The sequence below is a fragment of the Diospyros lotus genome, chromosome 8 (assembly GCF_014633365.1).
Source record: "Diospyros lotus cultivar Yz01 chromosome 8, ASM1463336v1, whole genome shotgun sequence".
Lineage (NCBI taxonomy): Eukaryota > Viridiplantae > Streptophyta > Magnoliopsida > Ericales > Ebenaceae > Diospyros > Diospyros lotus.
Window position 1 is genome coordinate 1,752,624 of NC_068345.1, and position 72,089 is coordinate 1,824,712.

The following is a 72,089-nucleotide window of genomic DNA, read 5'->3' on the forward strand; positions in this document are numbered from 1 at the left end:
ACAGAAATAAGTCGAATACAATATAAAATATTTTCTTACCGTTTAGGAAAGTAAGGGATGGAAAGTAACCACACAAAAAAAAAAAAATGCAATGTAAATGGATGAAATATAAGAATATTAACTAAAAAATTATCATTGTGCCCTTTTACTTGAAAAATGAGTGATTAAATTAATAACAAATTTGAACTTCATCTGTCATCATTCCATCCATTATTCTCTAAGATGGAATAAACAGAAACCATGGCTTTGAATAGAACATTCCATTTCATTTCATTCTGTTTTAAGGTAAAATCTCTCTCCCGAACAGGGGATGGAAGCAGGGCAAAGCAAACAAACAAAAAGAAGAGCAACACCATATCATTGCTACTGCAAATAAACAACTCTGAGAGTCAAAATAGACTATAACAAGCGCTCTACCAAAAGCTTTTGCGGATCCAAGCAGGTTTTATTCTAATATGTCTTGGCAAAGCAGGCTGCAGGATCTGAAAAAAAAAAAAAAAAAAATAGACAAGGGGCCTAAGACAATTATGTTAACCTCCTTATCTGACCTGAGCAGTGTGAATTAGCTTGTACCTTGTTTTTGAAGTGCAGAAGACAGTTGTCTATAGTGGAAAGCAAAGCAAACTATTTGCATAACCACCTTCGTTTGGGTTATTTACAACACCATTTACATATGCAGGTTCAAACACAGAGATTCTAGCTGTGCAGCTGCTCCATTATCGATCTTCCCGCCTGACACTGTTGGGATCGGAGACCATGTCCATCATCATCTTCTCAGGCGAATCCTCCCAACTGGCAAACGTTTTTAAGTCAACCTGAAAAATGAAAGAAAGATGACAAACATTAGCTTGTCTTCCAGGAATAAAAATTCTGAATGTCCGGGCAAAAAGTTTTGATGCTACCTTGCGTCTCTGTTCAGTGAAAAGTTCTTCTCTCTTTTTATAAGAAGTTTGGGTTCTCTTGGCATTTTTGCCCCCTAATCCCCATACTTCCACCTCTAAAACCGAAGCTTCAGTTGGTAAGAACCCCTGCACCATGCCAACTTGCATTCAGATATCATGCAGAATATGCATCTACTATGTTGCCTATCTCAGAAACACGGATATGGCTTCTTTGACAAAAGCAGAAGTATCCGACAAAAAAAGAATATGATATGAATGATATTGTTAAAATACTCAACCCTAAGTTACATAAAACGAACAAGACAATGAGGCATTTCAGTATACAAGGCTAATTATACTACAGGGCATGAGAAGAATAAAAAGGTTACAACCTTCCCCTGCAAGAGAAAGGGCATTTGTAGAATGAGATGCCAGAAGCAAGGAAACAACTACTGATAGAAGAGATGAACACATAATAATAGATGGTGGATCCAAGCTGCTTCCCCCACCCCCCGCAATCACATTTCTGATGTGATCCAAGAAAATTGGCATTCGTCACATAGGTATCACTGTACTTGTGAGGTAGTATACTTGAACAAAGGGAAGGCAGGTAACCCCCCCCCCCCCCCCCCCAAAAAAAAAAAAAAAAACACACACACACAAACACAAACAAAAACTCTTCACAAGCGATGGGGGTCCTATAGTTGGTAATATTGCACGACATAAATCAGAGGCCCGTCCTAAAACCACAATATATAGAGCAAATAGACTGCCTTGAAATTCACCTGATTGGGGAAAAGGGAACCAGCTTGGTAAGTTTTGTCAAAAGCATGGTGGCGAACGGTAACTTTTGAAAAATCTTCATCAATAAATATCCTCTCATTCCCAATAGATCCTCCAAATGCAACTCCTACAGGCTTTGGGTGTGGCTCGTACACTCTACTAGTAGGATGCAAGTGGCTATACACAAAGTTCTTCTCCTTCCCTGCTGGTGAATATATTTTTTGTCAGTTTCACAGTTATGATTCTTGAAAATAAATGGTTCCAGGCATATAGTTCTTCTTAGAACTGATAGCCACCCCATTCACATTACATACCAGAAGATGAGAACACATTAAATACTGGACTTATAGCGTACAGACAGCCAGCGCTTCCATAGAACATATCTTCATTCTCAAAAGCTTGATGAGTAAGTGCACCAAGAATCCATCTCTTGACTTCTCCATTATCTTCATAACTATCTCCCAAACTAGCAGCAATTAAAACCAGCATGGGGCCATTGTAACCTTCAACACTTGACCAGAAACGATTCAGGCCTCTCCCGTGAAGAGATGACCTAACAAATAATATAGCAGATGCTTGATTAAGATTTATTTTAACCTAGCCAAAAAAAAAAAATGATCTGAACTTATGGACAAAACCAGTGTTATTAAACTGAAATCAAATGATATCTTGAGTGATAGTGACACAATCCCCCTATGATATATGTGTGTATCCTATGCACATGAGATATAAGGTTAAATCAGAGGGTATCCCACTCTTAAAAGTCGCACCAAATATAAGAATGGATAACTTATCCTTATCCCATGAAACAAACATGACCACAGGAGTATTGTTATCAAATTTTACATCATGATGCTACAAAAGACCTAAGAAAAGCTAGTTTTTTTAAATGGATACCAAAAACCCCATACCTTTTTGAGTCAACTTTTTTTTTTCTTTCTTTGTACTTCTTCTTTAAGCCAATTATTGCAGAAAAAAAAAATGGTGCCAAATAAAGCCTGATAACATCTTTGTAAGCATGCAAATGCTATAAATAAAAACCTGGAAAGAGGGAAGAATTACATATTGGCAAACTGGTTGCTAATGTTAGCAATATATAATAGAAAATTGAGTTTTCAGGTATAAATAGTAAATGGAATTCTAATAATTAAAGAGTAACACAATGAATGTAGAAACATGATTGACGTACATAATAGGATTGACTATATCTGAAGAAAATAACAGAATATGTAATTACTTTACTGCACATAGGTTTTAAATGTGAAGCATGATACTAGTTGCCCAACCAAATTAATAGACATGGAAAGCCCTAAAACAAGGGACTTCTCATTTATACTTAAGAAAGAAGAATGAGAGGAAAAGGGAATGAAGGAAAGAGCAAGTGAGAGGAAGAGACATCTGCCAAGTGTGGTGGATGATCCCTTTGAGCTCCCTCTAAGTGGATGCTGAGCTCTTCTTCAGCCTGATGGAAAGGGGTGAAGACTTGCACGAGACTATGAGATTAATAGCCCTGTGCAGTGTTGAATCTACAGAATATTTGATAAGGGTTAGCCAAATTTAGAATGGCAAGATCTGAGACAATTTGGTCTTTGGGACCAAAAGGAAAAATCCCTCACCTCGGGAGCCCCTGCAGCTCAACTCTAAGATTTCTGCAAGGGGGTTAAATCACGGAACCCAGCAGTGGGATTCGAACACGGGACTTGCACGGTTGCACCGGCTATATAGCGGCTAAATCCAGGGCTCTTTGGGATCAACACGTGTACGGTCCCAACCGCAAGGCTATGCCCGTGGAGGCGAGACAATTTGGTCTTGGAAGGTAGGCAGGTTAAGTTAAACAGAAAAAAGAACTTGATTGAAGGCTTCATGATGGTCCGCTCAGGTGCACAGCAAAATCTGAGACAATTTGGTCTCTGAAGGTAGGGAGGTTGAGTTAAACAGAAAAAAAGAAATGGTCTGCTTGGGTGCACAGTGAATGTTTCTAATTCTACACGTAAGAGACCAAAAAAGGAGTTTGGTATAAAAATAAAAAAGAAAAGAAAAAGTGGACCAGTTTAGAAATGCAATAGAGTGGTTTCTTGGATGATGTGCTAACCCAGGTTCCAACAAAGTCCATATTTATCGCAGGGTTGTGCCTAAAATAAAGCACTGGCCAAATTTACCCCTCATAAGACATTAAAAACAAATAGCAACACAGCCATTAAAAAGAACACTGACAAACATATCCATCAGAAACATATATTCCCAGAGACAAGGTAAAAAAAATAGGGAACAAACCGGTAAAGGAGGCTCTCATTGGTTCCACCACTGTAGCTGGAGAAGCATACTTTCAAAATCTCCTCCCTTAAAGTGCTCCTCATGGTAAGGGAAATGGCCCAGGCCCTTCCTCTGGTTAGATGAGTAGTATTGGGGTCCACTATTGCAGGAGGATCGTGGACAGATGAGCATGATGGGTCTGACTTGTTCTGCCAATGATGAAATTCCAGAGTTAGCATCTGTGGTACAAGACCAACCTTAATCATGCAGAAGACAGTTAATTTTCAAATGTGTGTGTGCATGTGGGTAAGAGAGAGAGAGAGAGAGAGAGAGAAGGGGGGGGGGGGGAGAGCATCTTCACATACAAAGCCTTTTAACACATGACAAATTATCAACCAGCACTAACAGTTTACCAATTTCAAGTGGAACTGACTCATTTGCCAAATGTCATGAACAAGCTGGATCATCATGTACTCCTTGAGAAAGTAGCAAAGCTACTGAATAGACAATTTCAAGAACAATTATATCTTTCCTTTTCCAATTGATTCACTCTTCAAGAAAAAAATGGAAAGTGATTCATCTTTCCAGCCATTAAAATAAATAATTCAATAAGAAAGGACAAGGACCAGTCAAGACTTCTACGAACAGACGTTTTACAATGAAAGAACATATACATCTTCAGAGAAGAGTGAAAGGTGGATGGTTGGTGACAAAGACTATTGACAGGCTAACAAACAAAGAATATGCTGCCACTTACGTATAACCCAGGAACCACCATCGATACATACTTAGATTGACAAAAATGTATCAAGGACTATATTAGATGAACTCTTTAAAATTTGTCAACCACCTGTGTGTTAGGACAGCGATATAACTGCAGCATATCCAATTAAAATGGAAATATTAAGTATGCCAAAGCAGTTGACCATACATTATAATTATTCATAAAACTACTATTTTATGATAAATGCTCTACGCTTGCAAATATTTTTTTCCCAAAAAAGAAAATTAGTTATTCAAGAAATTTAGTCATGTATGGTCATCCCCTATAAAAGTCCATATAAAATAGCTCAAGGCAAGTGCCTCTCAAAAAACAATATTTGTAGAATTCAATAGTCATCCCCGTCAATCCGGTCTCTATCTCTAATTCTCTATGACATCTTGCGTGAACTTCTACAGAGCTGAAATCTAAAAGCATGGTCTGATAATCAAAACCTCAATCAGCGTACAAATCTTTGAACTAGATGCTAGAGATGCAGATTGAACAACTATTAAAAGGGTAATAGTAACATGTATTTTTATTCCACTGAATCATAGTATCCTCGTAGATATCAAAATAATTGATATTTTATTAATCATTAATAGCTTAAAACTGCTGTGTATTTTTTCCTATCAATTAAGAAAATGTTGCAGAAAGCCTTGGCAAAATTGTGCTATCAAGGACACACAAACAAACATCGTATAGAATAAAGAAAATAGCATCTAACCAAAGCTCAAATAACCCAGAAAAAAAGAAAAAAATAACAAATCAAACTCAAATAGTATGCAATAACTACTGGTATAACATTCAAAATTATGTCTGTGTGATACACTCGAGATTGGAGGGACCAAAAGGTCAAAACAAAAGGAAAGACTTCACTTGTTAGGGTCTAGGCATGCATAACAATTCTTATCCATATCAACTCATATTTTAGTCAACAAACAAACAATTTAAATCTTCAACCCTCATCATCAAGTGTCTATCTTGCCAAGCAATATAACTAATGATTCACTAAATCATTTCAATCTAAAGCCAGAATCAATTAAAACTAACTAATAACCAAGATAAGGGATGAAACTTATCCCAAAAAGGTTTAATCCATGCCCCTTAATGATTTTCTAGCTTAGAGAAACCACAAGTAAATAATCAATTTAAAAATTATATATGCACTACCTCTGATGTAATACATTTCTGGATTCTTCCATGGACAAATTGTGTAAAGCAATCAGGAAGGCTTGGAACTGTTCTCAGAGCCCACATGTGAAGTTTTCCTGCTGGAAGTTGCATGGTCATGCCCAAGATATCACAGTCCCATGGGTTGAAGTCAACACCAACTTCAGCACATGATAAAACAGATGATAGCACCAGATGACTCAAATCTGGAAGACCATGATTTCTTTCCCCGCCAAACAACTCCAAATCCTTAGAATCCCACGACATAATATAACACATCCAGAGAAACATGAGTAGATCAGTGGGTATTAAGAACCCGCTCATTTTAGAATGAGCATCATCCGATTCAAACATCAGTTTTGCAGGAAGACCTGCCTTTGCAACTCCCATGGCAAACACCCTGAATAATGCATTAAATGATGAAGAAGCGGACGCTGAACCACAGCATTTCACGTAACCTCTCAAGAACTCAATCCAACTAATACCCCCTTTCTCAGCCAAGAAAAACAGGTCAACTACGGATGGTCCCAGATGAGCCAACAACCTCTGAAAGTGTGCTGGAATTGCAGTTGCTTCACATTCAGGATTCTGAACGGTTAAGCTAAAGCATTTCTGCAACAAGTACATAGATAGCTGATAAGCAAGAAGAGAACATAAAATTACCACAAAAGCTGGAACAGCGACCTAACAAACAGGCGACGCTTGACATGGTTCTTGTACCATTTTATGAACATTTTCACATAAAATCTCAACATCTAGTTTTTTTCTTTTTTTTCTCCCCATAACTCGTTTCTGCACATAATATAAAAACATTCAACAAACTCTTCTCAACTCAACCCAACTTGGACAAGAAAATATTTAATAACGATCAGAAGGTCAAACTACTCGGCGGGCCGTTTCATAACCAATACAGTGATCTAATCTGAAACTCCAATTCTCCAAAACTACTGCCGACACATAATAATGAACCACGGCAGGAATACAGCGTTTCCGCAATTAACTGCGTAAATCAATCAGATTTACGAACAAACCGAACAGCGGAAATTCGAAACGTCCACTCGTGCGGTATGCTAAATTCGAGTGATCTTAGTAGTTTCCTGACACTTTCCAGGTTACCGAACAAATGCTAGGGTTTTCCAAACCTGAAGAGAGTGAAGCGGAATGGTGTTGGTTTGGGGATCGGCGAGGACGGTGAAAGCATTCCGAAGCATCGGAAGTGCTCCTGTCGACGCCGCCAGGCTCTCGGCCTCGCGCTGCTCCGCTGGAACTTGCTCGGTTGAAGACGACGCTCCCATCGCCTCTTCCCTCTTCTCGGCTCTTCTCCTGTTTTCCTTCGTCACATTTTCGATGCCCAATGATGGGACGAAGCCTAAAGAAAGAGGCTCACAAAGCCATCGAGAGAGCGAGAGACCATAGTGACCTCAGATCGAGAGCATGATTGACTTTATACCAAGAGACTTTAATGATCGTTTTTTGAAAGCCTCCCTCAACGTCATCGAGGGGCTCTTTTGGAAAAGTTCACTTAAATCACAAGAAGAGAAGATTCTCGTGGGATGTTTAGATCCGAAGCCTCTTTGCAGACAATGCGAAAGACTTTCTATGAGAGTAAGGATGTCTTTAATTACATTATTTATAATTTAATTTTAAATAATGATGGCCTAAAATATAAAAATCATCTCACCTTTTTAAAAATCAATTCCATATAAATAATTTTTAAATATTTATACCATACACATTTTTTTATAAAAAAATTAAAAGTGTTTAATTATTTTTATAAAAAATATGTGTAATAATTATATATTTTTTATAATAAATATGTATAATCAAACACACTTTTAGTGAAATCTATCTCTAATATGTTTGCCAAAAAATTTAGGAGTGCATTAGTTATACTTGCAAAAAAATGTGACTTTTTTAATATCATTATCTCTATAAATAGAACAATTCTCGTCCGATTAAAATATGTTTTGAATTCTACATTGATTATAGTTATATTTTTTATTCATTTTACACTCAAATTAAGATACTAAATTAAGTATCAGAAGGTTGGCATGGGAGATTACATGCGCCCTTAATTGATTTTCTTCTTTGCAAGTCACTTATAAACTCAGATTAAGATATTTTACTGTAATAAATAAATTTATTGTTGTAATTAGACAACAATTAGACAATTAATATCATTTTTTTCTATTTTAAATTTTGTATTATAAAATAAAAATAAAAGTGAAAAATAAAACTATATTTGTCAAATAGTATTAATTGTATGAAATATTCTTGTCATTACCATCTTTAATAATTTATTATTGAAAATATTTTGTAATTACTAGATAAATATATGTAATCAAACTAAAATGTGGATCAAATAATTTAAGTTTTTCAAATGGTAGTATTTGGTATTACCTTAAATAATGACTAAATGTAATAAATATTTTTTTAAATAAGATACATTACACATTGCTCTCGATGTCAAAGCACTCATATTGGTAAATGAATTATTTTAAAACACGATACATTTATCATCAAATAAAAATAGTGTTTTAAAATCAAAACTAAAATACAATAATTACATCTTATCTAAAATCAAAATGCATTTACTACACTTTTAGCATCACTATTTTGTAAAGGGTAATGTTAAAGCAATAAATGTATTTTTTAAATAAAACGTATTTATTAAATCTTGTTTACAAGACAGATATAGTTATTATCAATTTATAGAAATATTTTTGAGCTAAAATAACATATAATAGGTTCATCGTACCTAAAAGAAGGGTAATGTTAACCGGTAGAATAAGAGTTACGACCTATTTTTAAATAAGATATATTTTATTATATTTTATTTTAATATTTATTAATTATTGATAATGAACAATATTTTAAATTGTCTAATCAATTAATATAATTATTTAAATATTAAAAAATACATATAATAAAAACACTTTATCTAAAAATAAAATACATTTTAGGGTCTATTTGATTGATCATTTTTTTCATAGAAAATGACTATTTTCCACCCAATTTTCAGTTTTTGGGATATTTGATTGTTTAAATTTTTTATAAAAAATAATTTATCACTTGTAGTCACGTGACCATCTTTTTTCACTTTTAATGGAATTGATTTTCTCATGGGGGTTTAGATTTGATTTTCCATGAAAATGGAAAATCCACGTTGGCCACATCGCCCATCACCTACCACGTTGGCCTTCCCCTTTCACCATCGGCGGTTGCGACCATCGACAAGCAATGAGCAGTGGCAATGGTAGTTGGCAGTGACTGGAGAAGACGATGGCAAGGGCCATGGCAAAGGCGATGATTGGAGAAGACGATGACGACAGCCATGGGATAGGGTGATGGCAATGGAAAAGACAGTGGCAAGGGCGATGATAGTGAAGAAGACAATAGTAGTGGGCGACGATGGCAATAGGCAATGTCACCAGTAATGGCAATGGGTAGTGGTTGAATGACGATGGTAGTGGGGAGTGGCTGAACGACAATGGCGACAACAGTTATGGCTGAAGTTGCTGGGCAAATAGATTATTTTGTGTATGTATATTTGATTTATTTTTTGAATATGCATATATTTGATTATTTTATGTAGGTGATTATTAATTTGTGTATTTAATTATTGATTATTTATATGTGTATGTGATTATTTTCATGAAAAAAAATAACAATCAAATATTAAAAGTTAGAAAAGTACAATAATTTATAAACAACAAAATAAGTCAATCAAATACTTTCAATTAACATTTTCCTTAAAATTTAATTATAAATAATTCAATTGCCTAGAAAATATTTTATTTTCATGCTTGCAATCAAATGCACCCGTTATATTTGATCGTTATGTTTAAAAAAGTTATTAATATTACCAAATAAAAGGGTTTTGCTAAGAAATGTTCTTAAGACTCCATAAAATATATTTAATAGCCAAATTTATATTTTTGCCACTATACTTTTACCTTTTTTTTTTGTGGTCACTTAAATTTTTTATTGTTTCAATTATACTTTGAACATGTATTTTCGAATTAATTTAATTCGTATACTTTGATTTTTTTTTTTGTAACAATCCAAACTTTTTATTATTTTAATTATATCCCTAAATCTGCATTTTTAGTCAATTTAGCTCATGTGTTTTGAGCTGAGTAGAGTGTGACGTGTATTTTGTTATCTCACTTTATTTATTTTTTTATATATGAAAGTATAAGTGCTAAATTAACTAAAAAATATAAATTTATAAGTGTAATTAAAATAATAAAAAATTAGGTTGTCACATAAAAAATAAATTAAAAGTATAAAAATTAAATTAACTCAAAAATTAGATCTAGATATGTAATTAAAATAACAAAAAGTTTAAATAACCACAAGAAAAAAAAGTAACAACACATGAAGAGAAAAATGAAATTGACCTATATTTAATTCAATTAATTTTAACATTTGAATACATTTATTATGAAGTAAAATAGGAGGGTTAGATTAGCCTTATTAAATGGGATTAATTATAGTTCACTAATTATTATGCTTTTTAATAAGTGGGTCCCCTGGGCCGTCAACACTCAAGCACCAGACAGTTGACTCAACCTCGGGATCGCGTTATCTGAGCCGTCCGATATCGCTTGCCAAAGACCAATTCACGAGGATACATCACAGACGTTGCCAAGACTCAAACTTTGCTACCAACCGGCCACTACTAGCACCTCTACTACTACTGCACGGTCTTTGATCTCGAATCTCGATCTGATATCCATCTTCTCTCGCTCTTAATCGTCGACACTCTCACAAATCCACGCACCCTTTGGCCTCAGCTCAATCCTTGTTTTTGCAGAGCAGAAATGGGGTCTGTTTCGTTGAAGATAGGAGACGGGACGGCCAGATTCAAAAGGGCCACGCTCTGTTCCTCCGCCGTGAACGGCCTCATGCTCTTCGCCGTAATCTCCACCAATCTGTTCGCTCTCTACGCTTTCACTTTCGCCCCAAAGAGCCATCCATTTCACCATGGGCACAAGAACATTTCACTCATCTCCGAGCAGGTGACGCTGATCCTCAGGGAGATCGGTTCTTCTCAGAAGAAGCTCGCCCAGATGGAGAAGGAGCTTCTCGGCTACGAGAGCATCGATCTTTCGAAACCCAATATCCCGGACGAGCTCAAGGTCTTTCTCAATCGGCACCAGCTTCCGTTGGGGAAGGATTCGAGGACTGGGATCACAGAAATGGTGGCTTCCGTCGGCCATTCGTGCGAGAAATCTGTGGATTTGTTGGCTCAGTATATGAACTATAAAGTGAATGGGCCTTGCCCTGATGATTGGAGCCTCGGCCAGAGGCTGATTCTGCAAGGCTGCGAGCCTCTGCCCAGAAGGAGGTGCTTTGCCAAGACCGTGCCTAAGCTGGGTTTGTTCTCTTTCCCTCTTTCTCTCTGGAAGAATGCTAGTGATAAGATATTTAACTGGAGTGGGCTTGGTTGCAAGAACTTAAACTGCCTGAATTCCAAGAAATTGAGTAAAGATTGTGTCGGTTGTTTTGATTTAGTTAATGGGTTCGAGAATCAGAGGTTTGTTAGGGCCAGGGGGAAGAACGATTTCCTGATTGATGATGTTCTGGGTATGGGGAGTGGTGGGATCAGAATAGGGTTTGATATTGGTGGTGGGTCTGGGACCTTTGCTGCAAGAATGGCCGAGCGGAACGTGACTGTTGTCACTGCCACATTGAACGTAGACGCCCCCTATAATGAGTTCATCGCGGCGAGAGGGCTTTTTCCTCTGTACTTGAGCTTGGATCATAGGTTCCCTTTTTATGACAATGTGTTTGATTTGGTCCATGCTGCCAGTGGATTGGATGTTGGCGGCCGCCCTGAGAAGTTGGACTTTTTGATGTTTGATATTGATCGGATTCTGAGGGCCGGTGGGTTGTTTTGGCTGGACAACTTCTATTGTGCCACGGATGAAAAGAAGACAGCTTTAACCCGGTTGATTGAGCGGTTTGGGTACAAGAAGCTGAAATGGGTTGTGGGAGAGAAGGTAAACGGGTCAGGCAAATCCGAGGTTTATTTGTCTGCTGTTCTACAGAAGCCAGTGAGAGTATGATCCATATTCCATGTCTATGAGCTCTTATCGGAGCTTTGGGAGGTAAGCATACTGTTATAGGTCCTGTTTTTGTCACATTGAATTATATGTGACTTGATTACTTGACATCCTCACGGAATTTCTTTGTAATGTCCAATAAATGAGGCTCATTGATGATGGAAGCTGATATTGTAGGTTGCTCCCCTCTGCAAATTACAAATTTGTAATATGTGTTTCTTCTTGTAGTAAGCATGTCTCATCCCCTCTGCAAATTTATGTTCAATATTAGAGTTTATGAAGTCATTTGATATTGATGTTTTAGCATCTGGACATGTTTCTAGTTGGTTTTACAATGCCCTTGTTCCTACATAGTTTCAGTGCCACCAATGCTGTTGATATCTGCATCTTCGTTTCGTGTTAGTTTGTTGGATGCTACTGCATGTCGTGTGGCTTCTGTTCTAGTGTTGATGCCAAGTTCCACTGTGACATGTCCCGGATCAAGCTGTTAATCTGATTTCTTGGGCTAGGTAATGTGTTCTTGGACCAACTGACCCCCTAACTTTGAAGTGTAAACTTCACCTAGATGCCCTGCGTTTTACTTTTGATATTTCAGGCCTCTATGGTTCGTTATTGTTTTTCGATTAACCCCCCTTCTGTTACTCCATGGACCAAGCTTTCTCAAACGGTGTCATTTTTAACAGTCTCTTCTTTCTGTTTTCCTTTCTTTCTCACCATGGATGGTCCGAGGAAGCTCCAAGATGAAAAAATGGGGAACTTAGACCTTAGAATGGACTCGCCTGATGCCATTCTGTAGTGGAAATGTGAAAAAACTTGTGTTCAGGATGGTGAGAGCGCGAGGCAGATATGCTACTTGGGGGTTGAACTTGCCTTTACCTCAAGGTGAAAATGATTGGGAACAAGCCGAAGCGGGATTTAAGATTTAAGGTTTAAGAAGAGTTATCTTAAAAGCCTGCAACTTGAAGAAGTTTCCTTTCCTAGATTGGTTGTGGCTAGCAAATAGGCACTGAAAACTGCATTTTGTTTAGCAGTATGGAGAGATCCTTGTAAACTGATCTTCATCTTCTCCTCTGGCTTCATGTTGACAAGGCAGTTCGATTCATAAATAAGCTTTTAGATCCTTGTATAAGCATAAAAATAGTAAAGATGTTCCCCAAGAGTCGAGTCAAGTCAAGAAAAGTGTTGATAAAGTTACAAGTTCTGAAAGTTATAGAACTATTCTGTATCAACAGAGCTCATAAACCAGAATCTAGTCTTAAAGATTTGGGGAAAATTAATTACCCTTAAATTTTATTTACAAAATTATTTTTAAAATATATAAGACCAAAATAGTTCTATCCTGGGCAGTTTGGAATATAATGAATATAGAAATATGCTACACGGTTTTCCTTCTCACCATATCTTTCATTCCTGCTACAGCAAACTCCATTTAATGTTCATACATGCACTGCAACTTCAGGAACAAATCTAAGACAAAAGTTCCTAATCTAATGGCATCAAAGCTTCAGTAAGTACATTTCTTGGCCTGGCTAAAGGTCCCCTTTTTAACTACAACATCCGAAATTTTCAGTCAAGCAAGCAAAAGAAAGCGCGCACAAACTAGTCGTCTGACCTACTAGATCATCGGTCAGGGCATGGTGACTTGTGTTGATCCATTAGCGCCCTGAATGCCAGCATTCTTGAGAAGCTGCATTCCCTCTTCGCTCATTCTCTGAACCTCTGAAGGCGATAGAATTCTGATGCATCGAACACAGCTAACGAATTCCCTGCAAGAACGTAGGAGTTGGATGCATCAGAATGGAGTCTAACAAGAACATCCAATATTGCAAAAAGGACCAAAACTGTAGTTATTGGCTTTGGACAGTGAAAAGGGGAAATTGAAAGAGGAAGAAGTCTTACTCCCATGGATCATCCCCAACAAGTAGAACATCATTTTCGAAATCCACGTACACAAGTTTCCAGCCAGAACCTCTGTCACTGAGCAGCCGCTCGAGTCCAAACATACATTCAATGGCAGAGAGCAGCTCGTCATAATTCTTGAAACTTGAGACATCAATCGACCTTCCAACAGACCCGGCCTTTTGAATCTGCCAGTAGCACGTATTCATCACTATGGTTAATGGGAATGTTCAGGACAAAAGTTGGATTCATCTAACAGGAATCGGAGGAAAACATGCATAAACATGAACTAAAAAAACCCAGAACTAATCCACCTCCATCAATAAAGAACAGAAGGGCCAACCACTTGTGACCACAGGGGGATAATCAAATCAATCCATCTTGCCAAAATATTATTCTAGACCTACTTATTTGTACGGTCTAATCTCTCATTTATTTCATATGCAGCATTTACAAGTAGACAACAATGATTGAAAACCATTTGTCAAATGAATTGGATTCTCTGCACTTGGAGCAACCGTGATGCCACCCCAAATTAGAGCAACCGAGGGGAGAGCAAATGAACCAGACAACAGCTCTAATTTCTATTCAACGGGTTCAGGAAGTTTAGTTTTTATAGAGAAATGAGTGAAGCTGAGGGCAAACCTTAATAGCAACAATCCAGTTGCTCTTTCGTAACTAAAGGCCATAGGTTTTAGTCGTTATACAGCCTCTTTGCAAAGCAAGTATAAGACCTATACAAACTAGAGAGCCACTTGCCAAATGATTGGCTTCTCCGCACTTGGAGCAACCAATGGGAGAGCCAAGGAACTAGGAAAAATCTCTAATTTCTATTAGGATGAGCCTTAGTAGCAACGATGAGATTGCTCCTTTTGAGACTAAATTGTTACAAGTTTGAGAGCAAATAGGAAATAGTCTAATTTCTATTAGGATGAGCCTTAGGAAATAGTCTCTTTGCAAGAGCAAATAAAAGATTGCATTAGTAAAATAACCTTCAAAAAGTGCGGAGTTTCATGCAGTAGGATGCCCTTTAGTGCAATGTGTGGGGCACACATTTTTTTAAGTAAACATAAAAGGACGCCCCAATCAAAATATGCTATTATGATACCATAAAATTCTTACCTTGGTGTAAGTCCGTACCCGCGGACCTGCTTGTTGCCATGCGCTTTTCTGCAAGAGACTGCTGTCATCAAACTCCACATTGCTCGAGGATGCACCACCAGAGTTATCTGGGAATTCTTGCAAGGAAAAAGCTTGAGAGTCTGCTAGGCTGGCCGATGTAATCTGGGACTGAACATCTTGGCTTGAACTGAAGTTGCCAACAAAATAATCTGAGGGGTTCTGGAAAGCAGCATCTTTTGATGTGCAAAATTCATCCAAGATGGTGCTCGAAACAGAAGGATCAACCACTGTGCTTCCACCATTGCTGCCATCAAAGTTAAGACAACTATATATCTCACTCTGGTTATGGCTTTCATCCGATGAATCTCTCAAACCATTAGAATTAGATCTACACTGAAAATTGTAAGGATCCTGCTGGGGTAACGGAGCAAGTTGGTTCGGCTGGGACAAACATCTCAAATTAGTAAGCTGGTGATCCCACTCTTCATGGTCCACCGAGGATACAGCGGGCCTAACTGTCTCAGAGGTCACCACAGAAGACTCTTGCTTCCCGAAGACAGATGAAGAAGGTCCAGGTGTCCTAATAATTCCAGCTAGAGGTTGGCATGTAGCTGGGTTCAGATTCCAATCTTCAGCATCACAGTAAGGAAGCAAACCATTAAAACCAGTGCAGTCTAATTGTTGGACATCGAGTTGTCGAGAGTTGGCTACCATTGGTTCCAACTGTGACTGTACAAGCCATGGGCTAGTCTGCAGCTGGGATAGATAATGGCTCTGGTTGAGGAATGCAAGCTGATTTACAAGATTCTGTTGGTTTGTAAGATTTGAAACTAATCTATCTTCACTGAACTGGCCTACAGGAGAAGTTAACTGGCTTAACTGATCCACTGCAAGTACAGGTTCTACTTTTGACAGCTCTATATTTTCCCCATACAATTGATTTCCAATTTTGTCTGGAGCATGCAGTATTCGTTGTAGATCAGCTTGCTGAGAGAAGTTTGTATTTGTAGAATTGGTCTGATTGAGCTGGATCGGGGGACAGCTTTCACTTTCCAACAAAATATTTTCAGATGGGATAGGCTGAGGTTTCTGCTTAATCATGGCCTGTGGTAGAGTCTTAGCCTCTTGCAAAAGAGCACCCTTAGCAGCAGGGTCTTGGACAGGCGCGACAACTCCGGGATTGTTTTGAGGCTTTAATAGCATACGGATTAGCTGTTCTGACCATAGGCTTGAAACCGAGGCACGTGGAAGATCCCCATTTAGGTTTCCAGTACCCTGGATGAAAGGTCTCTTTAACAGACTCTCCCATTCAGTTTGTTCTCCTGCTAAAGAGGCCAGTCCATGATTGACTATAACTTCAAGAATTGACGACAAAAATAGAAAATCAACTTACCAAAATAACCCATTTGTAGAGGTCGTTTGAAACTTGATGTAAGAGAAGGAAAAATGAACAGACTTTCAGGAGTCTCAATTTCCCATGGACTAACTCTATTCTGTTTTTCACTGCAGGCAGTCTCATCCCACTCAACCTATTCAGAGGAGAAAAAACAAAAGTCAGAACAATAGACAACTTAACTGTATCTCGACAAACATTCAGGTCAAGGAATAAGGATCAGACAAGTACTAAGTAGACAGGCCCACCTGAAGATTGCGCCATTTGGAACCAGGCCACCTCAGTGGATCCAGGTCACTTATACCGACAATTGTACCCATATATCTACAGAAAAGATTAGAAACATGAACCAAGGTCTCCACAGATCAAAGAGCAAATACTTACATTTAAACTTAAGACACACTTGTACCACTTAAGCATTTTATTTGATACCATTGAGCATTCTACTTAGCTAATTCTACTTTGAAGTAAAATTCCACTATGTGAACACCCCCCCGCCCCCAACCCCAACAAAAAAAGAAAGAAGAGCGCCCCGCCACTTCTCCTTGTGTTTTATCATCTTTATGCTCTTTCAAAGAGGGAACTTCAAAAGAAAATAGAGAGAGAGAAATAAAGCCTTCAAAGATAAGACTACCTATGTAGATAAAAATGAGTATTTCTCATGATATAAAAGACAAGCATCTGGTAGCTTAAGGAAAAATTTGTCCTAACAACTCTACCTGCGCTTTCCTGACTCCTCAGTTTCAAACATCATCCCGAACCTCATACCAACAGAGATTTGGGTGCCGTACACAGATTTTTGATATTTGGCAAGAGGAACGACAAATTCAGAAGGGCACGCCCTGTAGAAAAGTAAAGATCAGAACACAACCAGGAAACCATGTAGAGACATAGAAATCCGTTAGTTAACAAAAACATACATAGGCATCATACATACCTTGGGTTATAGAAAATTGTAAATGCGGTTCTGTTAGCAGCAGCATGGGCTGCAGCAGCAAGGACACCAATGTGCATGCTGTCAGCAGATAACACTGATGATGGCAAAGCTGTTTGCTGACGATTTGCACGCCTCACACCCAGTAGCAGTTGTGATTTTTCGTCCCTATTTTGAAAAATAAAATGAAATTGCTGAAATAATAGGATGCACCAGGTGAAGTATCATACAGTTGTACAGAAAGGATTACATCTCAGCCAAACATTTGTAACTACTTTTTTTTTTGCGGGTTAGCAAGGTAAATCAAAGCTCACAAAATAGATAAAAGAAAAATACAGAACTTAGTTGCAGATGCTAAACCAAGCTAGCATCAGGACGTTCAGAAATGACGACAACAGCTAATTGCTGCAGCTTTCATCGGAAAGCACCTCCAGCAGGGACAAAAGAGCGTGATCTTTGTAAATATAGTCCACTGATTGAAGTTGTTAGAATTCATACAAGTTCTAAAAATTTAATAACGTTAAGCAAACACAGCCATTCCCAAGCAAGGAAGTTTGCACGAACTACATATAAAGCAGCCACGAACATGTGTATCAATTTTTACTCAGTGGTGCTCAAAAGGTGGAATAGTTTTCTTTGCAGTTCAGTTGAAAGAGAGAAAGGTAGCTTTGATGTTTGCAGTATGAATAGGATGAAAACCAAAATGCCTAGATCACAAATTGTAAATACCTTATAAATAGGACGGCATCACCTGCTCTAAGTCTCTTTGCACCAACAAACATGCTCCAACCAGTTGTCAGAAGGTGTCTCTTCGGCTGCCCTATATAAATGCAAAAAGAAGAAAAAAATATTTAAGATAACCAAGCAATGCCTTAAGAATACAAAATAAAATAGAACAGTAATAACTGCAAATAGAATGAACCATATATTTCTTTAGTTGATGCCTTGGCTAGTGAAAAAGTATCTTTCCTTAAACAAATTGAGTTGTCCTTAACCTTCCCCGCCCCCCCCCCCCCCCCCAAAAAAAAAAAAAAAGTGTGTGATCAAAAGACAAAATAGGAAACCAAAGAATTTGTGATCAAATGCTAAGTAGAAAAAGGAAAGAATAAGCATCCTCACCGCGGTATATATGACGAAATGTCCAGGTATTATCATGCAAGTCTCGAACAACAAGCTCCTGAGTTGGTGGTTGCATTGAATAGTCCTAAATAAATAATGAATAACAAAAAGTGATGATTCTAAGGTTGAGATATGGGATTTCTCAAATCCTACACAGCTACTCAAGTGTCATTTTGAAATATTAAGCCTCACCAGTTGTGGGAAGAGCTTCTCTGCTGCTCTACGAGGCACTGAGAAGCCACCATGTGTGCTTGTATCACTTGCCGTCAAAGTTTTGCAGAAAAACTCACTTGGGTGTTTACTGGGCTTCAATCCAAAGTCTGGTACAGGGAAGACATCCCTTTCCTGATCCATCACAGATATATATTTAGTACAAGCAGCAGATTCCACTACCTTCCAGCAATCACATTTTCAACAGGAAATGGCATATATATACTGAATGGATATTAAGTGTACACTAAATAAGCAGACTCACAGAGTTAATAGGCTGCAGGCTCATTTGGGCGTAGATCTCATCTGTATCTTTATCTGCCTGTCAGAGATGTAAGAATGGATAAAAACTCCATTGTGTACTCAGGACATAAATGCTATATTCGACTTATGTTTGCCTGTATAAATAAACAAGAAAGTCATCAAGAGCGCCATACATGTAGTGTAACATTATGAACTTGGCACAATAGTTGAGATGGGAGATTTGGATAGTTAGGAACTTGTGAGGTCGCGGTTCTATTTGTTGAAACTGCCACCTGATACAACAAATTTGAACAGTCCATCAGCCAGCAAGATATAATAAATGAAAACTTCCTCTCGAAACATGAAAGGACAAAAGGATATACAACTCAGCCAAAAATGCATGGCGTCCGTGAAGTTCAAGCAAGGTAATATTAAAAGCCAAATATTACAGCATGAAGTGCACGAGCTAATTAAGATTAGCAACAACAAGATCAGTTCCTCTAATATTTCTTCCACTCCCACCTGCAGGCAAGAGAGGAATTGTGGCATAAAAGTGGCGACATTTCACCAAAAATGAATATTGAGTATACCATGCAAATTATCAACATACTTTGGGCAGTGGATCAGCCTGAAAGCATCTCGGTTTTTGAATGGTTGAGTCAACAAAGCTTGACCATTTGAGTACTAAGAAAATAAGATAAACCATATATTGTGTGGAAGATGCTGCTGCAAGAGATTTGAAGAGCAATAAAACCCGAGAATAGATATAGAGGAATTCCAGAACTGAACTAATTTCCAGATCAAATTTTATTTTATGGAAGGAAAACCATCTGAGTTCTGATGAATGGCCCATTTTTCGTTATGCCAACACAAGTTTCTGTCAAGTATTTAAGCTCACCACTCTCGCATTCTATGACTACTTTAAAACATGTAAAAAGATCAGAATCACAAGCTTTAACCCCACTAGTAGGGTCAGCTCCATAAACTCTAGCTCTCCAATTATCTGTATCAATAGCTATATTTTTGTAAGGCCATTATCCCATGTCTTGTAGATCATAAAAATCTATTAAATAACAAAGAGACGTGTATCTTAAGTGAGATCTCACAGGACATTAAGGGCAATTTTGTTTCTAGTCCTCATCTGCTGTAGAAGAAACTCTCTCAACCAGATACTAAGTGGAATAATTTCTGAATAGCATTTCAGTAAACTTCTACAAAAATAGAAAGAACTTTGGATTGATCTGGTTCCATGTCTAAAAAGTACATCATACTGAATTTAAAAACAGAACAACTTCATTCTGATCAAATTTATTTCTTCTTATTTTCAATTAGGTCCCAATGTTTAGGGAAACTAATTATTCAGGTCCTATGGAACTAGCTCTTTTCTGATGATTTCCTGCTTAAAAAGGGCCAAAAGGCATTTGGACCCCCCCAAAAAAATGCTTAAAAAGGGCCAAAAGGCATTTTTTTTAAATGCCTTTTTGAACCCCCAAAAAATGCTTAAAAAGTAAAAATCAACCCCCAAAAATAGCCCTTTAGCTTTTTTTTTTCACTCTTAAAAAACTAGGTTATACATTTCAAATTTTTATGCAACATTCTTGATAAACCATTATATTGATCTTATTCTAAGAGTAGTTTTATCAGATTGTAAATCACTCTCACAACAATGACTTGCAAAAAAACCACCTTTTCTAGTTAGCAATTTGTAGGAGTCAATTTTTTCACTGAAACTTTTTTCAGATAATATTTTACTGGAAAAAACAGAAAGCTTCATCTACATAGCTCAATGATACCATACCCTTTAGTTCAATTCCTGGCCCCTTTTTTCTTCATGCATTGGCAATAACAATGCCTTTTCTTCCAATTGCTAAATTGAATGAAAAGACAAAAAGAAGTCCAATGAACAGAAGGAAGAAGAAAACCTGTTCACTGTGCCCTTGTGGGAAGTAATACACAAGGCTTCCAACCTGCGGCAGAGTCACCAGCGGCCCAGCACATGCATGCCATAGCTCCGAATTGATTTGCTTTCTAACCCCTAAATCAAACCAAGAGCAAACAAACAAACAACCACTAGTGAGATCATGAAACAGTACATGGATTCTGAAAATTGATCAGCCCAAAGGAAATAAGTACTGAAAATTAGAAGAAGCAAAGAAGTTCAAAGAGACCAACCAGAATGATCCTGCATTTCTTTCAACAATTTCATCTCCTCAAGCAGAGTCTGTGCGCCGGTAACCAGCCCTTTGGTTTTCACTTTCTCTTCAGTAGAACCCATTTGATCACAAACAAACCCGCTTCAAAACCCCAAAACCCAATTGCAGGAAATGATCATCAAACCCATCAAATCATCAAATTCCCCAAACCCATTAGTAAGAACTAGGAACCCAGCTCAAGAAAAAGGCATGATTCCTCGGAATCCTAAGAAATAAGCAGCGGGACGCCTCGCCGCAGAATCCAGTGTTCTGCGAGAGAACAAGGCAATTGGACAGAAAATCCAAAACGAAGGAACAAAACCTGCAAAAAGATACTGAAATCTAAGTGGGGCTGCTCATCATCAATACCCTCATCAGTGAAAAGAGAAAAGGGAAAAATGGGGTCGGTTTCAGCTCGCATCAAAGCACGCGAACCGAAGCATGAGTGGTCGGATTATCGATTGCCGCTCAAAAGAAACCGACTTTTCAATGAAACCGCTCATGATACTGATGATTCTTGCTTTGCCTCTGTAATGGGTTTTTGTTTGTTTTTCTCTCTCTACAACCTGAAGCGGCAGGAGGAGAGATGGAGATAGAGAGAGAGAAAGAGAAAGAGAGAGTGTGACACACTTTCCGAAAATGGTGATTCCTTTGCAGCCTTAAATTCCGAAGCAAATTAAAGGGATGGAAAAAGGAGTAGCGCAAAGAAGCGGCTGATGAGAAAGGCTCTCCCAGCACGAAAACGTACCCATAATTCCTGAGAAAGGGTCAGAAAATTAAAGAGAAAATTAACACTGCATTGCGTGTCTGAATATATTATTGTTTTCCAGACGAATATGAAAAATACGCAGAGAGAGAGAGAGAGAGAGAGAGAGAGGAGAACGGGAAAGTTGGGGTTGGTTGAAATAAAACAAAAGCTAGAGAGAAAGAGAGCGAAAAGAGAACAGAATCAAACAGGGTGCGACGCATTCAGTTCAGCCCTTCCTTCGGTGCGTGACTGTTCAAGCTACAGTTTAATCTTCTTAATCAAATGTTTAATTGTGTATTATTAGAAGTTAAATAAACAGATTTTAGTTTTTTTTCTCCAAAAATTATTTATAGAGTAATAATTAAAAACTTTAATTTTTTTACTTTTTTATTAAATAATAATAATAAAAAAAGACATTCTCGAGATGACTAATATAGTAATCCCCTCTAACATAACCCATAACAATTTCACGCCCCGCACTACTACCAAGACTTATTTCCCGCACCCCACCAACCGAACTACCACCTTCGCGGCTTTAACTCTTTTATTCGCAATAAAAACAAGCTCTCCATACAACCCTAAAACCATTTGTTCGTTCCGGTCCGATGGGGCAGGCAAAATTAGCTATAATAATGGCGAAATATTACGATTTGACGGGAATAGTTGACACTCGTAAATATTCTGACATTTAACTTAGTGAAATTTCAATATGACATAATATAAATAAAACTTGAAAAGAACATATCTTAATATATAATCAAGTTAATTTATATAGAGACGAAAGGGTCTTGTGTGTCCCCGGCCGTCACAAAAGAATAGAAGATCAAGATACACGATAGTAATAGGGGCCATATCCGATGATCTTGAATTTGACGAGAATTAGAAGTCGATCAAGAATCAACGTGCAAGTTGCTAGGAATTGATAATATCTGTTACTAGTACAAGGATCTTGACTTTGATGGAAAGATTATCTGAATTTCTTAGGCTGAAATCTAATCTGGGACCAAGCTTGGTGCTAGGTTGTGGGGCCCTGCCCGATGGATCATTACGGTCCACCATGTTATTTTATAAATTAATTAAGGATAATATTAGCTATTATTCTAGTTTAATATTTTTTAGATAATATGCATTTATTGAATATTATTTTTAACATCTAAATAATTTTATTAACTCATGATAGATATATTGTGTTTTAAACCATTTAATACTATTATATTATTTTATATTAAAATAAAATGTAATAAATAAGCTTTATCTAAAAATAAAAATACCAAAAGCATATTTATGCCACTAAACTTTTACATTTTTATTTTGAACACTAAAAGGTTATTCTTTTCGTGATTCAGCTTTTAATTTTTAATTTTAAATTTATTTTTAATTTTGTTGAAAACGTGTTCTTTTTGTTTATAGCATTTTAAAAAATTTGAACGTGTTTGTAATGAGAATAGCCAAAATAATTTTTTTTTTGTTTAGAGTTTTTTTTAATAATTTTTGTTTATTTTAAAAAATATATTTTTAAATATAAAAATAAATACGTTTTCAGTATTTTAAAAAACTGAAAAACAACAAATAGGATATGGCTGAAACTTTGTATGTATGATTCTAAATGTGCTTATGAATTTAGACTAAAAGCATATTTATGCATATAAACTTTTGTATTCTTTTCATGTAAAATTTTAAATTTTTTGTGATTTTAAATATACATTTAAAATGTATAAAATTACTCATTTAAACACCTAAACAACAAATGATACGTATGCATATTGACGTGATAACTTTTTAGTGTCTTTTTGACTCCCTTTCTCTTCAAGATCTCTTTCACTCTTTATCTTTTCTCAATATTTCCTCAACTCTCTCTCTTTGACTGAAAAAGTTTTAATTAAAAATAAAAAATATTTATTGATAACTAATCATTGTCCATTACCTATTAATCAAACATTACTATCTATATAAGCTCAAAACAAAAATAATATTTGGGCACTCGAAATGACATTTTATATTAATATATTATTTATTTTCATTAATATAATACGTAGTTATACGAAACTCCGATCTACGTTTGGACTCGCATAGATCTCAAGCTTTTTGATCTTCGTTCGATCCCGAGCCAGCCACCTGCTTTGAGCTATCCCATCTGATAACTTGACCGTTCGTCACGCGTGCGGTTCACGACAAACGCCGAGGCGGCACACGTTAATGTTCCACCTGCCACGTGTCGCCTCCGCGGTGCACCTCACCTGCGGGTCCCCCCTCACTGAAGAAATTCTCCTGTGCTTCTTCGCCAATACAAGCACCGCTCTGCAGACTTTACAGACAGCGTCGTTTTCTCTTCATCTTTTACATCTGATTCCATGTGACAAAGAAATCACATCAAATTACATTTCGTTTAATTATGTTTATTAAAGTGAATAAAATAAGATTAAAATATTTTTTAAAGAAAGGTGTATACTTGGGTTCAGATGGTTCGATCGACCCGACCCGAATTTTGCAAAAGACAAAAAGACTTTGAAACCGTCCACATGGGGAGTGACCTATCCAACTCTACTTGGAAGACTTATTACGCTGACATTCCAAGAATTTGTCTTTCTTAGTACAAGGAATCCACATATCAATGTCCAAACCCTTCTGGCTGGTCATGGGGCCCATCCCACTGATCCGAGCAGCCTTTTTTATATAAAATAAAAATAAGGGTAATATTAATTATTATTTTATTTTAAAATAAAATAAGTTAATAATTAAGATATAATACATTTATTTTATCTATGTATATTTATTATATTTTTAATATTTTAAAAAATTAAATATTATACGATTGATAGGAATGCTCTAACATTGACAATAATAAAAAAACAGATTGATCGATACTTATAATAATAAAATATTATTCTTATGTGTATTAATGTAAAGGATTTTCAAAATTTAAATTAGATATAAAAATTGAGAACATAAGTTATATGGTGGCAAATGTGTAAAAAGAACAAAGGAGCCTACTTTAAAAGCACCGTGAGGTCATATTTATAAGTTTGTCATACCTTAATGCTAGTAGAATTTTGAGATTAATATTATAAAGGTTTAAAAAATATTCGATATCATAATTCGTGTTAATCAAGTAATCACTTTGTGAGGTGACCTAGCCCTTGATTCATTATGTGAGTTTCATTAGATATTTTATACTAAAGGTATTAAAGTTGGACTAAATTCTCTGGATATTTTATACTAAGGGTATTAAAATTGGACTAAATTCTCGTATTGATTGCATAAACTCAAAATAGGTTAAATTTCGAACTAATCATGATTTAGAGTTTGATTTCAAACACACAAAGAAAGATGATGCACTACAAAGATGAGCGTTGAAATAGAGGTTATGGAGAAAAATTAAGATTTTTAAGTTATTTAAAAGAATTTAGAGATAATAAATTAAAGACACCATAATTTTATAACATAATATGAAAATTAGGACTAATTGTTGTTTATGATGCACGAAAAAGTCTCGGGGCGCTCTTTCGGCTTTTTCAAAATATTTCTCTTTTGAAATGCTAAAAAAACGTTTTCGATAATATTTTTGTAATTTGAGAAATAATTTGAGGTTGTTTTGTAATATTAAAAAAATATTCGTTTTGTCTACTATTTTTTAATTTATTTGAGTGCAGTGCAACTGAGATTATTGTATTTTATAAAAAAATAAGATTGTTGTTGTATCTACAATCATTATTTAAAGCTTTGTAAGTGCATTTTTCCCGGGAAAAGAAGAATTGTGGAGCAAGTGGTGAGGATTCGCATTTCGCACGGATAACGCAGGCGGCACGTGATTGTCTTATCCGGGGGGCTTCACAATCGCAGACGCGCGTGCAATCCTGGGGATGCGGTCCCGATCGAACGGTCCAGATTGGACGCTGAAATCGAGCGGCACGCGGACGACTGGGACTAGGGAATGGATTCTGCGCCTCGCTGCACGCTATCCGATGGCTTCGGGACTTAGACTCGCCGTAATCTCAGCTTCTCCGCACATAATTCCTGACTCGGCTCGGTATTCCCCACTCACCGTTGATCCTCCGACACGTGTCATTCATCAAGGCCTCCATCCTTCACCCCGATCTTCCCTTACCGGTTCTCCTTGGGCCCCACGAAAATTATGTAGGATTGCAGTGGCGTATGAAATCATCATCCATGGCTTAAGTAATTATTTGGTGTGGGAATGCCCACCTTTATTTAAATGCACCGCAAATCAAGGGGCGAGGCGACGCAATGGAATGAGTAACTTAAAAGTGTAGTTAATGATTAAAGTGTATTTAATGAGTAACTTAAAAAAGTTCAGTTTAAAACTCATTTGTTTGTTCAGTAAAAGAGCATATTTAATAAATCTTTATTAAATATAAAAACTTGTTTATGAATCTAATTCAAGCACTTCTTACCAAGTTCGAATTATAAATAAATGAGTTGAGTTCAAACAAAATCAAATTTTACTCGACTTAACTTATTTACACTTTTTAAGTAGAAGAGTGTTCATTTGGCTTAAATTAAAAAAAAAGATAATCATGTTTAAAAAGAGTAATATTTTAATATTATTTATTTAAGTAAAGTCAAATCAAAATTCTATTTTGATTGGATCGAGATTGAAATTTTTAAAATTTTGAGACTGAATAAGGTTAAAAATAAACTCAATTAAATTGATTTTTATTTAGTCTGGCTCGGTATTATATTAATTTTAATTAATTTTTAATTTCAGACCAAGTCCAAATTAAATTAAACCAAAAATTAATTGAATCTTGATAAATTGAGAACTAGCCTAAATTTGGATTGGTAAAGACCAATTGGATCCCCAAAATTTAAGCACCCTTATTTACAAATTCAAATAAAAGAATTATTAATATTTAAAGAAATTTTATTTATTTAATGTATTTTAGATTATAAAAATAATATTATAACTTTATTGAATACATGATGTAATTATTATATATGTGAGGTGGAAAATGGTGGGGACCGGATGGTACTGTAGCTGTCCGGTGGAGTGGTGCATGATGCATGATGGTCAGTCACTGCACGAACTTTACGGGACAAGCGAATGATTGAGATTATTATGGGCTTAAGCAGCCCGCATTAGTGCAAAAACATCCCCATTATTACGCAGACAAGGCAAATGATGCAGCGTAAAGGATAGTGTTCCATAAATTCAGTGTGATTTCTTATTTTTTGATTAATTTATTTATTAAATATTAAATTTATTTAATTTAATATTTACACCTAACAAAATATTATTGATGAGTTTAAATTAAAGGTGATTATTCCGTCAATTCGATTATCAAAAATATTGAATTATTCAAATCTAATAGATCAAACTTCTTTTAAGAATTGAACTAAATAGACTAAATAGATATTCAAATTGAATAAATTAAAAAAAAAAAAAAAGCCAAATCAACCAAAAAATTGAAAAAAAAAACTAAAATAACTGAAAAATGTAAAAAAAAAAAAAATTATTCTCAATATTTTGGTTGATTTGATTATTTGGATATTTTTAATACGGAGACTAAATTAAACCAAAATAAATGAAGCACTCAAATTTAGAAATCAAATCAAATTGAATCGAATTGAACCATTTTTTTTTTTTATTAGTTCAATTGGGTTATTTCAATTTAATTGAAATATTGCTCACCTCTATTTAAGATTTAGGATTCCCCCAACTTTGTCTTAGTATAAATTTCATGCAATAATTGTATGATTTAAAGAATTTTCAAATATGAGTGCTACAAAAATATCAGAGACATTAATTTATTGGTATTTATATAAAATAATAATGACTTATGATATTTTATTAGTATGAAAGATTATGATGATGGGAACGAGTGACAAATGCTATTACCCTTTGAATTATATGTGCATTAGGTAAAAAATGCACAAATTTTACAATTTACACGACAAGGTAAATATGTAGATGTGAATCGATATATGTGTTCATTTTAGACGAATAATACTCCCTATAACTAAGATTTAGTAATAATGTCAAATACTCTCATAATTGGCGACTAATTGTGGCTCAAATAATAATGAAAATATTATTTTGACACTTACTTGTAACACTTATGTATTAATGTGTATCAATATAAATGTATAATATATTAATATACGAATATTATTAAATATGTTTGATGATGGTCTTTTTAGTTTTTGAAAAAAAAAAATCTAAAACAACCTAAATTTAAGATGAGTCATTCTACAGGGCCAAACGGCTTCACCGATGGGTTTACAGAAGCGAAATCTCGTGATATTTTGACTGTCAAGATATCACGAGATTTTGATTAGATTATAAACGCATTTACAAGCATCACACTGAAACAAAGAGATAGAGAAAAAATTTTGAGAGCGAGAGAGAGGTTACTGACGGTGATCGAAATCGAGGCAATACCTTTCCTTTGGCGATCAAGACCTTCCTTTTTGTTATGCCATCTCACTATCACGCCTTCATCATCTTCTTAAATTCTTTGCCATCTGTCTATGTGGAGGTTTTCGTTTTGGGTCTTCTCAAGAAAAAGAAAGAAAATGAACACTAAAAGAAGATGTATTGGAGTGCAAAAGAAGAAAATAAAAAGTTGCAAAAACAAGAGAGCTATGTATACATACATATATACATATATCAGATCCATAATTCCCAAGAATGGCTTCGATTTTCCTGATTCCCTCTCTTTTCTTGTTATGCTGTGTACAAGAAATTTAATTATTGATGTAGCCTCTTTAAATGTGTAGCAAACAAAGAGTAGAGAGGATTGGTGTGTCCTGCCACATCCCTTTCTGTGGTTCAAATTTTTTCCCTTTTTTCACTTGAATATTGGACTAGAGGTGGCAGTGAAATGGGGTTTCGATGTTTGGCTTTTCTTTGTTTACTCGAATGGATCTTTCACGACACTTTTTGGCTGAATCTTGTGATCTTTCTGTTTCAGGATATGACTCTGGTAGAGGGTTGAATCCTGCAGCAAATGAGACGGTGGAGAAAGAATGTGAGAGAGATAGGCGATGGAGAGATGATGAGGAAGTACAGGGCGGGAAGAGGATGAGGATAACATAGTGGGAAGAGGATGGGGAAGTACTGGTTTGACTAAAAATTTCTTGCGCCGTGAGGGGTAATTAATTTTGTCAAATTACCTTCTTTCTATAAGCCCATCGATAAGATCTTTTTAGCTCTCTAGAATTTTCCATTTAAGATTAAGACCCAAGTTAATGGAGATATTAAGGATTAGGCTTACTCAAAAACTTGATGCAAAACAATTCAAACAAGTATCAAAACAGGCTCGAGCTCGAGACCAAATCCACTCCCATAACTAGCTCACTCGATCCATCTAGACCACCACCCATATAAATTTATTCTAACCTATCATGACCTTTAGTCTCTGTCTATATAAGGGAATGGTACTTCAAGATTTAGCTACAACATCTATTACGTATTTATTACATCACTATTGCATTATTTCTAAGTAAATGACTATTTTGAATGATGAAAAATTCACAAAAGAGATAAAACCCTGTCCTTTATTTTTTGGGTAAAATTAATAAACAGTTATTGAACTTTAAAGTTGTAATTATTTACTCATTGAACTTTACTCAATGTCAACCATCTATCGCTTGTTATAACTCCGTCAGTTATTACAAATGGAAAAGGCTAACGGAATCTGACGTGCCTAAAAAAGTATGACGTGGCAAAAATAAATTTAACATATACTGGCTGAACTTTAAAAATATAACTATTTACTCATTGAACTTTGTTCAACGTCAACCATCCATCACCCCGTTACATCACCGTCTGATATTGAAACACTCGTTACATCATTGTTTAATCTTGAAACATATTAAAAGATTTTTGTATGAATTAAAATCGCTTACTTCTCAAACCAAAAGTCAAAAACTAAACTAATGTTTCAAATTAAAAAAGTTACTAATGCAAATAAAAAGTAAAAAAAATTGTTTGTTTAGATTTTTTTACCTCTATTACGAATAACAAAATTCAACATATTCAATAATAAGATCAAGAGCAAAAAACTAAAGGTATGTCGATCATCGGATATGACCAATTTGGTCACTCATTGAAGGTATGTCGGTCACTGGATATTATTGCACCCATGATAATGTATTATATCAAATTGGCATAGATGTAATGAGTGAACCTGGTGACCACTGTTTAGGATTGAGTTTTTGTTTTCTTAAGATGGTCATAGAGTCACATTGTTTGGATGGATAAGTGTTTTGTTTGAGGCGATGATGGATTAAAGATCGTTGGTTTTTGGCATAAAAGAAATACGATTTTTGTAATTAGTGTTTTGCTCTTGATTTCATTATTAAATACATTTTTTGTGAATTTCGTTGTTCGTAATAGAGGTAAAAAAATCTAAGCAAACATTTTTTTTTACTTTTGGTTTGCATAAGTAGTTTTTTTAATTTGAATCATTAGTTTAAATTTTGGCTTTTGGTTTGAGAAGTAAGTGATCTCAAATACATACAAAAATCTTTTAATATATTTCAAGATCAGACAATGATGTAACGGGGTGATGGATGGTTGACGTTTAGCAAAGTTCAGTGAATGTATGTTAAATTAATTTTTGCCACGTCAAATTTCGTTAACATTTTCCATTTGTAATAGTTGACGGAGTTATAACTAGTGATGGATAGTTGACGTTAAGTAAAGTTTAGTAAGTAACTGATTATAATTTAAAGTTCAGTGAGTAAATAATTACAATTTTAAAGTTTAATGAGTGTTTATTAATTTTATCTTTTATTTTTGTGGAAAGAATTAATTCAATCAAATTTAGATTAAAAAATTACTCAAATTAACTCAAGACTAGGAAAAATATAATTATATCAAGAATGGAATGGCTACCGATCTTAAAAACTCTTATTAGTGTTGAAAGTGAGTAACCGAGACAAAACCGAACAAATGGCTTTATTGGGTACAAGTGCGTGATAAAAGAATGGGGGGTGGGGTCCTGAGTGGAATATGCATAATTGAAAGCGAAGTGAGGAGGGAAGGGGAGCAGAAGAACACTGTCAATGGTGTAGGGATGCGAGGGAACATCTCTCTGTTTCTGCTTCACATCAGCGAGAGAGAGAGAGAGATATGGAAGTTGCAGTTTGTCTCCACTGTCTTCTTCTGCATCTTCGTCTTCATCTTCTTTCTCATTCTTCTGGTTATATTCCTCTCTTCAGCTTTGGGGGCTTTTCGATGCGAAAAGGAAGAAGAAGAAGAACACCACCACCACCACTAAATCATACGCAGTGATTGCCCGTCCACCGTCGATTCCATCACCATCTATCATGGAATACCCCCTTTCTTTCTCTCTATTTTATCTAAATTATTTAATTTCACCATCAACATAATTCGCCGGACATGGTAATGCGAAAACATGATAGCTACTGGTAGTGGGTTAAATACGTATTTTAATTTTTATATTTGTATATTTTTTTATTTAGATAATCGAACTTTTTTTTATTTTAAAAACACTACTAAACTATGAAATTTTTAGTCAATTATACCTCTAAACTTTTTATTATTTTAGTTACACTTCTGAATTCATTATTCTCAATATATTTGTCGAAACGTGCAATTGACTTAAAAGTGAATAGTTGATGGTGTAATTAAAATAATAAAAAAATTTAAGAGTGCAATTGACTCAAAATTATAAGTTTATTGGTGTTTTTGAAATAACAATAAATTCATGTGTCTAAATAAAAAAAAAAAGCATAACTACAAGGGTCAAAATATATTTTTTTGCCCATGACAATATATCGCCATCCCCATAAAGGTTACCTATCCATTAGATTACATTTGCCATCCATGTTACAGGTGAGTAACATTTTGGTTAAATCAAAATAATTGAATTGAATCGATCAAAATTGTTGATTTGATTCTATAAAGTGATGCTAAAATATTACTACAGTTAAAATATTACGAGATTCAAATTGAAAAAAAAATATTTATAAAAAAAAGAAAATAACTAAACAAATAAAATGGATTTTTTGAATGTCATTATGGAATTAAAATTATAATGTAATGAATAAAAACCCCACCTTTTATTTTATTTTATTATTCTTCTGTTTTATCTTTATCTTTTTTCAATTTTCACGTGTTTGTGATGGATCACATCAGGGCCACAAAGCAGCAGACTGGGTAAAGCTTTTGGGCAGAGGAGAGGGGACAGCCCAAATAGACACGGATCAAGAATCAGACGCTATTTCCGGCCCAATGAACGGCCCATTTCACTGTTTCGATGGCCAATCGATGCGCGTGGCCTTTCAATGTTGGATTTGGATTGTAGACATTACCAACTGGCGGAACCCTAAAACCTAGAGGCCTAAATCGGAGGGTTTTACGCCAAACTCGGAAAATCCGATGAGCAGAGAGATTCTGTGCAAAGAAAGCTTGAATTGATGGAGGGATTGAAGGTATCGGATGCGGATTTGACGGTGTACGTGCACCCATCGAAGGCCAACAAGGTCTCTCAAGCCATCCTCCGCGAACTCAGCTCTTTGCTCTTCAAGTAAATCCTTCTTCTCATGCTTTCTTTGAATCTCTCCGTGCATTTGTTAGAATTCATCCGAATTGCGACTTTGGTTGCCTGTAAGAACTAAAATGGATTATAGAGCTTGTTTGGAGCTCGAGGGTAAACTGATTTTATGCGATGGAGCAACAACATGTAGAGATAAATGCACTTTTCAGTAGGCGTTCTGGATATGTGGATGTGATGTTTCCACTGATTAAAATTTTTCAACGAGGGTATGAATATGAACTTGGAAAACGTTAATTTTGTACTTCTTTTAGGTTAATTGCGGTCTGCTTTTGAGAGCTTAAGATGGATAACTGATCTACTGGTTGTCATTTGGATATTTACTATGATTCTTACTCACACAAAGGAGTTGGGGGGATAACTGCTAGCCATATTGGTAGCTTTTTACTTAGTTCTCAATGTGGTTTATGTGGCAGGTTTAATGAAACTTTTGATGGTGTTGTATTGGCTTATGATGTTAATGTTCAAAGTAAAAAGGCGAAGATTCTCCCCGGCGTTCATCCTTACTTTGGCGTGAAACTAACAGCAAAATTGTTACTTTTCCATCCAAAGCCAGATATGCTTTTAGGTAGTTCTGTTATTACCCTTCGTATAATTTACTGGACTTGCTTTTGTGGTATGTATTTGAGGTCTTTCCATTACTTATTGAGTTGTGAGGACACAAATTGCTTGATAATAACACCAGTGAATGTATGGTTTTGTTTTATATCCTTTTTTTTTGGTATCCACTAATTTGTTCAATTTCCTTTGTATGTTCTTTTGTCTGGCATTGTCCATTGTTTAATGTTGTTCTTTTCTGTTCCCTCCTGTAATTTTCAGACGGGAAGGTAGTTAAACTTGGCCAGCAATCGATTCATGTAATTGTTCTTGGTTTTTCTGCTGCTGTCATAACGGAGGAAGACATTCGTGAAGAATTCAAATATAAAGTTGTGAGTACTTTTTGACTGTTGCTTCTAGAGATGATATATTTTCTGGTTTTACAGGTTGATAGCTAATGATAAACCTTTCATTATCTTTGGTTCTTTTTTTGTTGCAGAAACATGGTCAAGAAGTATTTGTTAGTGCATCTCACAAGCGGCATAAGATAAAAGTTGGAACCATTTTACGTTTCTTAGTCAAGAGGCGAGTTCTTATATTTGTTTATCCAAGTAGCTGTTCATGTGTTTCTTTTGGCATGCTCCATTTAAATATGACTGCCCTGTCCCTTGGTCGTGATTGGATATACTGTAAGAGAGTTCTAAGGGATGGTTTCATAGTTTGCTAGTGATGGATTTATTTGATTAGGAGAGAAAGCTGGGACCATGCAATGGATATGATATTCTAGTGATGAGGCAGAACAGTAGCCACCAATACACACACACACACACAGAGAACACCCCTGGTCCAGGTTCTCTTGTTGCGGTCATACACCTCAACAATGAATCTTGGAGAATGATGCTTTGGATGTTTATGATGTCAAGTTGTGTGTTTTTGTGGTAGTTTGACTCCAAAGAAACAAAACTTCATGTTATCAATAAATAATTAATCTTCTGATTGGAACCTAATTAATCCCAGAATTGCAAAAAATTGGAAGGAGACCTTCCCAACAATTGATGATCAGATGAAACCCTAGAAAATCCAATAATGGAGACATGCTAAGCACATCTCTTCGGTAACAGATAGAGATCCCCCCAATTGCAAGCCTTTAAACTTAAGAAAGATAAGAAAAGAAAGAGAAGAATAACATTAAACCAAAGACTTTTTTCTCACTGAAGTAGCCCTTACCATCAGAAGCAAAAATATAAATGCCTAGACAAATCCTTTCCCCTCTTTCCTTCTCTTTCTCGGCAATTAGGTTTTTTTGTTTTTTTAAACAGTTCGATTTTTTTTCCCTATTGGTTTTCCCTGCAATTTACATGCAATCACCTGCCAGCTCCACGAAAGCAAATGCCATGCCATCTGGTTGCTTGCACGCTCAACATTTTTAAGTCAGCATGTTAACAGTTGGTTAAATATTTAAATGGAAATTAGATGTTGGAACACAATTGTAACAGATTTTAAGGTTCAGAATAAATCTAGAAAACACATTAAAGTTTGAGTATTTTTTGTCATTCACCCCCAAAATATGTAAAACATATCCCCCCTTTTGGTTAAATGTAAAGATATTTTTTCAGATCCAAAAGTTTGAGAGGGCTTAACATGCCAGATTATTCTGTTTACTTTTAAGAAAGATATATACTGTACTTTGTTTTAAGTATTTAACATAGATGCAATGCATGTATGACTTGAAGTTTGATGCCATTGCCTTCTTCCTTCTGCTTTATTCTTCATGTTATCTGTTAGTTATAATTCCCTTATATCATAGCTCATGTAAGTTTAGGATAAGGAGTTCATATTGTTTTAACCTTGTAGCTTCAACGAAGAGATACTCCATATATCTGGATCTTTGCTCCCAGCTCACACAGGAAGTGTCAAATGGTTGACTAAGAATATGGATGAATGGTCTCATTCTGTCAGGTTTTATTCTGAACTTGTAGCATTAGGCACTAGGTTTTTCTTAATTCAGGAAGCAGGTGCGCTTTGATTTAATTTACTTAACCATTCTTGTTTGTGAAACAATTATTCAGGACTTCCAATAAGCGGAAAATAAGTGAGGGCAGACAGGAAATGCAGAAGCATGAGAAACCAATGGTTGATGTGGCAACGTTTTTGAATACTGATCATAAGCATAAGAAGTCAAAAAGACAGAAGTGAAGATTCTTGAAGACTGATTTGGAGTACGGATGTTGTAATGCCTTGGCGCAGTTGTCAAATACATATTTTTGTAGCTTTATGGATGGAATTTATACCCAATTTTGATTAGCAGGTCTTAGGCTTTTTGTTTCCGTGGGGCAAATTAGATGGAAAATCTTTTTGTTTGTTCAGTAATCAGTTAAAAAAAGCAGCTGGAGAAAATATGTATTTCTATTTTTCATTTTTGTAATCCTATTCTCCCGACTGTTGGAATTTAGCTGTAGTAGTTGATACTTTTTCCTTGCAAAGATAAAGGTTTCAGGTGGAATTGAAAAATCCTATGTTCATTGGCAAAGTTGGTTTTGGGGGAACTTTTAGGTCTCAAACTCCAGACTTTCTGTTTTTCATAACAAGATACCATTTATGGCACATCTGCGGATAAACATTTATCTCTTTTGGGTACATTGAAAAGATGCTAGAGAAGATCAAATAAAGATAAGAACTGTAAGTCAACAAAAAGTCAAGATACATGAAAGTGATGACTTGAACCTTTTTGTTTTCAATTTTCTTCGTTCTGTCCAAATAGTTGAAGAACTTCTGTCTTGTTCTGTGCATGTGTTTTACAATCTCCGGGTAAAAGTGTTCTCTCCAAACCAGACAATGTTGAGGACAATTCAGAATTCCTCAACTGCTCTAAGGGGCATTGGTCCCATGGATTTGAAGCTTGTGTGCCTATAATGTCTTGTTTGTTTTGCAGGTGTCTTTATGTTGGTTTCTTTCGAGTTTCTCAATCTTTTTAAAACAATTGTGGGAAACATTTATCTTCTCTTCTTGTTTCTTATTTCAGTACTGTTTTATTTTTACTACATGGGTTGCCGGTGGCTAAACGTCACCCATAACCCTGAACACAAGGTAATTTCCATATCTCATGCCAATAATTGTAGGTAGTAGACAAACATTTTGGTGGTGTGGGAACTTCCTATTCCCGAAAACTTCTGAGAGGAAAATAATTGAGAATATGGTAAGGATGCTTAGGATTTGGTATTTTTTTTTTTCTAACTTTTCTCTTTGGCAGATGTTCTTTTTGGCCACTAAGGGCACTCTTCTTCCTTGGAATCACTTGGTAAGCAGGAAATGGAGACTTTGGTTCATTGTTGAATGACCATCATGGCTAATTTTGAGTGAATGTTATGGTTGTGTTGCAGGCTGGGCCAGTATTGTTATCTTGAGCTGAAAGCCTGAAACCTTTAGCTAGAAAGCGCATTTTTGATTATCTCGAGCTAAAAGTCAAAACCTGGAGGTGCAGTTTTTTCTGCAGCCTACAAGAATGGGTGAAATTCAAAAATTATAACTGTATTAACTACTGAAGCCATATGGATATGAAGTTCAGGTTTTCCCCCATTAATAGAACCTAGGGATCATCCATGGCAGTCCAGTAAGAACCGATTGGGAGTGGATAGATTGGGCCTTGGTAAATGGGCTACCACCCACCCAATCTTTCTGGTAGATGGTGCAGATCCATCAGTGTTGGTAGTCCCTAGATCATATGTGAGGGTGGGGCCCCTAATGATTAGTATAGATCCCTTGATCATATGGCCATCTAGATTGGGGCAGGTGTCAAAAATCTAGCAGGCTAGATCAGAGGGAATCAACCTGATATTGTCACAGTTGAGGATTCTTGGTGCAAGTACATTCCACTTGTGAGATGTACTTATAATTGGGGGAATTATTTTTTTTTGAGAGAATCACAATGACAGCAGATGTGTAAGTGGGTGGAGGTGGAAATGGAAGGCATCAAGATCATCTTCTTGGTGTGGGGTTTCTTTCAAGAACACCCCGTTGGGCTTTGTCCATGGCCATATTCTCCTTGACCATGAAAATCCAGTTAGAAAATGTTGGTATTATAATTGAAGAGATGAAATTTGTAAATATATTGTGGGGGGGGGGGGGGGGGGGGGTGGTGAGGTTCCATTCATTCAGGTTGGTGAACGATTGATTCTCTCTGCAGGAGTTGCTGCAGCAGCCAACTCCCATGTGCAGGTTGGCTTATTATATTCAGAAGGATACAATGACAAAAGCTCTCCCTTATAATCCGGCCTTGTAACATGCAGCTCTCTGTCTCTCTGTGTGTGTGTTGAAGCTCTTCTTCTTGTTGTTTGATTATAAGCCTATAGGGGCTTCGCATTCTCTCTTTGAGCATTACAATTGAAGAGGACATTAGTTAAAGAGAGAGGGAGCCTCGAATCTTTGTTTGGTTTACCACACTTCTGACATCCCCCCCCCTCTCTCTCTCTCTCATCAGAATGGGTCTTTAAAAGATCTTTCTAGATGTTGATGAGATCCTATGATTCATGTTCCCTAAGACATCCATATTTGTTTTTGGATTATTTTTATCCTACTTAAGGTACTTCTCTTTTTTACTTGAGTTAATGCTTTTAATAGAAATTCTATATAAATTTGAAATACTGTTTTGAGAAATATTTTTGGTAATATATACATTATTATATCTAATAAGTAACAACCTACATGGTGATTATTCATGAATTAAGAAATTTTTATATATGTTCACATTTATAAAACACCAGAAAATGTTATTTGAACATTCAAGTTTGACATTTGTGATAATAGTATATATTGATATTTTATATATTTATATTAATATGATATAAATATAAAATATTAATGTAAAATATCATTTTAAATGTTATATTTTTTTTAAGTGTTTTAAGTAACATTTTTCATTCATATATTATGGGAAAATCAATGATGATGCTCCAAATCACAACTATCCAACTCCAAAGGTCCAGTTGATAATGATGTATAATTAATAATTATAGTGAGTATTTCTGGGTATAATTGCCAATCAACGTTCATATGGTTACTACTTAAAAGATTGAAGATATGATGAGATGGATCACAAAGGGCTATCAGCATCAATCATTTTCAATCATTCGCCCTTACTAAACAATGCTAAATCTTGCTTGTGAATGATTAGGGCTACCCCAATCACATCTTCCACTCACTAAACATTAGAATTGGAAGACTTCCCATTGCCACAAATATGGTCATTTACTTGCATCATTGTGCCCCCCCAAATCATTATTCATCTTGTGAGTATGTGACTGCCTGCCTGCCCACTCCATTGCCACCATCCACTTTTATTTACAGTTTGAATTAGTTTTAATAATTTGTCTTCGATTGATGGTCTATCACATCTAGTCTACTCGTAATAATCGATATTTTTATGATCAATAGTGTTTAGCAGATTAGTTGGCTCATTTAATTTAAAACGTTATTTGAATATACTTTTATACTTTTTAATTCTCTCGATCTCTTTAAAAGTTGAATTTGGTTCATTTAGTGTTTAGCAGATTAGTTGGCTTATTTAATTTAAAACATTGTTTAAATATACTTTTATACTTTTCAATTCTCTCGATCTCTTTAAAAGTTGATGTTGGTTAATTTAGCGTAAACGTAATAATCGGTATTTCTATGATCAAGAGTGTTCAACAGATTAGTTGGCTCATTTAATTTAAAACGTTGTTTGAATATATTTTTATACTTTTCAATTCTCTCGATCTCTTTAAAAGTTGATGTTGGTTAATTTAGCGTAAACATAATAATCGGTACTTCTATGATCAAGAGTGTTCAACAGATTAGTTGGCTCATTTAATTTAGGACGTTGTTTGAATATACTTTTATACTTTTTATACTTTTCAATTCTATCGATCTCTTTAAAAGTTGATTTTGGTTAATTTAGCGTAAACGTAATAATCGGTACTTTTATGATCATAATTAGGAGTGCTAAATAAATAAGTTGGCTCATTTAATTTAAAACATTATTTGAATATACTTTTATACTTTTTAATTATCTCGATCTCTTTAAAAGTTGATTTTGGTTAATTTTGCGTAAATGTAATAATCAGTACTTATATGATTAGAAATGTCCAACAAGTTAGTTAATTCATTTAATTTAAAATGATATTATTTAAATATATTTGTATATTTTTCAATTCTCTCAATCTCTTTAAGAATTGACTTTGGTTAATGTACTACGCCTCTCCGATTATTTTACATGGTTTATGTCCTTCAAAAAATTCACATCTAAACACGTGGTAATATAATATGATAAAACTTATGTGATTTGACAGGTTTAAGTTTTTTGGGTCAAAATTTGCACGTGACGTGCTAGAATGTGAATTTAAGGAGGGTTGGTAATTGTTACCGTAGAAAGGGGGCAATGGGAATGAGGAGTGAGTGGGTAGTTGAATGGAGAGCCAAAAGTATCTGTTGAATTACTAGACTTCTTTTTCTCTTCAGGCTTCGGGCCATCGATTGGATGAGACTACATATGGTGTTCAAAAAAATTGGTGCATCGTGAAAATTGGTTAAATCGAACTGAATCAAATTGAATCGATCAATTTTTTTTTTTACAGTCGAAAATGGTTTGGATTCTGTCCAAACTGCGTGGTTTGTAATTTGGACAGTTTGCAGTTCAGTTTTAAACCTAATCGCCCAAAAAAATAATAAAAAAAATTATTATTATAAAAATATAATAATTGCTAGCCCATCCTATTTATTTTTTTACACTATTTTGTCTTTATTTTTTGCTCCTATTTATTTACATTTAATTATCTTTTTTTTTTATCAATATTTGTGTTTTTATTTATCATTTTTAAATATATTTTTTAGTAATTTTAAATAGCATTTCAAATCGCGATAAATCGCACAAAATTAGACCGCAAATGCGGTCTGGTTTGGTGTGGTTTGGCCGAAACCAAATGAGACTGTAGTCTGGTTTGGTTGAAAAACTGCACTAACGGTTTGGCGTATTAAAAATGATTTAGATCGACCAAACCGCACCGCGAACACGCCTACCAATATATCATGTTCCTGGAAGTAGGGTTTGACGCTTGGATCCCTCATCATCTATCTCCACCTATATTACATACATATATATATATATATACATGTGAGCATACATGCAATGTAGATAATATAGATGATTGGAGTATGATGGTGATGATTGGATTGGGCATGGTTTGCATACATGCAATGTAGATAATAATATTAAGATTAAATTATAATTATATTTTAATTTTAATATTATTTATAATCGTATCGTGCCTTTAGTCACGAATATACACTAGTTATATTATATGATGCTAGTAATGTAACAATTTTGTACGCTAGAAATAGAAATGTATAGTTGCAAGAGGGTACGGATGCCTTGAAAGTCTAAAGTTATCGCTCAAATTTCAAATTCAACACAAAAAAGCAAAGGGAGAAAAAGGTTGGTGACAGTTTGATAAATCATTCAATCTTTGTGGGAGAGAGAGAGAGAGAGTTGGTGGCAGCCAGCCCTGACTCTTAACTCTAAGCTGGCAACTCCATTTCTCTTGGCCTCCGATTATCCTTCCAAAATTATATATTTCTATTTTTTATTATAATATACATATATACATATGTTAAATATATATTTTTGTCTCTATATTTTTATATTTTTTTATATAATTATTCAAATTTTTTAATTTTTTCAATTATACTCTTGTGATTATATTTTTGAATTAATTTAATTATTATATTTTAACTTTTTTATGTGATAATTCAAAATTTTCATTATTTTGATTATCACTCTATACTTATATTTTAAGTCAATTTAACTCATTAATTTAACGTATAAAAAAAAGAGTTAAATTGGTTCATCTCATTTTTGTCTCTCTTTTTTTTTTTTTTATATATCAAAATGTATGAATTAAATTAATTAAAAAATACAGATACAGAGGTGTAATCAAAACAATAAAAATGTTAGGTTATTACACGAAAAAAATGTTAAAAAATATATATATTAAATTGACTAAAAAATATAAATTCAATAGTGTAATTAAAATAATAAAAAAATTTAAATAATCATATAAAAAAACGTAAGGGTACATGAGCAAAAATATGAATTTGACCTATATACAAACTATAACTGCAAGAGGCCAATCATAATGTGTCACGCTCTCCTTCTATTGGAGAAGCTACTCCCATCCGAGATTCTTCTTCACACGAGGCCAATAAGTATTGGAGATTGTTCTCCTCCGAAAATCTCATCACCCATTTAGGGTTAGACTTTATTAACAAAATAAACATAAACACAAACACAAACACGTTCTCAAACTAATTCATTTACTACCTCACTCACTCTTTAATACTAAGCACTAACTTGATTGTCAAAGTTTATTTTGAGAAATATAAATCCCATTCTCATATGAGTCAAATGTCTAGTTTCGAACTCCAATGCCTAAAAACATCATATATATATATTAACTTTTGTTACTCGTAAATTCAATTAATTCAATTTAGTTGTAAATTACTTCATAATTGATCAAAATATTTAATTATTTATTTTTTCAAGTAAATATATAATAAAACAATACAACCCAACCAAAACTCTACCAAGCAATAAAATATCCATGACATGCAACCCAAAAGGGTCAAAAAATACTTTATCTTAAGTTATATATATATACACATACCTTCCCAATTTGATAGGTAAAATTAAGGTGTATTTTTATTTAATTTTCAAAAATTATATTATTTATATGAAATTATTACATTGACATGAGCAATATATGGTTTGTTCGATGCAGGTAAATTCAGATAGGGGCGTGGCCCCACCCCCTCTCCCCACACCCTCTTTTTGAATACTCACGTTAGACAAACTCAACACGAATAACTTTAACTCTCAATAGAGTACCAAACGCTCAACAAATTATTTTCTTTGATTGTTGAATAAGATTTTTGACGATGATAAACTTGAAATGACCAAATCTATATTTTTGTTTTTATACATTTATATTTTTTTTAGTCATATGAATTTTTTATTATTTCAGTTATACCCGTGAATTCGATTTTTGAGTCAATTTAACTCTTAGATTTTAACATTTTTTTCATGTGTCAAGTTGAATTTTTCATTACTTCAATTATACTATTAAACTTATATTTTCAAGTCACATGAAAAAGGTCAAATGAGATAACAAAATACTCATTTTAATTTTTTCTTTTTACATAAAATTATTAAAATTAAATTGACTCAAAAATATAATGAACAGAGTAATCAAACTAATTAAAAATTTAAATTAATACATAAAAAATTAAATTAAATAGAAAATATAAATCAACTACTGTAATAGAAAAAAAAAACATAAACACGTAATACCTATTAATTAAAATATATATATATATATATAAAACTATGTTGGTAAAATATAAAAAACAAACTCGCCCATGAATTGGCGAAGAAAGTTGGATCCAACGAGGAGGAGAGGAGGCATAATAGATTCGATTCATCCACCGTCCAATCTTTATTTAGTTGCACTGAAAAGCTGCAACAACTGATGAACTGACCGTCCGTCTCTGTGTGTGTGTGTGTGTGTTTCATAATATATATATATATATATATATTGAAATTAATTTGTTAATTCAATTTGATGAGATGACGAGACGACAACCAAAAGCTGATGGAAATGGAATCAGCATTCAATCAAATTTCTTTTTCTTAATTCAATTCAAAGGAAAAAAGGTTCCCCTTTGGTACAATCCTCAGTGCACTTCCATCTGTACTGTCTTCCTTTCCCTCACTTTCTGTTACCATTCGATTCTTAAGTTTTTAAATTATTATTATATAAATATCTAATTTTAACATTTGTAATAATATAAATTTTTTTAACCTAAAAAACTCAATTAGTGCCGATCAATACACAGTTATGGGCCCAGAATTTTCTCGCATTCTCTAAAATTCATAACCCAACACGCTCTCGATATGAGCAGATAAACATACGAGTTTCGAGTCAAAACTCGTGTTTTAATCTTTTAAATAGACGTAAATTATCAACAGTCGCAAGGAGACAGATTCGATCTCAAGATTTTACAATATTTGTAGTAATTTTTATATATTAATGTGTTATATTGCATGTCATATCAATATAAATCTTAAAATTAACTGTTTAAATAGTATTTTTGAAAAAAATTATAATGACAGTTGAAAATTTTTATCAATACAAGACATTCTTGCAAAATGCCACTACAAATGTCACATTGGTTTGATGACTCTCAACTGATTTTCGATTCTAAATTGATACTAGACTCAAAACTCGATCATTCCCTATATTAGGACTTACGTTATATGAAAATGAGGAATGGATACTAGATCGTCTAGGCCCAATCTCGGTCCAGTGCCAACTTGCCACGACATTATTGCAATCCAACTGATATCCGCACGACAACCGCAAATCCTGTTCTCATTAATGGCAGATCTCATCCATATTAATGAGGGTTCCGTTGCCACCATGCAACCACTTGCGAACCTCTACTAGCGCTGAATAACCAGTCACATCACCTGCAAAATGCACGATACATGCATGCAAGAGGACATCTCCTTCTCATATAACAATCAGCTTTCTCTAGAGCCAATGTATGTTCTGATTTCTGACTTACTAATACACTGTCTCTCTTTACCCTCTTACTCACTCGACCGTCGGAGTGTTTGCAGGTGCCAGCCGCCCCCCGAACAAACCAGTCTCCGGAGCCTGCGCCCCACCTCCGATCATCCTCTCTTGGTCAGGAAGGAACAAATACAATTAGAAACGAAAATAGAAAAATATTATTTTTTTAAAAAGTAAGAAACAAAAAAGTGAAAAAAATGCATAAATACAAAAATATAGGCGTTTTTGTAAATACAATTTTTAATATAGAAAAATATAATAAATAGTTATTCAATCTAAAAATAAATATCAATTTCATAATATATTCAAATAAATTTTTAAAAAAATTAAAAATTTTGAGTTAGAGATAAAAAAAATCATTTCTATTCGTGAATTAAAATGTATTTTTAAATAAAAGACGCGTTTTTTTATATTTTTCTAGTATTACTAAACAACCATGAATGCTTTTTAAAATTATAAAAATAACCCATAAACGTTTATTGGTGTTTCGGAAATGGAAACATTTCAGAAACGCTAATACGATACCCAAAAATATTTTCATGCATCAAAGGCTACTAAGGATCGGACAAGTGTCCATTGGGTCTTGGACCAGACTCATCGGAACTAATTTTTGAATGTGAATCAAAATTTGAAGTGCTGTGGTATTGCATGCAAAATAAATATTCTCAAAAACTTTTTCCCATAGGTTTGATGGCATTAGAAACATTACCAAATTGCAAAATTTCGTTACCATCATTTATGGAATTTGTTTCTAAGAATCACATTGTTGTTTGTGATTTCAAAGCTTTTGCTAATCATTATATTAATTTTGTTGACCAAATAATTAATTAATTAGAATTAAAAACAAATTGGACCTGATAATTAATATCAAATGCCATATGATTAAGACAAATTTATAATTAATCTTTTTGCACTTCATTAACTGTCGACATCAATTATTCTTTTTTGCCACCTTCAATATTAATTAATCTTATATATAATATACACAATACACACATAAACTATATCATTTCTTTAATTTGGTCAAAAATCTATTTCTAAACATAAAATTAATCCTTATTTTCACAATAAGCAACAAAAACAACAGTATTTTGAAAGTTGGACCGGACCATGAGCCAAAGAAAAAAAATTCTCAAATCAGTCAAAAAAATAATAATAATAATTTTCAAACGTCGACTAAGTTGCTGGTCAAACAATTGACAGTTCAATCGATTCGAATTAAAGTATTGCATATGCTCAAGTGTCGAAGATTTGAATCAAACCGAAATAATAAGAACTCTTAAATTTGAAAATCGAGCCGAATCAATCTATAGTTTAAATCGAACTGAACGGACAATTTTAATCAATTCAATTCGATAATTTGATTTAATTGAAATATTGCTCATTCCTAGAATAAGGCAACGGTTGGGCATTCCTAAAGAACAAAAATCAAAAGTAATTAATTAATTAAGCTGATTTGTTAAACAATTAATTTATTAATTTATCTCCCTAATTTCTGCCATTCAGTCTCTTCCTTTAAGAACATGAATATTATATAAAGCATGTCTGACTCAACTCTCAAGTAGCCAGCTATATAGCTTTGGGTGTGTACTTAGCATTTTGTTAACTACCAAATTAATTATGATTTCTGAGCTCATTACGTACCCTCTAAAACCAATACATGTTTAGGAGTTGTTTGGATTATTAAAATAAAATAGTAAACCCGCACCATCCGAGGTGGTAGCTTAGCGGTTGGCATGCATGTTCCCAATAACAGGGTATTGAGAATAATTGCAATCCCAAATATTACGTATGAAGATTTCTAAAATCTATTAAAAGTAGAATTTTTTAGATAATATTTCTTTTGATATTTCAAAATTCAATGAAAGAACATTTTATATAATCAGTTTTAAGTTTTTACAGCCTCTCAAAACTTGTTACAGTCTCCACTATAGAGGAATTCAACAATTTTTCAGACTTCTTTTGTCAAGTCCATCCATTTAAGAGAAATTTGACACGAGTCTACAACAATAACAATATATTCAATTTTTATTCTATTATGTAAGGTCGATTACATGAATTCTAAACTTTCATGTATTTTTGTCTTTTGTCATATCTTTATTGATATTCATACACTTCATATTAAATTTTAAATTTTAAATAATTATCAATGTCTTTATTGATATATGAATTACTTAAACAATGATGGAAGATTAATGGGTCGATGGCCATCGATACCTTATCCTTAATTAGTTTCATGGTTCGCACAAGCTTAACCAACTCCCAAAGCAGTACAATGGCCTGTCGGGAAACCCCACGTTCACTTGTTTCTACTTTTGGCATTTTGTTCACGTAAACAAAACCCATAATAAGACAATCTGTATTTACGGACAAATCGAACATATATAGGATATCTGTTGCCAGCTATTGTACGATAATTAACGGTTAAAAAAAGAAGTTCGTGGGTAAGCGATGGGCTTGTCGGGCTTAACCCATTGATTATATATGATCACTTAATTACTATAAAGTTAAAATTGGTTAATCTTTAATTAGATGCTTGTGTTGTGTTGTGTCGCGCCATAAAGAGATTCCAAAGCGCACAAGACTACAGAGTTAACGCCCAACATAGACACTTGGCGCCATTAAATTAATTGCATGCCACGTCATCTTAATTAACGCCTCTTCTCTAGCCCTTTTAATCCTCTCTTCCTTTAAAGCCCGCAAGATGACAGATTAATGACCAACACAGACACTTCGTCTAATTAAATTTGTCACAACGCCACGTCATCTTAAATTGTTAACCAGCTTTTTAATCTTCTTGTTAGTATTTTAATCTTTGCTTTTACTTTTGTTGTTCGACGCGCCCTTTCAGCTTTGAAGCTTAAACATCCCTGATTCTAGAGAACTCGTTCTCTATTGGTGCACCCTAATATAACGAGACTCTTAAGATTTGTAGATAATTTTAATCTAACAAATTTGTTTCAGATTAAGATAACTATGTTCTTCCAATCTAATGAATTATTCGACAGCTCAATATAACCGAACACAAGAGTATTGAAGATAACTTCAAATATTTTAAGTCACTTCAACTCTATAAAATTCGAGTTCGATACTGTTGACACATTTTTGTAACATCCTATATTGAGCGATAGGAAGGTCCAGGACAGCTTACTTTGATGGGCCTATGCGAACTTCCCAGGGGGTCACCTATCCTTAGATTATCCCAGGTCAAGCACGCTTAACCTGTGAGTTTTTTTACATACATTCAGCTCAAAAAGTATCCAGCTAATGTTGTTTCATTCCTTACTTATTCTCGATATATACTATCATTTTCTGGACTTTCAGAGTATTACACATATTGTGTCATCATCATGGGGCCCACAATTGTGGGTCAGTTCTCAGCTATTGTTCTTCAACGACTAGGAGCCCCACCGCACTTATGAGCCCCTTAGTGGTTGCCATCTGGGTAACTTGATATGGGATCGAGAATCGATACTTACAACATCACCTCCAACCCTCCCCCTGAGATGGTCCGCGCTCTTCTGTCGACGGTGATTTGTTGGCCCGCACTGGTGTGGTGGATCCGAGAGGGAGAAGATGGGGTGTTTGGTTCAACCTATTGACTCGCTAGCCCATCCTTGCAAGGTATTCCAATGCCCAAGTCAGTGAGCGAGTAAGTAGATATGTAAGGTATTAGTCAGTAGAAAAACATACCCTGGCTCTCAAAAGAGCTGGCTGATATATAAGAGGACATGCCTTCATGCATGCGCTATACGTATGCAGATGATGGGATGGAATAGCCGGCGTTGGCGGGAACATCCATGTAGCAGCAAGCCGTCGACGAGACCCTCATTAATGTAGATGAAATTCGTCATTAATGAGGATGAGATTTGAGGTGAATGTCCGAAAACCCAGACCCAACTGTAATGATATTGTTGCAAAGGGGTCAAGATGGGACCGGCATGGGCCAGTCAAATGGGTCTAGAAAATAGGCCTGAATGATCCAATTGGGGCGGCCCTTGACTTACCGACATTCCGTAGCATATGTCCCTCCCGTTATGCGAGCTAATCGACTGAGCCAATGAACTATAAGGGTCGCTGGGAGCTCGCTCAAAACGTAGCTAGGAGTTCGCCCGAATAGGTTGATAAGTTAGAGACATTACCGGGAGCTCACTTGGCTCTGCCATATGAGCCTGGGCTCCAACAGTATGTAAGCTCGCTTCAATGAGCTCGGCTCGAGATCTACTAGACCTTTCACGATTGGGTCGACCTACTGAATTAAGTCCAGCCCATAAGGAGTAAAGCAAAAAATACCTGTAGCAGATACTATCTCTATTTGGTCCAATGAATTCGTCTCTAGTTTAACGCAATCAAGTTTGAGAATTTAAAAAAAAAAAAATTGAGTATCCTAACAAACTTCGCGTATATAAAGGAAGGAAACTCACTTCGCATATATTAAGTATCCTAACTCAATAGAGACATTTATAAGTATGCTAACAAGTAAACCAAAAAAGTCTTACTACTTTTATATTAGGCATTGATTTCTCATTTACTCTCCTAACTTGAGAATCGAAAATTATAATTAGTCCCGCTCTTTCTTATAAATGTCTATATTGAGATAGAGTTGTGATGGTTAATCTCAAATACCGTCATCAGAATTGATTTTTAATAATATTTTTATAATTAGAAAAAGCATGATCCTTTGCCAATTTGATGATTTATTTATTTATTTATTTTTACGAGCTTTAAAAATATAAAAGAATTACAACTGGGCCGTGGAAAACGGGCCGTGGGGCCGAGAGGCCCGTGATGCTGCTCAGTACAACTAAGCGCCGTTCCGAACCTGGACGCCTTTCCAAAAAGCTCCCACGCGCTTCCCCCAGCTGTTCCCTTTGTTGGGCCCTTAAAATAATTCTAAAATTCCCCATTGGCTCATTTTGGAGGCTGAGTCAGTCCCCGACCCCACTGCCAGCAGGGCAAGATGAATCCCGCTTTCTTTCTCGCGAAAATATTCATAATTATTATTTACATCTAAAAAGAGAAAAATAACCGATCGAAAATAACGTGGCGAGGTAAGAGAGAGACACGTCACCCGCCACATATTAGTATTAGTCCTTAAAACACGCGCCAGCGGGATGCCACCTCATAGAAAGTGGGACCAGATTTATCGGGATCCATACCCAATCATTCCAAGGGGAGGGGGCGAATTTCCGAAAAAGTCCTGAAGTTCTAGTCGGAACTACGATAATGCCCCTGGGATATTGGGACACACCCGCATGATATTCCCTGTATCTTCTCCAAATATTTGTCCTTGAATGGAAACAAAGACATAAATTAACAAATCTTTGTGCGTATTTACTTCACATTATACATTTATGTTGTAGAAAAAACTTAATATTTTTTCAGTTTTGGGCTCGAATCAAAACTTTTGCCTTCTCGAGAACTCGAAATGAGTAGTTTTCGGTATTATTATACCAAATAATTTACAATTTATCAAAAAATAAATTTTTAAATAACATTCGAAAATTTAATCTTAAGGCCTATCTTAAATCACAATAAACGAACTCTATATATAAAAATTAGTAAATAACTCGAATTTGTAAGCTTTCAATCATATGAAACTGAGAATCGAAGAGGGTCTATTATACAAAAAATACACATGAATGTGTTTTTTTTTTGGTTATATTTGTGAAAATATTGTTATTTTAATTGGGTTATGGATTTGGTTAGGAAACAATGGAGGATGGAAATAAATGGAGTGATCCTTAAATCCTAGCAAGTGGGGGCAACATAGAAATGTGTTGTGGGGGTGACGTCTGGGGGGATGCACCCTCCCTCCTTAAACATGCCCTTTCTTGACCATTCAATGTGGTGGTGATGGATTGGTGGGGGTGGTGGCGGCTTTTCCATAGCCTACTTTACACCCTCAATTATCTCTTCTAGTACACCCTGCTATCTCTATAAAATTTTAATTATTATTATTAAATTAATAATTAAGATATAATAAGTATATTTTATTTTTACATAAAGTATATTTCTTGTATTTTATTTTTAAGTGTTGAGACAACTTGATTGGTTGATTAAATGTTTTAAAAAGTATAAATCATTCATCATAAATCAATAAGACTATTTAAGTACTAATATCAAGACAAAGTAAATGTACTTTAGTCGATAATACACTTATAATAGTTTATTCGTTATTTTTAGGGTAAAAGTACTAAATGAGTTATATTTTTCAGAGTCATTTAGTACTTAAAGTGAGTAAATTTGAACTCCAAGGAAGCCCATTTATAATATATAATTCATTTAAGCTTCTTTACTCCTAAAATTAAGCTTAGAGAAACTGTTGGTGGACGTAACCACCTCATGCTTGACAAAAAAAAAAATAATAATATTAAAAGTAACTTAAACTGGGTTTAGTGAGGGGTTTGGGAAATTAATTAAAAAGAAGATAGAGAAATGATTAAAAATTAAATAAATGGAAAGGTGTGGATGGTTGGGGCATCCCTGCACATGGGGCATGGTCAGACATGGAGAATACAAAATTGTGGGCGTTTTTAACTAAAAACAATTGTTTATTTATTGGAAATGATATTTGAATATTTGAGATGATTGTTTTTGTGTGGTCTTTGATATTCGTGTTCTCGATTATGTTAAAGATGATAAATCTTAAGTTGGGTCTTTGACCTTTATATAGAATGAGAATCAAACTCGCAACTCACCAGATTAATATTGACATATCATTTATTCGATTACTTGACTTATATCTTGAGAGTTGGTATTTGAATATTTAATTATTAATAATATTTATTGATTATTAAAAATATCATAACTAAATGATTAAAATCTATGATATGATGGGAGAGAGATAGAGATAGAAATAGAAAGAGTAGTTATTTAATTATTCTTTTAAAAGATGACTCTTTCTTATGCTAAATCAAATTAAGAAATATCAAATTCTGATTTTGGAAATGATTGAAAGTTTTTAATTTTAGCCTTACATTCTCTTAAGAACTCTTCATAGATTAACTTAAGAAATTTCAAATTATGATTTTGAAAATGATTGGAAGTTTTAATCTTAGCCTTGAGATAAAGTAAGAGCTATTCCAAGAAACAAGTTACAATTTCATAACAATTAATAATATTTAACATACAGTAATTATTTAAGAATTTATTTATTTATTTATTTTTTACCAGTTTCTTCTCCAACTCTCACATGGCCTTTCTTTATTAAATCTCTTTTGAATGAGTTCTCTGCTTTCGGCTTCGTGCGCTCAAAGCATCTTCAGTCCATCTAATTTATTCAATTAATTAAGAAAATTGAGTTAATGAAAGTGAGCATTCAATTATCATTATTTTTTAACACGAGCTCTCTAATATATAAATGGGTTCCGTTGGAACTATCTCACATTTTTTAAAATTCACGATTCATTTATATATACGTTAAACGAATCGTGAGACCGAAACCTACAGACATATTAAATATATGTAGTAGCGTTTTTTAAAAGGGTAATATTAATTATTGTCTAATACTAATAAATAAATTTTGTTTTCAAATTGGGTATATTTGTTGTATTTTGTTTTTAATATTTAAATAATTTTATTGATTGATTAAATATTTTAAAAGAAGATACATTTATTGTCAAACAAGTAAAATTATTTGAATGTTAAAGATAAAATAAAATAAGTATATTTTATATGAAAATAATATGTAATTGTTAGTATTTTGACACTCAACTCTTATATTTAGAGTTAGGTCGTACATTAATATATTAAATAATGGGTTATATTAATATAAATATATAATATATTAATATAAAGGGTTGAATGAAATATTGATTTAGAAGTTAATTATTATAATTTTTAAAATTAAATTGTTTAAAAGGTCAAAACAAATTAAACAGAATTTATTAATTTAATTTAAAAATTCGATTATGTATTTAATTTAGTTTATTTTTCATGGTTTAGTTAGCAATGGTAAAATATGGGGCATGAGATAGCATAGCAGTGGCAAAGGGTAATTATCCTGAAATCAGGGGGCAAGCAAGAATTCCCACTGCTATAAATTCGTCCTGGTTGCTCCACATGCAGATCCCTCCCCTCGTTCGGTTCCACCGTATTCGCTTCTTCCAGACGGAACCAAACAGAGAAGAAAGCAGCTCCCAAAGCCAACTGCCAAAGGCACGCTCGGAGAGAGAAAGAGGAATTCACTTTCTCGGGAAAATTTTTATAATGCCGGCGTGCAGCAAGATCCGCCACATTGTGAGGCTCCGCCAGATGCTGCGGCGCTGGCGCAAGAAGGCGGCAGCGGCAGGCGCCCGACGCGCCGCCCCGCCGGACGTCCCCGCCGGGCACGTGGCCGTCTGCGTTGGCTCCAACTGCCGGCGCTTCGTGGTGCGCGCCACGTACCTGAACCACCCCGTCTTCCGGAAGCTCCTGGTGCTCGCCGAGGAAGAGTACGGCTTCGCCAACACCGCCGGACCGCTAGCCATTCCCTGCGACGAGTCGCTTTTCGAAGAAATCCTCCGGTTCTTGTCCAGGTCCGAGTCCACCGGCCGGTTCGCCAATCTCGAGGACTTCCAGAGATACTGTCATCTCGGCTTCAGAAGCAGCCTCGACTCGTGGCCGGAATCCCGGCCGCTCCTCCACGGCCTCACCGATGAGTCCGTGTGGTGAACTCTTCACGATAAGAACTCTACACCCTGACTTTGACCCGGGCCGAAACGCCTGTTGCACAGTACAGAACCCGGTAACTCGGCCGAGTCACCCCAGTCGAGTGAACTAATCTAAAGTCCGGTTGGTTAGTAGCTTTTGCTTTGTTTTTGTTTTTGTTTTTCGAATGTAATTCCAAATTTGTTTGAGGGAAAGGAAACGGGCTGAGTTCTGAGCTGAGTCTGGAACACTCCGAAGGAGAATGGAAAGGAGATGGCAAATGGGTGGGCGAGTTGGCCACCGAGTCGTCCCGGGTTCAAATCGAAGTCGATCACGAAATTCGGTGGGTCGAAGCAATAAAGAGCTCAGAGGACAGAGAGGAGAGGAGGGGAGTGATCGAAATTTGGGGGTCACTCTTTTTCCCTTTTTCTTTTTCATAATCCATTGTTGTTGTAAATGATGTGATTTTTTTCCATTGATCTGATGAATGGAAATTGTAGAGAGATTCTCGAATGAAATGGCTGCCCACTGTTTGTTTCTTCTTTGAATTCCATTTTTCCGATGATGTTGCCGCTGCGGCGGTTATAATGATGGCGGGCGAGGCAGAGCCAGAGCCATGTGAGAGAACAGTTTAAAAGGAGAAGAGTCAAAAGTTCATCTGATGATATGTTCCCTTTGCTTGTCCTTTTCACGCTACAAAACCAGCTTGCTTTTTAAGGAAATAATATATTATCTATATATATATATTATATACTTTATATAACATTTTCCCAACTATATAAAATAAAACTCCAAACATAAAACATTTTTGAGAATTTTATAACTTTTGTTTCCAATTTTGATTTTTGTTATTTGTTTCAACTTGAGGTTTATGGGTAGTGGCGTGGGCTTAATTGGTTTAGTTACTTGCGTAATAAGGTAGCGAAGGGTATTCTTTTTATTTGATTTATATCTAAAGAACAATTTTTTAAATTTGACGTTTAAATTTTAATTTGAGAAGACTATAAATAATTTAAAAGATTGAATATTTTTTTAATTCAACTTAAAAAAGTCATTCGTCAATTCATAACTATTAAATTTGAAAATATTAAAGATAACATTACGTAGTCAATACCATCCAATCTATATAAGATGTAAGACTTCCACAAGTAAAGTATTTTACCATCTTTCACTATACATTCGTTAGTACTTCATAAGTAGAACTTTCACTCGTACAAGTAAAGTATTTCATCATCTCTCACTACACATTTATTAGTATTTCATACTAATTTAAACATCGAAAAATAAACCGACACATTTGGTCTCACTTCTTCTTTTAAGCTTTACACCTTATTTCGATAGCTCGAAAAGTGAAATCAAATAAAAGGTTAAATCTATATGATAAATAATTATAATTAAAATTTATATAAAATCAAATCAGTCCGAACAAGCCCTAGGAGGTGCTCCCTACAACCAAACAGCTCCAAAGTGTTGAGGCATCATCATATGCATCCAGTGACCATAATCATAACCTGGCGATCAACCACCTTGAATATATATAGATATATATATAAAAGTTAACAGAACTGGCACCATTAGCCAGCCCAATCATGATGGGCTCAGCTTCAATCCTTTGACTCAAGAATCAAGATGCCTATCATTAGCCGTTGAATAAATTTCCCTCACGAGCGTGCACCGATTTCGTTGCACCGCCGCCGCAAGCTATCGTCTACACTTCTATTAAAGGGAAAAAAAAAATCATAAAAAGAGGAAAATAAATAAATTTTGACAAACATCTCATCTTTAATATATAAAGGTAAATTGATTTTTTTTAAATTTTAATTATTTAAAATGGGCAGTTTATGAATTTTAAAGTTAGTCCAATCAGTCCATAAAATTTCTAAAGTGGCCTTTCTGATATCTAAATATTTTTTGGTAGAAGTAAAAGTTATTTACATTATAAAATATTAATATTAATATTTTTTGATAAATTATGTTTATGTTGGGAGAAGTGTCTAATCTAATTTGTTAGACGGGATATTATTTATTTATTTTTTGTATCGTTTTTCTTTGTGATGTTAGAGATATGTCATAATTAAAACTATAAATGGGTTGAAGTTTTTTCAATGAATTCTTAGAAAAAAAAATTCTTAAAATTTGTTATGAGACTCTGTAAATTTGCCGGCATTGTTTTTAATTTTGAAAAATTTAGGGATTAAGAAGATAAATTTTGAAATTTAAGCAATTTTCCAAGTTAATGGACTAAAGTCGAGAGAGTGTATCAAATAAAATATAATAAGTAAAATTTATTTGAAAAATAAAATATATTCTATACATTTAAAAATAAAAAGAAAGAAGAGAAAACATATCCTATGTGTGTCAGTATATCTGAAACCTATTAATTAAAAAAAAATTAAAAGCATGTGGATGGCTGATTTAGGCTGACCTCTGACTTTGACCACCCAGTCGCCAATAAAATTCATTGCAAGTTTAATTTCCCCAAATGTTATTTTGGATATTTAAGTTTGATATTTGTGATAATATTTTGTATTTTATTTCATATCAATACACATATATAAACATCAATATATATCATCATTCAAAACGTGAAAACTTGAATATGTAAATAACATTTCCGATCTCTTTTTCTAACTATGTATGATTTTCGAGAAATTGACCTCCTTTTTTATTTTCCAAGTTGCAAGGATTCTAACTTCTAAGCTAAGTTTGCAACCCATGTCTCCCAATCCAAGAAAAGTGTTTTGTATCGATCGAGCCAAAGGTCTATCTTCATTTTTATCATAGAAAGAGATTTGAGAAACTCGTTAAGAAAATAATATTTAGTAATTAGCCCATATCATATTGCTTGGTCCTTTGAGATCGTCTTTCTAGAAAAGTGAGCTCAATTGAAAAATGATAGCGACAACCTCTTTTTAGGCTTTGTAGTGCTATGTGATTGTCCTCTTCTAAGTGATATAGTGCTCTCGTGGGCTACATAGTGTTACATTTATAACTCGTATGCTTTAAGTTAAAATAAATTGAGTATACACACGTTTAAATATTCTTCAATGAAAGTCTCACAAAAAGGTGTTGTGTGACTCATGTCAAAACTTTCCTTTTAACAAATATTCATGCAAATCCACATATTGAGTATTGGGAGCCCAATCGTATTAGATATTAGATCATAGGAATGAACCCTTACCAATGTTATTGTCATGTTATTTTAGTTACATTGTTCATAAAGTAATTTTGTGAGAATAATGTTTTTTTTATATATTTTAGAAAATAATAACTATAGAAAACAATTTATACAAAAAAATATAACTAGAATATGTAAAAATGGTTTAGCCAATTACAATCCACTTAATTTCTATTTTCTTTAATGAGATATTATTTTCTAAGAATTTTTGTTTTTATATTATTATCCAAAGTTATTATTATGAATTTTCTTAACATCGCGATTATCTTTTGTAATTTTGAAGAAAATGTTTTTACTTGAATAATTTTTATTGATGTAAGTAGGGATGTTCATCTCATTTGGATCGGCCTTAGATTAGATTGGACTCGGATCATGATTCTTAAGAATCCTAGACGAAAGACTCGTTTGGACCAAACTAGTTTAATTTTACATATTTGTTCTTATTTTTTTAACATCAAATTTTAAAAGAATATGCACATTTATATATTTATATATAACAATCAAACAAATAAAATTTTAAAAATCATTTGTATAATACAATTAGTGTATAATGCTCGGACCCACAAGTGTATAATACTATCACTATCTTGGACCTGGGCCTCGTCTCTTTACTGGCCCTTCAAACGCTTCAGGCCACATTCAGGGCCCAACTTTCGGTACCTAATAAATTTTGTTGAGAAAATGATTACAAAAAGGGCTTAATTTTTGAGTAAAGAAAAAATATAAACACAATGGTTTAAGAAAAGAAAACCTCGAGCAAGAGACACTCAATTATATTAGTTTAATTCGATTTTTTTTTGACTTAAACACCCTTACCCTAGAAGGTTTGAGAATCATTACGTCTTGACGATGACTTTTTGATTCATATTTTATATTATTAAAATCTCGTTAATATCGTTATTTAACTTCAAGTTTAAACTAATGAATATTATATGATATATAATAATCAAAAAATAATTAAATCAGGAATCAAATGACAATTTTAGTTAATTACTATAAAAAAAATTATCTTTTGTAGCACGTGATTTTAATGGTATTATTGTTATAAAATAAATAACAAGATTATTTTGTTAAATATAAAACTAGAGGCTTGTTTGGTTGGAGATCTGACTAAAAATTTGGAGATAAAATAAAATTAAAAAAAAACTATTTTAATAATCAATTATGATAATTTTAATAACACGTGATATAAAATATAATATTTTAATAAGTAAAGATTATAATTAAGTATTTAAACAACATTATATTAAAATAAATAATAGAACCCAGCCAACGTCTTCGTGGTTTGCATGAAGTGTCAGTTCAGTGTATGGCACAGTTCCGAGGCACCGCATAAGACGGACAGGGCATGAGGCCCCCAGTACATCGTTGACAATTACTATTATTATTATTATTATTATTGTTTGCAGAGGAGATTATACGGGTGTAGAAATTATCGGGTTAGCAAGGATGAGTACTATACTGATGTCAATTTGGTGGGACGTAAATTTGAATCTTTTTTTATGTAATGAGATAAAGCTTTATGTTTGTAATTTACCTTTTCTTAACCTAACTAAAGGCACGAATACGGGAGGTCGCGCAAATACAGTCATCTCAAAATTATAATATATTGAATAAAAAAATTAAAAGAATAGGAGAATAAAAACAAACAGTTTTTGACCATATTTTTAATTTGACAAATCAGTCAAAATTTTAGCCTAAAGTGCTAATTGATTTCATTTTATATTTTTTTTATATATTAAAATATAAGAGTTAAATTAATTTAAAAATTGAGATACAAGAGTGTAATCAAAACAAAAGTTTAAATTGAAAAAAAAAATCAAAGTATAAAAGTTAATTTAACCCAAAAATGCAAATGCAAGAATATAATAAATTTATGTGGATCTTTATATATAATATTAATAATTTTTTTTCTAGTAATAAGGTTTAAACCTAAATTTTGGCTTCTATTAATTAGGGACACTTATTATTGAGGTGTAATAAATATGTATATATTACATATAATAATACTTTTATTGTATCTTAGTTTTATCCCTTATCTATTTTTATTAACTAGTAAAATATTCTAAAATACTATGTGCTTAATATCAACCAATAGGAATTAAAAAAAAATACAATAAATACATATTATCTAAAAAATATATTTATTACATCTTAGGGCACTAATTAATATAACACAAAAAAATTTATTAAAATAAAATTTTACACATGATTTAATATGCTTACCTTTTTTTTTTTTTTTTTTGAGGTGATAAAGTCACTTGATAGGTCTATAGGTCTCGTGCACAAGGCCGTGTGTGCTGAGACAAACTTAAGAGAGTAAGAGAAGATTTAAGATATTATGATCTAGTGGGTTAGAGTCCACTAGTTACTACCACTTGGTTATGGTCGAGTTTATTCGTTTTTCTACTAAAGTTTTTATTAAAATAAAATTTAACGTGTTACTTGATATCCTAACCTTATATTTTGCTTGGGTAAGTTGTTCATTAGTTTATTTATAAAACAAAAAAAAATGTCTATACTTTTAGAAAAATATTTTGTGCCTTCGAAGTACTATGTAAATGTACATTAAATTTCTCATTCAACAAGATTTAAAGATTCTACGGTAGAAGTTCAAAGAGATTGAGCTAAAGAAAAAAGAAATTGTCCAAGATAACAAAGCAAGACAAAAATAATTTATGTTTATAATTGTTTGAATAGATTATGAAATTTATATTTATGTTTAATAGAATAATTATTTTCAATAATTTTATATATGAAAAATTATATTTACAAAAAAAACTATTATATTTTTCTAATATACACATTTTCCTACTTTTTTTTTTTGAAAAAAATTGTTTCCCCACTTCTCATTTCGTATCATTTTTATTTATGTACACAACCTAAGAGTAGGGTATTAGGTGTGGCGATAGCAACGCAGTAATAGAGTTTTTTTTTTTTTTTTACAAAAATACTATTTGAATATTTAATTTTAACACTTAGAACAACACTGTATTAATTTATTATATTTTGAATTATATTAATGCATGTATAATATATTAATATAAAATATTAAACTTAAGTGTTCAAATAATATTTTTGTTTTGTTTTTTTACAAATGAAACCCAAGCAAAGTCTTAAGCTAAACTCTGGGCTTAATTAATGAGAGCTCACTAGGAACTGTTGGGCCGTGGGCCGTACCTTATTCTAAAATTAATTTTGACACAAAAACTTTATATAATTTAATTCAAGTTATAAAACTGAACTTACACACCCAATTAAATTCAAGTTAGTATAGTAGAATTTTAATAAATGATAGGGTTTTGATTTTGTTTATATAAATTAGGTTGAATCGGGTCAATAAACTTGATGGCCTATCTTAAACTTAGCTCGAGGTGAGTCGGGCTAAAAAAAAAATAAAAAAAGGGTCAAGTTACTTTTGAGTCTACTCGAACTCATAAACAATTCATTAAAATCAGCACAACTTGGGCTATTAGCTAATGTAGTGGGCTAAGCTAGCCAGCATTTTTGCAACCCATGTTGGGCTTAAACCACAGCCCTAAACTCAATCTGGGTACCCACTTTATCAATCTTTCTTGATACCAATTCACTTGTATTTGTGATTTTTTTTTTTTGGGGGGGGGGGGGGGATAATGTAAGGTATCCAAACTTTTGACTTTACTATTTTTCATGAGTCCATACAAATCGCTCCGTACACACACGAAACCATTATGGTGCAACAGCAACAAGGAGAAGTGTGCAGATGAGAAGCAGTACTGCTGTGGAAGCAGACTACAGAGGGTGTAACGAAGGGTGCATGTGAAGACACACATTTCCCATTCCCAGTGGATCACATGTGAACCCACTGCTGACTGCTCATATCACATCCCCACAATTCACAACCCAACAAAAGCTAAAATGTGCCCACTGCCCTAAAAATGATTTGCTTCTTTGGGAATTTTGGGATTGTTTTTGGGGTTCTACGTACCCTTTCAAGCCAAGTTAACAGAAACCACTATTTCCGGGTGAGCACTGCCTCTGTGCACTCAGTACCCAAATTTGTTATTAAAATGATGCCACTTCTTATACTTATATATATGTATGTATATTCATTTATTGATGACTAAAACCCCTTGTCAAATCATACAAGAGGGTAGTTGGTATTTTTTTTCTTTTTTTGTGTTGAGGTTCTAGTCCTTAATTAGGTCTGAATATGATGTTTGGTGATTATTTATATTGTAGTTGTTCTTATATAGTTCACGAGTTTAAAAGTGAAAAAATTATTTTGTTATTTTTATTTATTTTGAGAAAACTAGTTAACATATTAGGAGTTATTGAAGGCAATGCCATTGGCTCTCTCTTTCCCTTAAACCTATAAACCAGCTATATACTAAGCGACCGATCCGCAAATGACAAATTTGACCTTGAGAAATGAATTTTACCATTTTTTTTAAATGTAAAAATCACAACAGTATTCTCTGTGTGAAAATTCCATCGGCGGTGGCCACTGTTACAAGAAAAACCATAATTTGGAAAGGGTTCATTACCCACAAGGTAAAAGGGCAAAAGGGTTTGATTGCAGAGTAATTGAGAGGCCAAATGTTGAATAATAAATGCATGTTAATATCATTGATAACGTGCAGTTTTCAATGATTGAAGCACCTATATATATATATATGTTAGATAGTATTTTTATCTATTTTTTCATAATAAATTAATTATAACACGATACAAGATAACGTATGATTTTTATTAGAAGGTACTGTGTATCGTGATCTCCTTCTCTATTGAAGGAGTCATCTTTTGGGTAATCTAGAAATTACGAGTTGGGTGTCGCCAAAATTTAACCGATAAGTACTAATTAAAGAGATTCAAGTACTGAGTAGTAACTTAACCGACAAAATTTATTCCAAAGGACGATAGCCCTGTATTTGTAGGAGGCCAGTGCATGATATTCAGAGTCCTGATTTTTTGCAAGATCAATATTTGAATTAATTAAGAGAGCTAGGGATGATTAATCATCAGTTATGCTTTAAGATAATGAGTTATGGTTTTGTCCAGTTGTGGGATTAATTGAACACAGCCATGAAATGCACTCTCTTAGTACTAGTAGTAGTGGGTAAATGGAGACAAAGAATGATTCTAATCATGTTTTCTAAAACCATGGTCTTATAATAATGTTGCTAATAATGCCTCTACATTTGTCTCCTTCCTAATTTCACTTCTAGGAAATTATATATAATCATGGCTAATCTTAATTATTAAGGTAATGGTTAAATTGCAATAATCGTATTTTTTTTTTAAATAATGTGTATTTATTGTATTTTATTTTTAATATTTAAATAATTTAACTGATTGACTAAATGCTTTAAAACACTATTTATTTCTTATTAATTAGTTAAATTGTTTAGATGCTAAAAATAAAATATAATAAATGTATATTATCTAAAACTAAAATGTGATTATTGTAGTTTAACCATTATCCTAATCAACTTGATAGTATCTTCCTTTAATTATATGTTACCCCTTGGAGCAACCACAATTTATTAGCCACACACGTTTGAGAGCTTAGAATATTACAAGGTTGTGAGTTTGATTTTATTTCCGTATGAAATTGTGCATCAATTGTGACTATTTGATGGGCCTTGGCCCGTGACTAATTTGTTTATTCACTTAGGTCGATGAGCAAGTGAACCATGAGTTTATAAGAGCACTAAATAGTTTGGGCTAAATGCTGATTGTATAGTAAAGACCTCTCGATTTTTCATATTAAAAGAGTAAAATTATACATTCCAATTGAAATAAAATTATAAAATTTAGGAGGAATTACACAAGTTACAATTGCTTTTTATTTTTGCTATGTAATTACAATTTGCTTTGATTCAAAGGATGAAAAAAAAACATCTAAAGGTGTTTAGCTTTCCAACAAAAACATCATAATAGCTTAAAATTCACCCAAGCTTGTGAAAATGAGTACATGTTTCAACCATAAAACGAATATGTGGCAAAATCAGGCTCGACCTTGAGTTAAGTCTTAGTCGAGTGAGTTTTTTTGTATAATTATTTAAATAAAAATTTTATTAAAAAGTTAAAAAACGCCTACTACTTTAAGATAAAGAGCATATTTTGAATCTCATAATAAAATATCGAAGATCAAAATAACTAATAAAAATATATAATTTTCTTAACATGAGGGGAAAAATATGTACAAATATTAGAAGAGATTTTAATTATATATAGCATCACATTCTAAATCCAAATCTAACTTTTTTTTAAAGATTATGTTAGTTTTGGTAGTCTAAGATTAACAATTATCTTACCAAACCTATAATATTCACCAAAATAATCGCTCAGGGAGACATAAACATACTCATAGTGCAAGCCACGTTATATTTGAGTGTTGGCTTTGATTGTAAAGTAGTATATATATTCGATGAATTTAGTATGTGTGCTTGATAATGTATAATCAAAATATATATATATATGCTGTATTTATATAAATATAAACATAATGTAGCCTCCTTTATACATCTCAACCATATTTCTATATTTGAAAAAGGCTGGTTGGTCAGAACACATCGTCCATGATTTCACTAAACTATATATCAAACTCCATGTAGGTGAAACTTAGCTAAAAACAATAGCTTTAATTCTAAACTAATGTCAATGCTAATCACCTGATAAGACAGAGAAAAGAAAAGGGTACCCGTAAGAGATTTTTATACAAAAAATTCAAACAGAATGATAATATTCAGAACCCAATTCACTAGGAAAAGGACTACTTTGACAATTAATTCCTTCGTTTCTTTAATCCTTTTCACTATATATGTGAATGTGGATGAGTTGGGGGGAGGGGATGTAAAGAAAGCAAAGGAAATAGAATCCAAAGCAAAGGGAGAAAAGGGGGGCATAGGCAGGTGGACTAAAGCTGTCTTGTGCTAGGAGAGAGGGACCCCATGGCCATAATTTTGGTTGCCCTATCTCTCCTCTCCTGTCTCTACCCCATAATTTTTGTGCTTTCGTACCCACAAAGCAAAGGTTTGAAAAATTTGGCAGAATGGGGAATCATAATTAATAAGCAAAGTTCTCAAAGCTCTCTCTCTCTCTCTCTCTCTCTCACATGTAAGCAATCATTTTCCATTCCACCACCATATGAACAAAAGCGTTTGTGTCAATACCCCTGTCTTCTTTCTTCTCCACGGACAGTGACATTCTCTCCAATGGCCACCCCTTTTCCTGCTGGATTCTTCACCCTCAATACATACATATATATATATATTTATATATTCACTTATTCCATTTGCTTCTAATGGACTCCCCATTTTCCCCTTGTCTCTCATATCCACTCATTCTTCTTAATTTCTAGCACCCACTCAGGGTTCTGTAAATATATAATAGATATCGCACTCAGAGTTGGATTTAATATATATATATCATGGGTAACATAATGGGTGGGTTTTTATTTAAAAGTACTAATTAGATTTCTTTACTAATTAAATTGATTAATTATTAATAAATACTGATACAAGACTCCTCAATTATCCGATACAATCAATGAGTGAAGGATATAACAATTTGCTAAAGAACAATTATTCTATTGGTTAACTAGACTCTTATCAGTCGCACCTATTTTTTCTAACCAAAATTGCTTAAATATAGTGTAATTTGAGTGTATCTCCATGGCAACAACTCTAGCTATTTGTTCGGCTTTCCCCATGCACTTTCACACGATTTTCTCTTTGTCCTTCACAAACATACAAAGATCTTCCATCTATTTAGGGTTTGTCCTATTTGGACTAAAGTTTAAAACAAGGGGCTAATCCGTTATTTTTTTCGACTCTATTGCATGGTTTTGTGAGCGTCTCTAACAATTCCTCTTTTTAAAAGTAGTTACGTACAATAGCAATAATAAGAGTCATCGACATCATATTAGATCTTGTCGATCATATTATTAATGTAGCTTTAATCAACCCTACCCAGGGATTATAGGGTTTTTTTTGCCATTTCTGGCAGCCTTACCTATACATCTTTCATTTAAAGAAAATTCACCTATTGGCTCCTTTTCATATTTCTTTTTTTTTTTAAGAAAATGAGTGGGGGTTAAGTTTGCTCAGAAGCTTCTCACACAATGCAGGCAATTACTTACACATTTGTGCATTCGTAGCTATATATATATATACACTTTATATTATTCTACACAAATGGGACTGCCCCTCCCATCCCATCTCTGAACGCTTCAATACTTTAATGCAAGATGCCATCTCTCTAGCTGGCAATGAACCCCCCGAATTCTCCTCTTTTACACTTCACGACCTTCCATGGCTTCTATATCTATCTATATATATATATATACACATATACATATTATATATAGAGGGGGAGATTTTATATTAAACAATCAGCGGCGTTTCGTCAAAACGCCAGCAATGCTATCAACCGCAATGTTTTACTTTTTATTGTATATTATTATGATATAAGCAAAGTCTTAGTTTTTTTTTTTTTTTTAATAAAGATTTCATTAAACGAAAGACTGCAAAAATGTCTACAACTATCGTTAAGGTATCTCGAGCATTACAACAAAAAACAGACTTTGTACGGATAGAAAACTAGCAAAGTCTAAACAAAATAATAAAACAAGTTATATATAATAATATAAGGTTAATTACACCAATAATAACTAAACTTTACATTTTATTACTATTTGGTCATTAAACTTTGAAATATTACCTGTTAGTGACTGATATTTCAAAACTGTTACAGTTTAGTCACTAAACTTTAAAATGTTACCTATTAGTCACTGATATTTCAAAATTGTTACTGCTTAATCACTGAACTTTAAAATATTACCTGTTAGTCATTAATATTTCAAAACTATTTTTTATCCGTCACTCGTGAACTTAAAGTTCAATGACCAACTAGTGACGGATGAAAAACGATTTTGAAATATTAATGACTAACAGATAATATTTTAAAGTTCAGTGACTAAGCAGTAATATTTTTAAAATATCAGTGACTAATTATTAATATTTTAAAGTTAAGTGATTAAGCAGTAACAGTTTTAAAATATCAGTGACTAACAGGTAATATTTCAAAGTTTAGTGATCAAATAGTAATAAAATACAAAGTTTAGTTATTATTGATGTAATTAACCCTAATAATATATAAGAGTAAGAAAAAATCTCCTATATAATAAGTTCATGAAACACAATAAATCTAAGTATAAGCATCGAGGGCACGAGTATCGAGGGTTGCATAAGGGTGATCATCCCAAAAATTAAAACAAATTTCAAAAATCACAAATAAGATTAGATTTCTTCAATGCCTTAACATCTTTAACCCTCTTAATAAAATATATATATTTTAAATTATCTTACTTAAAAAATAACAAATATTAACTATATTAATAAGATTTAACTGATTTATAAAACAAATTTATGACTTATTTTATTTAAAATTTTAACCAATTATTACCAAACATTATCTAATAAATTTTTATTCAAAATATTTTAATTTGTTCATACGTGCATGAGAAGAGCCTTGAATGGTCTCCATCTCGTCTCCATAATTAATTGTTGTTAATTAGGCTAATGACGTTAATCTTCATTTTCCATGGAGTTGAAACTGTGAGGACACCGCGAGAAAAGACTTCTTTGACTCGTTCTTGTAAATTTGAGTTCTTAATTTCCTTAATTAATTATTAATTTGGTTTTGCGATCGTCACATATATATATATTTATATGGTTTGATTGTGATGGGGAAATGACTTGTGGCCAAGTGCATGTTAGCATCAGTGAAACAATGGGTTGCATGGTCGGAGATGATGAGATTTGCCTTGCCCTTATGTTTAGAAAAGGAAATTAATTAAGCTTTTTGTTAAGAAAAATCAATTAATACATAATTACATCGACAGAGGATGATTAAATTTATTCAAAGTCAAGACGACTCGTGGTTTAATTTTAAGATAACATGTGCTCGTTTTAATAAATTATCATGTGTTGCAATTTTTTTTTTTTAACGGATAGAAAATATAGATTTTAGAATAATTTGAGAAACATAAATTAGATATTACTTAAGATACACTTAAGTCATCTTATATCAGACTATATAAACCTAAATTCTATAAAGTAGGAGATGAACTCTAATTAACCTATTACTTATTATATTTTTTTTGGGTTTATTCTTTATATTTTTGGTATTAATTTAATTATTTGAGATTATCTAAGGAGACAAAAATCTAGTGCTCGCAAGACTTAGTAGGTGATGCCTTGGGTTCTGTACCAGGTCCCAGTAACATCACATACTAAAAAGGGTAATTTTTATTTTTCTAATAATAATGTACTATATATTTTGCTTGAAAAAATAAATATTTTTAAACATTAGGGGTTCAAGTCTCCCTCTCCCGATCCCAAGAAATAAAAAATAAATAATATAATATCGTCTTATATGAAGATTCTGCACGATATTTCTCTTTTCGTAAAGTTACCTACAAAGAGGGAATTAAATATTATTTTTTCTGGTCATTCCTTTAAAAACTTACCCAATCTGCAAGAAAGCAAGAAGATGATGACACTTGATTTCCATATTTTTAATCATCAATGTGTTGTATTTTATTATATCAATGTAAATATATAAAATATCAATGTACGAGTATCGATGAGGATACTTTGGTCTTGAAAAAATTATGAAAATATCCCTCTTTCAAGTTATTCTATTATGATACATGTTTCAAGATACACTAATCTAAAACAAAATCTTTATTTGTCGAAACGGATTCATAAATTATAGTCTAACCATTTATGATGCGACTCTCATTTACCTCATAATATACATATATAAAGATGTAAATATCAAAAAATATATACATAATTAATTATGCATCGTTATGTATTGATTGTTAGGATTTTTACTCGAACACTAGGACGGACTTAATCTTCGAAAATTATGCCAAGGATTGAGTCTTACTTTTATTGGTTAAGTTTGTTTTGGACCCTCTTGGATCAAGAATTGGTACCGGATGCACTTAAGCTAGGATGGATTTGGTGGTAACTGGTTCTAGCTAACCCATCATTAACTATGACAAAAAATATCATAATTTAGTGTCAAAATAATATTTTTTTTATCAACATTATATAAGAACATCTTTATTTATATATATATGTGTGTGTGTGTGTGATTCGATAGCGAGAAAGAGAGGAACTTTTATACTTTTCACCCTAAATATTGGCATCAAACTTTTGTCTTCAAATGAAGCAAAATCCTAACTTTTTCCTTTATTCCTAGGCAAAGGATAAGGGTAGATATTCTCCTTTTATCTTTTGATTTTATTTAATTCACTCTAAGTTGACAACATCATTACCCATTTACCCTTTAAAAATTAGAGTCATTGATAAGAACAATATTTTAGTTAAATTAAATAATTAAATTAAATCGACAATTTTTAACGAACGTTTTATTTTTTTAGCAACATCTATTCGATCGGTTTAATTTTATTTTTAATATATATTCGATTTATTCGATTTGACCAATTTGGTCCAATGAATCGAATGCTTACACTTAATTATTAGTAATAAATTCAAATAAATTAAACCTAAAAATTCATACAATTGGAAGTTTAAATCTGCTGGGTCACTCGGACTGCTCCAAGTCTATTGATTCATTAGTGCTACCATTGCCTCCAAACCATCACCTCATGCTAACAAAGTGTCAAGTTCCAACCCATCCATCATAGAGAGAATAGAATACATTAAGAAGAAGAATATTAATTGTATGGTGATTAGTGGCCTGATTTGTCAACCAGTGGGGGCTGTTAACCTGTTTCAATCGGAACTAATCAGTGCTTTTACACATATACTAAACCTAATTCTATCTTTAGTTTATTAGGGTTTGTATATTGCATGCTGCTGGTCTGATTGATTCCTGCGTCCAACCATGGAGTTATTGATTGTTTCTTGGCACTTTCCCGGAAAATGCGACAAGGATATGCCACCAACTTCCATTGTTGCTCATTCTCTGTGTGAAACTGATTTTTCTTTAACATATATATTTTACATCTATATCTATAATATTTTATATAAATAAATATAAGTTTTAGTGTTACGAACTTTATTAATAAAAAAAAATATCCCACCAAGGGCCATGGAGTGACACGATTTATCGTTCTCCTTTGCTAGTGGAGTCATAGGCTTTCGAATGAACCGAGACGTATGAGACAGACACCAACTATAATTATAATAAGAAACGAATCCGTTGAAATTATATTACAAGTAATGATTTAGTGAAAATTATGCTTATAACATCGTAGGTCAACCTATATAAATCTAATAACTCTAAAAGTAAATGGGGGCATAAGACCTTAATTTATTACTAATCTCTTGTATTCATTCTCTGAAATTTAAATGCTAATTTGATTATTAGAACTCTCCAAGAGGACCAAAGTCTCGTATTTGTAGGAATTAGCAAGTGGTGATCCGAGTGCCTAACTTAAACTCATAATCTCTAAACAATAATTTATTTTTTAAATAATTTTATCTATACTCCAAGTTTTATAACTATTTAATATATATATATGTCTTAATTTTGGTGAAACTAAAACGAGATGGAAAACTCAGCAGGTGAACCAGAGAAAGATGCACAGAACCTAAAGGGATGAAGAGACAACAAACCAAAAAGAAGAAAAATCAATGTCAATTCCTACTTTGGTGAAAGCAAACGAATGATTTGAATGTCATTTAGATGCCATTTCCTCATCAAAACTAAATTATTAAGTCTTCTAATAATTATACTTATCTTTACTTTGACTGGGCAAAAGCGAATAATTAATAGTGTGTTTAAATTTTAATTTGAATCTATTTAAATTGGCCCAAATTTGGTTCGATCCTCAGATTGTATTGTAACTCTAATTGGTTTTTGGTTCGATTTGAAACGAGTTTGGTCCCAACTCTAATAAATCTGGTCTTATAGTTTAAGGTTCTTAAAAATCCGGATTCTAATCCAATCCAAATACTAGCAAATGAGTTTTTATTTATATATAAGGACATCAGTGAGTCGCATGCCAGCTCTTCTAAACTTGTATTCCTTAAGCAAGCTGTAAGCTTGGAAAATAAACAATTGTCCAGTTGAACGTATGATATATACATATATATTTAAAAGTAGTATAATATCTTAACATCGTTGTCATATCATCACCCATAACTCAACTGCACAATAAATAATTTTAGCTTAAATAATATATAAAATAAAGTTTACAACTTATCTTTATGATTTGGGTTATTTTTATAATAATCTATTTTTTAATATTTACATTTATTCCAGGGGACACGTGATGGATTTGAAGAGTTTCTGAGGGCAAATTCGTCTTTTCGTAATTCCCTATTTTTAATTTCCGCCGACAACGGGCCGTTACGGCGGAGGAAGAGCTGACAGAGCGTGGGGGGGGAGAGGTCGCTTTCGGGTGGAACGTGGCATAGAGGCTTCGAGTGCACCTCACGAGTGGGACCCTCAAACCATGCAAATACAGCAACGTGTGTGTTTCCGGGCCCCACCCGTCCTCTCGCTATAGTTGTGGGTCGGACCCTGAAAAGCGGGCCAGGTGTTCGACGGTTGGGGGTCGGATTAAATTTCTGTGGGGGCACTCGGAGCTCCACCAACCGTACCCATATTTTATCATTCTGCGACTCCTAGCGAGCTTACGTGTCACTTTCTTTTTCCACTTGTGCTTCTCATTTTGGTTAAATCATTTTGTGTTTCAAACTTTATTTTAAATTCTTAAAAAAAAATTGATCACGTGTTAAATCCTCAGTTTGATCTTATTATATTGATGAGATATCCATATAATTTATATCATTGATATTGAAATATACTTGTATAAAAAGGATAATTGTTATAATTTATAATTTGAAGAGAGTTTTCTTGAAAAAATAATTCATTTAAAATGAATTTTATGAATAAGGAAAATCTTTCGGGAGAAAAAATTCTCCTCGGAGAGTCAATGCAAAATTCATCCTAGAGAACGACAAGAAATTCTCCCAAAAAGACATATCACACTCCACAATTCATACAGTCGAGTCATTTTCTTGAAAAAAAATACGAGAGAATTTCTTCAGGACCACTTTATCTCGGACAAATATTAGTTATATGGGAAAGCGAATTGAGTTTCTCCCGAATAACTTCAATTTTTCTATTAAACTTTTTTGAATAGCCTTATTCTTCGTCTATTCCTCCCGAATAACTTCAATTTTTCTATCGAACTTTTTTGAATAGCCTTATTCTTCGTCTATCCCTGCTAACTTCTTGAGTTTTTTTGAACAAACAAATTTTAATCATCGTATTGAGCAACAACAATAATGTTAATCATTATCAATGTATATTATTTTTAAATAATATGTATTTATTGTATCTTATCTTTAATTTAAAGTCACTTTTATCAGAAGATGATAAATGTATCATATTTTGTAAAATTCTATCAACTAGTAAATTGATCGCACCTTTAATTATTGTTCGGTAAATACTTTCTATTCTTTTATAAGCTGATCATACAGTTTAATTTAGTTAAATTAAATCTGATAATTTGACAATCAATGTGAATTAACCAAATTTATGTATGGATAGACCAAATCGAATTAAAGCTTTAAAATACAGCTTCAGTTGAAATTAATAAAAATAAGCAAAATAACTTAAATAGAAAATTAAGATTTGTAAATACATCTTATTTTTAAATTTAAAATACGATATATTTATCATCAACCAATAAAATTATTTTAGAACTAAAAATAATATATATATTTTAAATTTAACCATTATCCTAATTGGCATTACCTATAAATTAATTTTCAATATTTGTTTCTCTCCTACCACATATATCCCACATGTTGCATTAATTAGCCTTGAAAACATGCCATAAATGGAAATAAGTAAATGAAATACAATATGTGCTCAAATTGAATAAATAAAAAAATTAAAAAAAATTGAACAGATGGAAAAAATAAAAAAGAAAAGAAAAGAAAATGACGTTCTTTTTTACATAAAAACTAAAAAAATCAAAAAAATTATGTTATTTTGACATTTCAATCAATTTAGTTATTTTGATTTCTTTCAATATGCACACTGAACCAATGAATAGAAACCTTAGAACTCATAACATGAAAAAAAAAATAGAGTAATTTTTAGTTTGTAAATCAAATCAAAACGCAAGCTGCATTCTCTTTACTTTTCAATTTTTAGTTTTGAGTTTTAAATTCATTTTCAGTTTTTTGTTTTGATAGTTTGTTTTTAAAAAATTAAAAACGCGTTCTTTTTGTCATTTTGAAAAACTATTTTTCAAAACAGAAAATTAGATTACCCATTCTCTTTGAAATTTTGAAAATATTTTTTTAATGATATTTTATTTAATAAATTTGATTATTAAGTAAATTATAAATATTTAATGTTAATATATTATTAAAAAAAATATACATTTTAAAGTTAATGAATTTTGTAATATTTTTTCCATTACAATAATAAAATATGAATAAATAAATAAATATGTTTTGAGTTTTGAATTTGTTTTGAGTGAAAACACTCAAAATAACTTTTTGTTGTTTTCAATTTTTTTTATAATTTTTTTTTGTTTTCGAAAATACATTTTTAAAAACAGTAAAAAGAACTCGATTTCATTATTTTAGAAAATTAAAAAATAAAAATGACTTGAAAATAGTAAAGAGAACACAACCTAACTAAATCTCTATTGGCTCAAGTTTGATTTCGACTATTAACCAAAGGAAAAAAAAAAGTTTCCTTTTGTTTTCTACTGCATCACATTTTTTGTTTGTTTGTAAGACTGTGCACAAATATTTTTTTAGTATTTATTTTTAAAACACTTAAATTTGATTTTATATGTAAATGTATTTTATCCAAGAGTGTCGGCAAGCCTACCCTTGTCCTCTCTGGGCTCCCCAAACACAGCCTTGATCACTCTTCCCCTGAATAAATGTATTTTGCAGCCATGTAATTCAATTATTGAAGCAAAAATATAGTGATTTACGTAATTTGATTGTAATAGATAATCTTGGTCTACTACGAAAGGTAAATAATTTCATTATGAATAAATTAAAATAATATAATTGATTAGATCTCACGATCTCAAAAATCCCAACACAACCAATTAACCTCTCACTAATTTAAAAAAATTATCTAATATAAATATTATATACCTATCCATTTAGAGTTTGGGGTCAACCCTTCCGGTATCCATAACTTTCCAAAAAAAATTTATATTTGAATTTTCTCTTAAATCATTTGGATCGGATCAAATTTGATAACGGACACAAATTTAAAAATAAAAAATACTTCAACAATTATATTTGATCACAAAAACACCATATACTTATTTAATTTATGAGCAAATGTATATATAATTTTGCCATACTCACCTTATAACTCACAAATTATACTTATTATATAAGTATGCAAAAATTTAAAAAAAAATCATAAAAAATTATAAAATCTTACTAGTAGATGAACTCTTTTGGTACTTTTGACATGAATTACCACCAACCTATTTAGCTATTGTACCCTGCCATCAGAGGGTGGCAAAATGGGCGCCATTCAGTACTCGAGACTGATGAAAACAGGCTGTGCCATTGAGGAATTGTCTCCTTGGAAATCACAACCAAGCAATTAGACTTCAATTTGGCCCCCCAATTGGCCCCTTCTCTACCAAATCTCATTTTTCCATTTATGCCTTTGATCGTAGATTCCTATAAGAGCCAAATATGTCGGACCCCCTGCCCCTAATGTGC

General features: G+C 33.4%; 5 protein-coding genes across 7 annotated transcripts; 3 read left to right on the plus strand and 2 right to left on the minus strand.

The window, feature by feature from the left end:
* Positions 1-245: 245 nt before the first annotated feature.
* LOC127807647 (uncharacterized) lies at positions 246-7,279 on the minus strand. 2 transcript variants are annotated; one of them, XM_052345671.1, is made up of 8 exons: positions 6,993-7,279; positions 5,851-6,462; positions 3,939-4,126; positions 1,979-2,217; positions 1,667-1,866; positions 903-1,028; positions 574-815; positions 246-482 (listed from the first exon to the last, which is right to left on the minus strand). In XM_052345671.1, the coding sequence occupies exons 1-7, from the start codon at positions 7,143-7,145 to the stop codon at positions 717-719; spliced, it is 1,617 nt and encodes a 538-aa protein (XP_052201631.1). In that variant the 5' UTR covers positions 7,146-7,279; the 3' UTR covers positions 246-482; positions 574-716. The 2 variants fall into 2 exon arrangements, with proteins under 2 accessions (XP_052201631.1, XP_052201630.1); XM_052345670.1 differs by having other exon boundaries at positions 1,667-1,869; positions 6,993-7,278.
* Positions 7,280-10,492: 3,213 nt separating this feature from the next.
* On the plus strand, positions 10,493-16,265 carry LOC127807649 (probable methyltransferase At1g29790). Its single transcript, XM_052345673.1, has 2 exons — positions 10,493-11,966; positions 12,325-16,265. The coding sequence occupies exon 1, from the start codon at positions 10,677-10,679 to the stop codon at positions 11,922-11,924; it is 1,248 nt and encodes a 415-aa protein (XP_052201633.1). The 5' UTR covers positions 10,493-10,676; the 3' UTR covers positions 11,925-11,966; positions 12,325-16,265.
* LOC127807646 (auxin response factor 5) lies at positions 13,305-21,937 on the minus strand. Of its 2 annotated transcripts, none has more exons than XM_052345668.1 (14): positions 21,014-21,937; positions 20,764-20,876; positions 19,036-19,134; positions 18,864-18,920; positions 18,581-18,733; positions 18,389-18,473; positions 17,999-18,089; positions 17,273-17,437; positions 17,055-17,177; positions 16,584-16,659; positions 16,336-16,471; positions 14,943-16,267; positions 13,821-14,008; positions 13,305-13,687 (listed from the first exon to the last, which is right to left on the minus strand). In XM_052345668.1, the coding sequence occupies exons 1-14, from the start codon at positions 21,114-21,116 to the stop codon at positions 13,549-13,551; spliced, it is 2,853 nt and encodes a 950-aa protein (XP_052201628.1). In that variant the 5' UTR covers positions 21,117-21,937; the 3' UTR covers positions 13,305-13,548. The 2 variants fall into 2 exon arrangements, with proteins under 2 accessions (XP_052201628.1, XP_052201629.1); XM_052345669.1 differs by having other exon boundaries at positions 14,943-16,264; positions 21,014-21,936.
* Positions 21,938-32,066: 10,129 nt separating this feature from the next.
* Positions 32,067-35,392, plus strand: LOC127807651 (uncharacterized). The gene is made up of 6 exons (XM_052345674.1): positions 32,067-32,298; positions 32,742-32,893; positions 33,145-33,254; positions 33,362-33,447; positions 34,717-34,821; positions 34,932-35,392. The coding sequence occupies exons 1-6, from the start codon at positions 32,189-32,191 to the stop codon at positions 35,056-35,058; spliced, it is 690 nt and encodes a 229-aa protein (XP_052201634.1). The 5' UTR covers positions 32,067-32,188; the 3' UTR covers positions 35,059-35,392.
* Positions 35,393-51,614: 16,222 nt separating this feature from the next.
* On the plus strand, positions 51,615-52,705 carry LOC127807652 (auxin-induced protein 6B). Its single transcript, XM_052345675.1, has one exon. It carries the CDS (start codon positions 51,738-51,740, stop codon positions 52,179-52,181), a length of 444 nt encoding a protein of 147 aa, XP_052201635.1. The 5' UTR covers positions 51,615-51,737; the 3' UTR covers positions 52,182-52,705.
* Positions 52,706-72,089: the final 19,384 nt, after the last annotated feature.

Bases quoted from the DNA above. Each gene is read 5' to 3' on its own strand.
- LOC127807649 (XM_052345673.1), top strand. From the start codon at position 10,677: ATGGGGTCTGTTTCGTTGAAGATAGGAGACGGGACGGCCAGATTCAAA.
- LOC127807647 (XM_052345670.1), bottom strand. From the start codon at position 7,145: ATGGGAGCGTCGTCTTCAACCGAGCAAGTTCCAGCGGAGCAGCGCGAG. The intron at 2,218-3,938 runs GTTTGTTCCCTA...ATTATTTGTTAG, and splicing joins AATGAGAGCCTCCTTTACCG to GTCATCTCTTCACGGGAGAG. The intron at 1,029-1,666 runs GTGAATTTCAAG...GGCATGGTGCAG, and splicing joins GTTCCCTTTTCCCCAATCAG to GGGTTCTTACCAACTGAAGC.
- LOC127807651 (XM_052345674.1), top strand. From the start codon at position 32,189: ATGGAGGGATTGAAGGTATCGGATGCGGATTTGACGGTGTACGTGCAC. The intron at 32,894-33,144 runs GTAGTTCTGTTA...TGTAATTTTCAG, and splicing joins AAAGCCAGATATGCTTTTAG to ACGGGAAGGTAGTTAAACTT. The intron at 33,255-33,361 runs GTGAGTACTTTT...TTTTTGTTGCAG, and splicing joins AAGAATTCAAATATAAAGTT to AAACATGGTCAAGAAGTATT.
- LOC127807652 (XM_052345675.1), top strand. From the start codon at position 51,738: ATGCCGGCGTGCAGCAAGATCCGCCACATTGTGAGGCTCCGCCAGATG.
- LOC127807646 (XM_052345668.1), bottom strand. From the start codon at position 21,116: ATGGGTTCTACTGAAGAGAAAGTGAAAACCAAAGGGCTGGTTACCGGC. The intron at 20,877-21,013 runs GTTGGTCTCTTT...GGTTTGATTTAG, and splicing joins AGAAATGCAGGATCATTCTG to GGGTTAGAAAGCAAATCAAT. The intron at 18,090-18,388 runs GTGAGGATGCTT...GCATTTATATAG, and splicing joins ATTTCGTCATATATACCGCG to GGCAGCCGAAGAGACACCTT.